The 69,654-nt window shown below is 57.3% G+C and overlaps 1 protein-coding gene across 9 annotated transcripts; it reads left to right on the top strand.

The window, feature by feature from the left end:
* Positions 1-19,385: 19,385 nt before the first annotated feature.
* On the top strand, positions 19,386-67,355 carry KCNJ12 (potassium inwardly rectifying channel subfamily J member 12). 9 transcript variants are annotated; one of them, XM_078372349.1, is made up of 5 exons: positions 19,386-19,895; positions 20,279-20,757; positions 55,932-56,053; positions 62,344-62,500; positions 62,802-67,355. In XM_078372349.1, exon 5 carries the CDS (start codon positions 62,858-62,860, stop codon positions 64,157-64,159), a length of 1,302 nt encoding a protein of 433 aa, XP_078228475.1. In that variant the 5' UTR covers positions 19,386-19,895; positions 20,279-20,757; positions 55,932-56,053; positions 62,344-62,500; positions 62,802-62,857; the 3' UTR covers positions 64,160-67,355. The 9 variants fall into 9 exon arrangements, with proteins under 9 accessions (XP_078228475.1, XP_035155185.2, XP_078228473.1 ...); XM_078372348.1 differs by lacking the exons at positions 19,386-19,895; positions 20,279-20,757 and adding exons at positions 24,410-24,978; positions 49,609-49,835; XM_078372350.1 differs by lacking the exons at positions 19,386-19,895; positions 20,279-20,757; positions 62,344-62,500 and adding exons at positions 24,410-24,978; positions 49,609-49,835; positions 59,786-60,070 and having other exon boundaries at positions 62,802-67,349.
* The last annotated feature ends 2,299 nt before the right edge of the window (positions 67,356-69,654 follow it).

The following is a 69,654-nucleotide window of genomic DNA, read 5'->3' as shown; positions in this document are numbered from 1 at the left end:
AGGAGGAGGAAGCAAGCAGAGACAACCCTAATAAACGAGGCCTGTCCCCCCAGCAAATAATGAACCCGGATGGAGCAGAGGCCTATGTTTTATTCATGGCTGGCACAAGGCAATCAATTACTCACCCTGCTGCCTGGCACTGCCTCCATCATCCTGCCATCCCGTGCTATTTTAGGCTTGGGCTGGGCCTTGCCTCCCCTGTCATACAGGCCTTCTCCCCGCCTGGGTGGGGGGGGGGCACTCCTCCTGGCTCAGGGTGACAGGCCAGAGGGGCAGAGAAGCCACGGGTCCAATCCTGCTGAGTATTTGGGTAAACTGAGGCTCAGCAAGGTGTAACACTGTGACAGGCTCCCGCAGTTTCGGGGAACTGGGCTTTCATTTCCCCTGTGCAGCCCCTAGGCAGGTGGTGGGGCAAGGATTCTTGTTCCCATTTCACAGAAGGGCATGTGGAAGCCCTTAAAGTGTCAGAGTATGGGCCCCAGATCTTCGTGCCCACAGAGCAGCCTCTGGGAAATGGTGGCAATCCTCCTGGATTTCCGGCAGGGTGAGCTACCTCAAAGCCCGGGGGTCCTTAAAGAGGGGGAAGAAATTCACCTGAGGCTCACAGCACGGCCCTGGCAGGGAGGGGAGAGGAGAGGCAGTGGGGTGAGCAAGAGCTGATTTATTGTGACTGTGCTTGTGACATCCGGGCTGCTGAGTTGCTGGGCCTGGCTCATCCTCCCCAAGGATGAGTCCACCAGCTCCGCCGCCTGGTGTCCCTCTCCTCGTTTGGCCTCCGCAGGGGGATGAGACAAACCTTCAGAGTGGCAGGAGCCCGTGTAGCCATCTGCTTCTGGGGCCCACAGGCTTTTCAAAGTGGGGCTCTCTGGCTCCTGGGATGGCTGAGCACCTACCCCACTCCAAACTCTGGGGCTCCCCAGCAAGCCCTTCCTGGCATCAGACTCCGGCTCCAAGTCGCCCCTCTGTGAGAGGAGCATGTCCTAAAGCTGGTGTGGGAAGAGCATGTCCGGCCTGGGCGGTCACCTCAGCCCCACATCCAACTTCGTTTCCTACCATCCTATTTTCCATATGAGATGGCACATTTGTGTCACCACGTGGTCCAGCGATCACATGCTCAGGTGTGTACACCCGGGAGAAATGAAGACAGGCGTCCACACAGCACCACCACAGCCATGTTCACACAAGGCTGCTCACTGTCGCCAGAGGTGGAGGCATCCTGACGTCCATCACCTGAGGATACAAAGTGAAACATGGTCTGTCCACACAGCAGAGCATCATGTAACTGTCACAAGGATGTGCTGGTCAGGCAACATGGATGAGCCTCACAGCATAGGTTGAGTGAAAGCAGCCAGGTGCAAGAGCGTGCGTGCAGGATTTCATTCACAGGAAATGCCAGTGGACAACAATCCCTAAATTCATTCTTTCCACCAGGTAACTGAGTGCCCACCGTGTGCCAGGCACTGTGCTGGGCACTGTGGGTGAGCAGGTCCCAGAAACATCCCTTTCCCAAGAGAGCAACATTTTAGTGGGGACGACAAAGAGCAAAAGTGCCAGTGTGTTTGTAGAGAAATCCACAGAGACAGAAAGCAGGTTTGTGATTGCCATGGGCTGAAGGGAGAGGAGATGGGGACAGAGTTTTCTCTTGGGATGATGGAAATGTGTTGGAACTAGATTGAGGTGCTGGTTGCACAACCTTGTGAGTATCATAAATTCCACTAAATGATTCATTTAAAATATACATTTTAAAAATAGAGACAGAATATCATTAAGTTGCTTAGCTAGTCCCAAACTCCTGGCTTCAAGCAATCCTCCTGCCTTGGCCTCCTAAATTGCTGAGATTATAGGCATGAGTCACTGCACCTGGCCTGTTCACTTTGAAATGGTTAATTTTATGTTACATAAGTAGCATCTCAATTAAAAGAAAGAAACCCACCAGAGAGACCATCTTGCCCCAAATAAACCCACCAGAGAGACCATCTTGCCCCGTTTAAAACCTTCCAGCTGCTCCCCACAAAACAAAAAAATAAAGTTCAAGCCTTGCGCTGTGACCCTCAGGGCCCATGACCCAGCTTAACCTCTCCCCCACTCAGAGCCAGCGTTCTGCTTCTCTGGGCTCTGTGTGAGCCGCCATGCTCTGTCCTGCTTCCAAGCCTTGTGCCTGTTGACCCCCCGCACTCAGAATGGAACGCTCGTCTTCCATCTCTGCACCAGTTTTCACGTCTCCTGTCAAACATCCATCTTTGGAGAGGCCCTCACTGACCTCCCTGGCTGAATAGCCACTGGCGCCTCATTCTCCTCCCTGCTACCCTGACCTTCATACCCCGACCTCTGCCTGAAACTGCCTCCTCTGAAGTTGACGCATTTCCATTTTAGTTGTCCGTTTCCTGCACAAGAACAGGGGCTTTTGTCTCTTTTGTCCCCTGTTATGTCTCTCTAGCGCCCAGATCAGGGACTGGCCCAGAGCAGGTGTTCAGCAAAGGAATGAATGAATGAATGAATGAATGGAAGTTGGCTCCCGTCTTTCCTGCTCCGCCTCCAACTCCTCCAGTGAGCTTATGGCTCCTCTTCTCACAGTGGATCCCCACCCCCAAGCCTAGCCCAGGGCCCCTCCTGGGCATTTGATGAAGTTATGACCGTGTCCCGTTGCTCTTGGGTTAATGCCGCAGCACCTGGCCTGGTTTCCCAGCTCTTCCCCTGCCCGAGCTGGCCAGCTGTCAATTCCCACCACCCTCAACCCCCACCACCAACGCCAGTGCTTGCACCCATCACAGACAGGTCCCACCTCCAGGCCCTATGCCTGCCTGAGGCCACGGTGAGGAGTGTAGCAAGACTGACCTTGCTGGTGGGATTTGAGGGGAGCCAAGAAGCCAGCTTGGGAGGCATGACCGACGACCACCGTCATGGATGTTCCCCTGAGCACCTGCATGTCCTTCGCCACTTGACCTCTGGTTGTGTGATAACTTGATGTTATTTTCAGATGAAAAAACTGAGGCTCAGAGAGGTTAAGGATATGCTCCACAGTCACACAGCAGAGAAGGGACAGAGCTGCTGTGGGTGCTGCACTGCCCTTATGGTAATAGCCTTTTTATTCCTGTTGCTGCTGCTGGGTCCTGGGCTCTCTCCTCCCTGGACCCTTTCCCCTTTGCCCCTCCTGCCCCTTCAGAGCCTCAGGCCACTCTTGCTGAATAAAGGTCTAGCCATTTACTGACCTGGGGCTGGTCCTGATCTGGAAAACTGCATGGTGAGACGATAATGAGGGACCTGACATATGGTCCCTGGTGGGGATCTGGGCAACAGAGGTACCTGGGGCTGTCCTTTCCTCTTCCCAGGGATCCTGCCTGTGTGGCGAGATGATGGTCTCCCCAGGGGGGACCCCACCACCACCCCGCTTCCCCACCCCCCGTACCCCACCCCCCACCCCCTGGACTCACAGTCTGGGTGGAGGCTGTTTCAAACAGAAGATCAAGCCTCTGCGGGAGCCCAGACCAGGCCCTAAGCCAGCTACAGAGGGCTTCCTGGAGAAGAGTTTTGGCAAGAGTATTCAAGGCAGAAGAGACAGCCTGGGCAAAAGCCTGGAGGTGGGGAAACTGAGACCTCCTGGAGGCCAAGGCAAGCTGGAGGAGGACAAGGCAGGTCATCATGGGAGGGCTGCTAGGCCTTCCCCAGGGCCACACTATGACTTTCAAGCACCCAGGGCACTTTGGCCTAAATGAGTCCCTTTCTCCATAAAAAAACACTAACACATATACTTTATGACTTCATTGGAATAGAGAGAAATATAATTCATTAGTCATCCATTCACCCATTCATTCCTGGTCCATCTATCTATCCCTCTAACTCCATTCACTCACCTAGCCAACCACTCACCCATCCATCCATCTATCCCTCCATCCATCCCTCTATTCGGCCACCCTCCATTTATTCACTTACCCACTCACCCACTTAACTTATCCATCCACCCATCCATCCATCCATCCATCCATCCACCCACCCATCCATTTACTCACTCATGCATGCATCCATTCATCTATCCATCCACCTACTCATGCATCTACCCATTCAAAATCCACCAACTCTTTCACCAATTCTCCCACCCATTCATTCACCCACTCATTTATTCATCCATCAATTCATCCATCTACCCACCCACCCATCCACTTACCCATTCGTCTATCTGTTCACTCATTCATTCATCCATTCATCCTACCCACCCACCCATTCACTTACACATTCATTGATCTGTGCATTCAGAGATCAATGTGATGGGAAGGTTGAATGATAGAATTCATTGATTCTATTCATTCATCCACCCAGCATGCATCCACCCATCCACGCATCCATGCACCCTCTCACCAATCCACCTAGCCATCCATTCATCCATTTATCTATCTATCCATCCATCCATCCATTTATCCATCTGTCCGTCCATCCGTACATCCATCCATACATACATGCATCCATCTGTCCATCCATCCATCCATTCGTCCATCCATCTGTCCATCCATCTGTCCATCCATTTGTCCATCCATCCATCCATCCATCCATCCGTCCATCCATCTGTCCATCCATCCATCCATCCATCCATCCATCCATCCATCTGTCCATCCATCTGTCCATCCATCCAACCATCCATCATCCATACATCCTGTACATCCGTACATCCATCCATCCATCCATCCATCCATCCATCCATCCATCCATACATGCATGCATGCATGCATGCATGCATCCATCCATCCATCCATACATACATACATGCATTCATCTGTCCATCCATCCATCCATCCATCATCCATACATCCTGTACATCCGTACATCCATCCATCATCCATCCATCCATCCATACATACATACATGCATCCATCTGTCCATCCATCCATCCATCCGTCCATCCATCTGTCCATCCATCTGTCCATCCATCCATCCATCCATACATACATACATACATACATGCATTCATCTGTCCATCCATCCATCCATCCATCTGTCCATCCATTCATCCATCCATCCATCCATCCATCCATCCATCCGTACATCCGTACATCCATCCATCCATCATCCATCCATCCATCCATCCATCCATTCATCTGTCCATCCATCCATCCATCCATCCATCCATCCATCCATCCATCCATTCATCTGTCCATCCATCCATCCATCCGTACATCCATCTGTCCATCCATCCATCCGTACATCCATCCATCCATCCATCCATCTGTCCATCCATTCATCCATCCATCCATCCATCCATCCATCCATCCATCCATTCATCTGTCCATCCATCCATCCATCCATCCATCCATCCATCCATCTGTCCATCCATCCATCCGTACATCCATCCATCCATCCATCCATCCATCCATCCATCCATCCATCTGTCCATCCATTCATCCATCCATCCATCCATCCATCCATCCATCCATCCATCCATCCACCCATCTGTACATCCATCCATCCATCCACCCATCTGTACATCCATCCATCTGTCTGTCCGTCCGTCCGTCGGTCCATCCATCCATCCATACATACATACATCCCTCTTAGCTCCTCTGCTCGCCCCATTCGGTTGTCTGTCTGCCTGCGCATATACTCACCCACCTGCCCATTCATCCATCTACTCACATTCCCTCTGTTTCCATTCTTCATTATTTGCTACATCAGCCTCTGCAATCATCTCTTCTCTCTGGAGATTTTTCTAGCTTCTGATCCCAACCTTCCCATCACAAGCTCTCTCTTCACTTCCCGTTGCTCACAGATCCAAACCCAAACTTCAGACTCAGCTGGCTTTCAAGGCCTTGAATCTATCTTGTCTCCTCTCACGGCTTCCACTGTGGACCTGGAAGTTGCGTGGGGCCTGGGCACTGTGCCTACTGTGCCCTCCCTGGCCTTCTCTGCCAGCTAGGGCCTGTCCTTGGGGACTTGAGTCCAGAGAGGAGGGGTGAAGCATGAACATGGGAACAAGAGAGGAAAAGGTGAATGGGACCTGATTAACGCACCAGCCTCAGCTCCCCACCGGTAATGAGGGGATGGAGTGCTTATGTTCTCCCCACAATCTAGGCTGCTTTCTGGGCTCCCTCAGCTGCCATGAGGGCCAAGGTGGTGGGGATCATGGAGGGGGCTGATCACTCTTCCCTCTCTCCTGCCACTTACCCATTAACAGCCTGGCTGACCTGGAACAGAAAGGAAGGGCCTGCTGTGGGAGGGGCAGCTCCATTAGCACTGTTCCCAGCCCCTAGGGAGCCAGGGGTCACCACAACCCAGCTGCAGGGCCATTAGCAGTCCATTAGTCCTGCCCCTCCCTCCCAGCCCCCACTCTGGTTCCATTCAGGAACTGCCCTTCTTGGCAAATCTTCTGCCCCTTCACCAACCCCCCCCACCACAGGCCTCAGAGGCCCCATCCAAGGTCAAGGTGTCAAGTTCGGGTGAGCATGGGCAGGGCTGCAGCTGACCCTTGCAGAGCTGGGGAGGACAAAGGAAATCCAGGTGTAAGTGGCAGCTGGACCCGCTGAAAGGGCTTCACCCATCTCTGAGGCAGGTAGTGATGGCCAGTGGAGGCTGTGTGGGCTGCAGGGCCAGTGAGCCAGGCGCCTCTGTCATCTTTGCCAAGAAGGGCAGGTCCTGAATGAAGCCAGAAATTGCATTGCTGATTTCTGACTGTCTCCCCTAGTGTATGTGAACTACCCTTATGGAGGGGCTGTGCCCCATCAGTCAGTCAATCAACAAAAGTTCGTTGCGCTAACAAAGCATCAGACCTGCTGTGGGAGAGCCAAGACCTTAGGCTCTCCTGGTTACAGAATTTTCATTCATTCACTAATGGATATTTAGTGAGTGCTCACTGCATGCCAGGCACTGGAACACAGCAGGGAGAGAGACTCCAGAAAAGGAGGCGACAGTGAACGCAGAAAGCCATCAGTGGGACGATTTCTGGAAGGAAAGGGCTGTGCAGGAGATGAAGCAGGCGTCAGGAGACAGGTGTGGGGTGGCTGCTGTTGTCTGAGGGCTTGGGGAGGCCTCTTCCAGGAGGCTGGGTGGTGAGAAGGAGCCTGCTAAGTGGAGGGCAAAGGCTGACGGTCACCGGCAGTGGACGCCAGGTGCAAGGGTCCCGAGGTCGGGGGGGGGGGGGGGGGGGGGGATGTGAAGCTAGCAAGCCCTTGAGGCTGGGGGAGAGGGAGGGAGGTGGGAGGTGGCAGAGGGAGGTCGTAGATCCTCCCTGCTATGCTAAACCTGCGGGCTCAGGTCTGACTCCAGTCTCCCAGAAGTCCCTTGGCTGTGCGTGAGGCCCTCAGAGGCAGCAGGAAGGCTCCAGCCAGGTGTGGGGAGCACAGAGGGGACTTGCATCTGCTGGGATCTGAGCAGCCAGGAGTCAAAATCCTTGTGAAACTCAACATCAGACTCTCCGCATTAGAATTAGAATTAGAAGCTCTTAGCCCTGGCATTCCAGGCTGGTGGGAAGCTCGGCGGGGGCCTCACAATCTGGGCTGAGCCACACCCTAAAGCGAGCTGTCCCACCTGGAACTTGTAACAGACCGTGGAGGGCCTGACCCTGCCTAACCCGTGTTTCTTTGTTCCTCATGAGGACCCGATGAGACAGATGCCATTCTTCTCCCCATTACCTAGATGAAGTCACTTGTTCCAGGTCACTCAGGAAGGGATAGGGGCGCCTGACCCCTGGGTGGGGTCAGTGTGGGGAGAAGGAAGGTGTGGCAGAGAGGGCCTGTGGTTGGAACACTATTGTTAGCACTGCCTGCCCTTCCTGCCAGGGGAGGGGAATTAGAGACGGCCTTCAGGGGAGGAAGAGCATGAAGTGATGTCTTAACTGAGATCCTCAAGGAGAAAGTGTTACAAGCGCTCAATTATTTTATAATGAAGGTGTGCAGGGAGAGCCACAAACATTTTCCAAGCTGAAGTGTGTGCATGCATGCACGTGTGTGTGTCAGTGTGTGTATACATGTGTGCGTGCATGCATATGTGCATGTGTGTGCATCCATGTGCGAGTGTTCTGTGCATGTGTGTGCATGCATGCGTGTATACGTGCATGCATGCATGAGTGTGCATGTGTTCATCTGTGCATATGTGCATGCATGTATGTGCATGTGTCTGTGTGCACATGTGCGTGCATGCATACATGCATGTGTTTGTGTGGGCATGCATGTGTGCCTGTGCATGCGTGCATGCACACATGCATGTATGTGCATGTGTGTGCATATATGCATGCATGTATGTGTGCATGTTCATGTGCCCACAGGCGTGTGGTGCTGACTGGCAGGGTGGGACTGTCCCTTTCTTCTGGTTTTGAGGAGAAGTCCCCTCGCCTGTGCTGCCTTCTGCCCCACGACGCTTCTTGTGGTCCTCCCACCCCTCAAGTCGCTCCCACAATGAGCCACCAGTGGGAGAATTTCAGCCTTTGCTGGACAGGCAGATAATGGGGCCTCAACAGCCCTTCCAGGAAGGGGACACCTTGGGGAAATTCCCCTAAACATTGAGACCCTTTCTCCTTGCTGGGTAGAAAGGGGCCTGGCTGTGAGCAGAGGCTGAAGGAAGGACCACACTCAGGTCCACTGGGGCCAGGACGCAGATGACCACCCTGCCTCAGCTCCCCACAGTGCTCCTGATGAGGCCCCAGCTCACCTGGGGCACCTCTGTGACCTGCTGCTGCCCTGTGACCCTGCCCCATGCTCATCCAGCCAGGTTCCTGCTTCCAGGCCTATGCTTCGCACCACCTTGGCTCTGTTCAGAGCTGAAAAGCCTCCTGTCTCCTCCTTCCCAGCCTGGTTCAACTGTTTCCTCTGCAGCAAAGCCTTTTTGTTTATCTCACCCCAACAGGGAGTCCCCAGCAGGTCCCTGGGTAAATCAGCCCCTGCCAGGCTGCTGGGTTCCTGCATCTCTTTCATGGAGGTTGGGTTAAACTTGAGGAATTCTGAAGTGAAGGTTTCCACAGCAGAGGGGTAGGGGCCCTTTCCCCTGGGTGCTCTGGGGAGCACTCGGCCCCCCAGCATAGCCTGACACTCAGCTGAGGCAAAATAGAACACGACAGTATTGTTTCTATTTTATTTTGAAAATGTTAAATTTCAAACTAACTTTTGAAAACATGATTTTGTATTCACAGCTACACGTGGGACTGAAACAGTGGCTGAGGAGGGGGAGGTGGACTGAGAAGGGTTGCTGAAAGGGGCTTGGGACCAGCAGGGTGGGGGAGGGGGGCCCTCCACTTCCCTATCTGTGAAATGGAGACGCTAATGCTAATTGTCCTCCTGGTCCCCAGGCTAAGATGAGGCCTCCAGGGAGGGAGAAGCTGTCATTACTGAGGCTCAGCAGTTCTTGAGAATGGCTGCAATGGCACTGCGGAGGGACTGATGGGGGGTGGGGGTGGGGGAGCAGCCCAGCACCTCTAGACAAGGGTGGGGTCCCCTTGGAGTCCTTTCCACTGCCTTCCCTAGCCTCAGGGACCAGGTGTCTGGTTGCAGCTGCTGGAGTGGATGGAAGGACTTCCTGACCCCCAGCTGGAGTGGAGACCCCCAGCGCTGTCACCCAAGGCCTGTAGAGGCTGCGGATGGCAGCTTGAGACTGCCAGGGCCTCGGAGCTCTGAGTGGGGAGGATTATACAATTTAACAGGTGGGGAGTGGGGCACCCAGAGGCCTGGGAAGAGAAGGAGGGAGCCCTGGCCAGGCCTCAGTCACTCACTGGCACATTCATTCCTTTGCTCACCGATTCTCTTGTTCTCATCTGTTTCTCCCAACCTTCATCTCAGCAAATGTTTCCCATTGCCTTCCACAGCCAAGCCCCTGCCGAGTGCTGGGGGTGCAGACACAGCCTCCGTCCTTAGGCACCTCCAGTCGCCGAGGAGACAGACGCATTCCAGGGACCATCGAAGACAGCAAGGGCACGCAGCCACCCTGAGGACCTGCAGGGGAGTCGGGGCTCCAGAGCCTCTTCTCTGCCTTTTCCCTCCTGAATCGGCTCAGCTCACCCTCTGTCAAACTTTTCCATGGATCCACCCTTTCCAGAAACAAAAGCAAAGGCTCCCCAAGGCCTTGAGCGCCCCCCAACCCCCGCAAACTCCACCCCTCTTGCCTTTACTCCCTCTGTTCAGCCACAGAGGCTTTCCCTGGAGCTCCCCACCGGGGAGTCCCATCTCAGGGCCTTTGCACATGCTGTTCCCTCTGCCTGCTGCTGTCCCCACCATGCTCCTCCATCCCTTCTTCAGGTCTTTCTCAGTGAAACTAGTGAGCCCACCTAACAGTGCAACCCCTCCCCCTGTTTTTCTCCATGACACCTTATGCTTGAATTCCTCACTCAGCTTGTTTGTTCTCTCTCTCCTGAGCTAGAACTCCACCTGCACAAGGGTAGGGATTCTGTTTTGTTCACTGTCTTCTCCCCAGTGGTGGGCACAGTGCCTGGCATCAAGTGAGAGCCAAATAAATATTACTTCAGTGATTGGTTTATTGATTAATTACCTGCAGGGCAGGCTGCCTGCTCCACCATCTCTAGCCTGGAGTGGAGAGTAAGGGCTGGCTGGGGGGTGGGGTGGTGGCTGCCCTACCCCCTCCTTTTTCCTTTTCCACCACCTGAGCCCTGAGGCCTCTGCTGGGTCCAGTGTAGAAGGTGAATATCCAGCTAAGTTTGAAGTTTGGGCTTGACTGTGTCAGCAATGGGGGACAGAGAAGGGAGCTGTACTAGGAAGGTTGGGGTCAGATGCTAGAAAAGTCTCTGGAAGTGAGAGATGAGTGAGAAAGCCCACACTGTAAATGGCGAAGAAAGGAAACTTATAGGAAGACAGATGAACAGACAGATAGATGAGTGGAGAGGTAAATGAACAGATAGATGAATAAAGAGATGGATGATGAATGAATGAATAAATGAGTGGCGGGATGAATGGGTGAACAGATGCATCAGTAGAATGGATAGATTAGTAGACAGATGAATGAGTAGATGGACGGGTGAGTGGACAAATGCATGAAAAGATGCATGGATGAATGGATGAGTGGATGGATGAATGGATGGACGGATGGATGTAGGAGTGGATGTATGTATGAGTGAACGGATAGATGAAAAGGTGAGAGGACAGATGAATCAGTGGATGGATGAACAGATGGGTAGATGGATGAGCAGACGGATGGTTAGATGGATGGATGAATAGATAGATGAGTAGATGGATGAATGAATGAGTGGCTGTATAGATGGATTGAAGGATGGATGAATGGATAGATGGGTGCATGGATGAATAGATGAATGGATGGATGGATGAATTGTTAGATGGATGGATGAATGAATGGATGAGCGGATAGATGGATGTGCAGATGGATGGAGAAGTGTATGAATAGTGGATGGACGAATGGAAGGATGGATGAATGGATGAATGGATAGATGGGGGATGGATGAATAGATCAGTGGGTAGATAGATGAGTGAATGAATGGTTAGTTAGATGAATGGATAGATGATGGATGAATGGATAAAGGAGTGGATGGATGAATGGGCAAACAGATGAATGGATGGATAGATATGTAGATGAGTGGATAAATGGATGAGTGGACAGGTGGATGTATGAAAGGATGAATGGATAAAAGTGGATGGATGAATGGACAGATGGATGAGTGAATGAGTGGATAGATGAGTGAAGAGATGGAGGAGTGGCTCAATGGATGAGTGGATGGATAGATGAAAGGATGAGTGAACAAACAGATGGATGAATGGACAGATGGATGAATAGATAAATAGATGGGTGGATGGATAAACGATTAGATGAGTGAATGGATGGATGAGTGGATGGATAGACAAATGTGTTGCTAGATGAGTGGATGTGTGTATGGCTGAAAGAATGGATGGGAGGATTAATCAATGACTGGATGGGTGTACAGATGGCTAGGATTATTATGATAATAATACTAATAAATTATTTATTGGGTACTTTCTGTGCACCTTGCCTGTACTTTATGTATCAATCTCATTTAAAATTCTCATTACAACATTTTAAGGGAGCCATTTCTTTTCTCATTTTACAGATGGAAAAACTGAGTCTTACGGTCATAAAATGACTTAACAAGGTCTCATGGCTTAGGAGAGGTTGAGGCCAGATTTATACTCAGGTGAGCTAAGCCCTTAGCTGGCTTGCTGCTCAGTGTGGGGTCTCTCCCACATAGATAGGCATATGCTGAGGACAGGTACCCTGTGTGGGCATCTCTGAAGCACCTATTGACTTTCCTCTTGGGGAGGAGGCCTCTGGGAAGATCTCTTGGCTTCAATATAATGTTTTCAGCTACATTTGGCCCCAGAGGAATGAGATGGGGGAGCCACGCACCCACAGTCCTTCACACCACACTGGCAGCTGGTGGCAGCACCATCCATGGGGAAAGCAGTGTGGGCAGAAAGGCAGCTGGCATGATTCACTGGAGATGAGGGGAGCCCTTTCCAGCTAGCCCCATGGTTCCCAGGGCCTGTGCTCCAGACAAGGGCAGTGGTGCAGGGGCCAGCCCTGCAGATGCAGGTCTTAATGCCTTAGCCTGGGGCCTGCAGGTAAAACTGGTGACCTAATCTGAGCTGGCTTATGGGAAGCTAGGGCCGTAGGTGAGATGGTGGCTGGACAGCGCTAGCCACAGGGTAGGTTCTGGGGAAGGCATGAGAGGCTGGGAAGGGCAAGTTTTAAATAAGGTTTCCAGAAAAGGCATCTCCCTGAGAAGAGACATTTGAACAGAGACCTGAGGGTGGCAGAAGAGTGAGCCCAGGATTTGGCAGAGGGAGCAGCAAGTGTAAAGGCCCTGGGGTAGGCAGGACTTGATGTGTTCAGGAATCACAAGGAGGTATGAGAGGAAGAGGGACAGGAGATGAGATCTCAAGGTAATGGGGGCCTGGAGACTGTGGTGGAGCTGGGTTAGCGCAGAGGTTGCAGCTGGGTCCCCAAGGCTGCCACGTGCTGGGAAGCAGCAGCAGCTCTCCTGGGTGCTTTGGGACTCAGCTCTGCCTCCCCACTTCCATCTACCCCTGGTTTCCCCCTGTGGAGGCTGCAGGGAGCTGGTGGCCGCCTCAACCAGACCTAAACAAAGGCTGGCGTTAGGTGCCCAGGAGCCCATGTGGCCCAGGCAGACAGACAGCTCCTCCCTCAGCCCCCGTCCGGGCCCTGAGCCCCCAGGAGCTTTGGGCTCCAAAATGCAAGAAGGAGACTTTAGGAGGGACACCGAGGCATGAGCCAGGAAGTGACTGCACTCAGTACGGCCTGTGCCACTGTCCCCGCTGCCTTGCAAAACGTTGCCTTTCCATTTGGAAACAGTTTGTTGATCCAAGTTTTTCTCCAGGCAGGAGCCCCTAGTGTGTTCAGGGCACAGCCAGGGGGAAAGTGAAAGTGTTTCAAAAGCAAAAGGATAAAAATCCTTCCTCAAGCTCCTATTGGCCTCCCCAGACAATGCTGGGGGTGGGGGCTGTGACTGGGGGGCTGCAAGGCCCTGCCTGGCCATGGGGGTCTGGGGGAGGGGCAGCTGCCTCTCCCAGTGGGAGCTATGTGCTGACACAAAGCCCCAAATTCCCCATCTTGCTTCCCTCACTGCACCCATTTTGCATCTAAGCCCTGGCTCGGCCAAAGGCCCAGGACAGATCCCAGGACAATGGTGTCCAACTTGGGACTGACCTCGTGGCCGTGCCTAGACAGGCCTGATCTCTGCTGTCCACCCCCTACCCCAGCCCACACAGGGAAAGCTGACCAGAGCACCCCACCCAGACACCCAAGGCTGCTGCTCAGGGACAGAGGGTCCTGGCTACTTGCACACCTCCTGTGATGGAGTGCTCACTACCTCCCCATTTTGGGGGAGCCAGTTGTAACTGACTCCCCAAGGCAGTGATGTGATGGGAAGCAGCAGCCCCTGTCCTAGGGGTTTTGGGGACTCAGCCTGCATCCCCACTTCCATCTGTCCCTGGTTTCCCCTGTGGAGCTTCGGGGAGCTGGTGGCTGCCTTGACCAGACCTAGCCAAGAATTGGCATGAGAAGCCCCGGAGCGTATGTGGCCAGGCCCCTTCTGCAGTGCGTGTCCCTCCGACCTGTTAGGATTGTAAGGCGGTTGTTCCTTCTTCTGCAAAGAACAGAGGCTGAGCTTTGGTCTCCAAGAGGCCTTGGTTCCACTGGGCACCCCTCCCTGGCTCCTGCCACTATCCCTGTCTTCTCGGTGTTCTCTCCTCCCCAGGACTCCACGCTCCCAGTCTGGCCATGCTGGTTGGAGAGCCAGGGAACTTGGACCCTCCAAGCGCTTCCTCTCCCCAGGAATGCAGTGAGGCACTCTGGCCGTCTTCTCTGTAGCTGGCCACTTCACAGTTCTTTGACCTTGGACTTAATTGCTCTGTGCCTCGGTTTCCCTCATTTGTAAGTTGACAAAAAGTGCTCTAATTGGGGGAATGGAGATCTAGGTGGAAAGGCTGCCTGGAGAATGGAGTGTGAATGAGCTGAAACACCTGAGATGGGGGGCCTTCCTAAGAGCAGGGGGTGTTGGAACCTGCATTCAGCAGACTGCCAGCTTTAGGGATGGGAGGAGGGGTTGTTTTCTCCATGCCCCCCACGGCCAGCATCTGAGAGCCCCTTGCCTGGGGACAACCCCTACCCTCTTGCCTCCCTGTACTCAGGCCTGGGGAGCCCAACTGGGGGGGTTGACCTCACCCCAGCCCTTGTTTTCACTGCTTGCTTTCCCTAGCTTCAGGTGGGCTTGGAGAAGATTTTGGGGAAGCCAAGGGCATCCAAGACCCGGCCAGGAGGCTGGCCAGGGAGTGGGAGGGCTATAGCAGGGGGTGGGAGGGCTCTCAAGGCAGACTTGGAAATTGAGGTTCTGGGGGTGAATGTGTGAGGCCTCCCCAGGACATGAGGTGGACAGAGGTACCCCCAACCATGATGCACCCCTGGCCCAGGGCTCAGGTACCCGCTTCTTCGTCTGACCTCTTGGAAGGGTCATAGAGATGCCGGAGTTTGTGCAGATGGACGTGTAAGGCCCTGGTGACTGGGCCAGGACTGGTTGGAGCGAGTAGGGGGTCAGTGGTCAGCACCACCTGTTGCCATCCTTCTGAGGGGGCTGGACTCTTCCTGACTCCTTTTCAGAATCCAAGTCTTAATGCACCCAGCAGCACCCAGGATTGCAAAGGAAGCCAGTTGCTAAAATGGTGAAGTGGCACGTGTGTGATGGGTTGAACTGTGTGTGCCCTTCCCTTATGATGTGCTGGTGATAGGATTGTGTGGCAGGTTTCAGCCTGTCACTTTCACCCAGAGACAAATGTGAGACCTGTGGGGGCGTCTGCCAGTCCAGAGTGGGATGTGGACACATCTGTGGCCTCTGCTGGTAACAGCCTCAGGCACGCTCATGCTGCCAGGTTTGCCGTCTCAGTCCACCGTGGAAGAAAAGGCCACATTTCAGCTGGAGGCTGGCCTGCACTTCTTCACTGTTCACCCGCAGAGACCCCTGACTCAGTCCTGGCGTTGCCCAGCTCTAGAGCTTCCCGCCAGGAACAGCAGCAGCAGCAGTAGCCTCAGTAGCGCCACAAGCAGTAAATGACAGTGAAGAGCAGCAGCCAGCAGACACTGGGCTGAGGGCCTCCCTCACTCAAACTTGGCCCAGACCTGAAAGACAGCCACCGTCATCCTCATTTTGTAGAGGGAGAAACTGAGGCACAGAGAGGATAAGTGACTTGCCCAAACTGACACAGCTTGAAACGATGGTGTCAGGGTTTGAACCCCAGCTGATCTGCCCCCAGAGCCTGTGCTGTTCTCCCTTAGAATGCCTGGCACACAAGTGGGGTTTAATGCATGTTTGACCCATTTAAAGGGTCATTGCTCAATTTCTGTGTTCACAGAGGGACATTCCCTGGGGCTGAGCTGGTCTCTGCGGATTTACAATGGGTTCTATATTTATCATCCCCATTTCTAGGTAGGTTAATGGATTTTAAATGGAGTAGATACTAATTGCCCCCGTACTGTGGATGGGCCAGCCTGGGAGAGGGCTTCCTCCAGCTCTGGGACCGAATTCCTCAGCACGGACCTGCACCAAACCTAGGGTGAGGATTTAAATGGGCCAAGAAAAGAGTAGTGTGGGCACTTGGGACCCAGGGACAGCATAGGCAAGGGTGCAGAGGTGGGTCCTAGGGACCTGCTGGGAAGCCTTGCACATGTCCCTATTGTCAGCAGATCTTCCTGGTCCAGGGGCAGCAGGCAAGGCTGTCCCGGCAGAGGCACCCGGCTCCCTGTAGCTTCTGCAAGATTCAGGCCATCATGGAGTGTTTATTAATCACCACAGACAAGATGGGGTTGGGCCTGCTCAGCAGCTCTGCGGGGAGTTGGGAGAGGGAGGGAACCCTGTGAGAAAGGAGTTCAGGACAGGCGGGAAGGGTGGGCTGCCTGGCCCAGCCTCCCATAGGACGGGGAGCCTCCCTCTTCTCTCAGCTCTTTAATTAATTTGAGGGAATCTAAAATCCTTGAACATGGTCTAAAGATACGATGGCCCTACAGAGAACATCTTGGACCTCTCCTCCTCCCTCTAACCTCCCAGTTGCCCTCCTGTTGGTCAGTTTCTGGCATCTCTTTCCAGAATATTCTACCAACAGACACACACCTGTGTGTGTGTGTGTACATACCCACCTTTTAAACGTCCAGTGAACTATACTCTTCTGCATTGTACCTTTACTTTGTCTTAGAGCACTTTTTCTATTAGAGTCACTCAACAAATATTTCTGGAGCACCTACCAAGGGCTGGGTGCTGCTCTCTCAAGGCCAGAGGCGGCTGCCCCGGCCCTGGAGCCTCAGCCTGGCTCCTTCACAGGGGCTGCTCCCTGCACCCATGTGCGCTCTCATGCTTGCCTCCTTGGGGACACTGGGCAGGTTGCTGCTATTTCTAGGTGAGTCCCCAGGTGTCGTGGGATAAATTCCTAGACCTGGAACTCCTGGGATAAAAGGGGATGTGTCTTCTTAGCTTAACCAGCTGTTCCTAGATTGTGGTTGAACCCTCAGGGTTTAGGTTGTGGGCAGGGAGGTGCCCCCAGGCTGGTGTGAAGGCTGAGGATGGTGCTGGCATGGGTGGAGAGGAAGGTGCAGGGGCCAGAGGTGGGATGTGGCTGGGAAGAGCCTCCCTCTGCCCTTGAGGATCCCCCAGTGTGAGGAAGGGGCAGAAGCGGAGAGGAACAATGTTCCCAGGAGGCTGTAGGTGCCCAGAGGAGGCGAGTGGCTGGCTTGGGAGGGTGGGCATCCAGGGAGGCTGGGAGGAGGTCTCTCCACGGAGCACCCAGTGTGTGCCAGTCCTTGTGCTGGGTTGCCTCCCACGTGTCATCTCCTGGGAGGGTTGCATCACTGATTCCCTCCTCCAGTGGGTAATATGAGTGCCTACCTGGTGCTGGGCACTGTAAATAGCACTGCGTGTGAAGCAGTGCCTGCCCAGCGGGCATCACACCCATCCTACAGCTGAGGAAACCGAGCTTTGAAGGAGAAGGCAAAGGCTTGGAACCTAGGAATCATCTCCCTCCTTCCTGGCCCCTGGCCCTGAGAGCTGCCCAGGCAGTGGGTGCTTCCATAAAGAGTTCCGGCCCCAGCTGGCTCCTAGGAAAGGACCCCAGGTGGCCAGGCCAAGCCAGCCCTCTAACCCTGCTCCAGAGGGCCAGAGGCCAGGTGCCAGACACCCACAGAGGCTGCCCTGGCCTGACAAGCCTTCCAGCCCTGTTCCTGTGGCTCTGGCTTCCGAGGACCAAGGTGACCTGGGTGGTTGCCCTGGCTTGGCCCTGGCTCATCCCAGCCCACACTTGGCCCCCAGCGCCACTCCCTTGGAAGACCAGACCCTGGCACATTGAGTTCTGAGCACAGAGCTGGCTTGAGCCTTCAGAAGTGAAAGACTGTTTCACAGACAGAGGTCCCATGAAGGTCGCTCCAGGGTCTGCTCAGCTCCAGGCACAGAACTGAAAACTTCTCTGGAAGCCTAGAGCAGACACACCGAGAGGTCCAGCCTGACCACAGGGATAGGGGACAGTGGGAAAACAGAGGACTTGAGAGAGCCCAGAGCCAGAGGCTGAGCTGCGGGGCAGGTCCTGGAGGCTGGCTTCTGGCCTTCCCAGCATTGGGAATTCTTGCCCGACCCTGCTGCCCGGTCATGAGGCTTTATTCCATTTACAAAATAACTTGATTTAAAAAAATTGCGAAAGCAATAAATGCTTGCTGTACAAAATGCAAACAAAACAGCCCTGAAAGCGTATGATGTGCCCACACGCCCGGAGGGCAAACGACTCCTTCCTCATGGCCGAGTGAGGCTGGGCTGCGCACCTGCCCATGTCTCTCGCCAGTGAAGGGAGGCATGGGCTCTCACCAGGTGGGCCTGAGCCCAGAGCCCCGAGAAAACAGGTAGACACCTTCCTCCGAGCAGCAGTGAAAGAGGAAAAGGTCCCAGGAGGACACAATCACCAACAATTTGTCTCCAAACTTCCAGATTTTTCTCTTTGCGAAGCAAATCTGTCGTTTTTATTAACATAAACAGAATCACGCAACAGGCCCCACGCTGCCTCCTGATTTTTTTTTTCTCTGCATGTGTTGGGGGTACAGTGTGTTTTGGACAGCTCACACTGCTGTCAGGACCTATTTCAGCATCAGGCCCGATTCAGAGGGGCCCTGGTTCCAGGGCTGCGGCCCTGCCCCCACGAGGAAGGAGGGTCACGGGGCTGGTGCTGGGGCAGAGGCCCTATCTGTGGAGTGATGACCCCACGTGGGGACAGGGAGGAGGCAGGCAATGCCCACCAGGGTGGAGAGGGGCTGATAATTGGCCGGATTATCCCGGCGGGGAGGCCTCCTTGGGGAAGCTATTTTTAACTCTGAGAGATGCTGCAGCCACTTCCCTCTCTCTCTTTATTGCCCTTTATTCCTGGGGCCTGCAGGCTGTGCCCGCCTTCCTGGAAGCTCTGTCCCTTTAGAGGCAGGGAGGGATGAAACGCTCCCCACACATCATACAGAGTGGTCCCCACATGGCTCTGCCAGGCAGGGTTCTCATGCGCCCCGTTTCAGAAAACGAGTGAGAGCTTCAGAAAGCTTGAGGGGATTTTGGAGGACTTACTGGTCTTTTTACATCTATCGCTTTCACCAGCAGCCCCTTGAGGCTGTTGGAAATTTCCTAAATTAAAAATGGGATGGTTTTGGCTTATAATAAAAAGCCCGGGGTGGATCTAAGGGGCTCCAAAGACCAGCCCAGATTCTTGTTTCTCTCAATATCTCAGCTCTGCTTTCTCTGGGTGGGTCTCATTTCATGTGGGCTCACCCCACGTGGAGGCAAAGGTGACGGGACCCCTGGCCAGCCCCGAAGCCCTGGAAAATACAGCTCCTGCTTTCCCGCAGACCCAGCGAAAGTCCTAAGGCTGATTCTCATTGGCTGGCTTCAATCACGTGTCCATCCCTCAACCAGTTGCTGTGATGCTAGCAGCCAGACCTGGGTCACTCACCTACCCCTGGGCCCTGGGGCTGCCCCAGGCCCACAGGAAACATATGGTAGAGGGTGTGGTGTAGGAGGAGGGAGACCCCAAGAACAAGGCTCTCAGAAGAGCAGCTTGGACACGGGCGGACTTGGACCAGCATCTCGCATGCCTCTAAGTCTCGCCAGGACAAAAACTCTGACACCCAGGCCTGGCCAGGAGATGCCAGATGGAGCACGGCTGAACGTCGTGGCCTGAGCCCGGGCCCTGGCGGCTGCCTTCCGGGCCGCGGTTAGCGCATCCTCCTCCCAGCCGCTGCTCCAGCAGAGGGCGGGGCCGCGGGAGTGCTGGAGCCCGCACACGGGAAATCAGTAAACCGGCCAGCTCCAGGCCCAGCTGATCAATGCCCGCTTCCTGACGGGGCAGGAGGGACTCAGTGTCCTGTTTCCAGGGCCACCAACCGTTCCTGAAGTTCCGTGTGCCTCAGATCAATACCGCAGGGTCAGCCAGGGGCCCGCGGGCACCTAGGCAGGGGGAGGGGCGTGCGCATGTGGGTGCGACTGTGTGCGGGTTCGAGCCACGTTCCCACTGTGCTCCGGGGGCAGCCGTGTCCTCTTGGGGCAAGTGCTTCTACCCACCCAGGCGTCATTTCTCTGTGCATCTGCCTGTGGCCTGTGGTGCAGGTTGGCATTTAGCCTGCAGCCTGGTGCCTGCCTGGCACGTGGTGGGCGTCGGCCCTTGTCACCCTTGCTGTTAGTATCTTCAGAGTGTCTAGTGACAAAAGGTATTAAGGAAAGAGACTGGGCTGAGGGCGGGGCTGCTGGAACTGGGCTCTTCTCTGAGGCTCACTGCCTGAGTGACAGATCCTCTTTCCACCTTTCCAGGTAGGCTGTGGACCCGGCTCAGGTGGAAGAGGACCCTACCAGAAATGCATATCCTGGAACCGGCCAGCACCTGGCCTCCCGCCTGCCTTATGGTGGGTGGGGGTGGGAGGCCAGGTGAGACCCAGACCCGGGCAGCCTGCCTGGAGGAGGGGGCAAGGCTTGTGATGACAAACAGTCTGATTTCCGGGGCCAGCGTGGCTTCGTGATGGTGCAGGTGGAGTTGGGAGTGGCTGTGACGGCCAAGCTGTGCAGAGAGGAGGCTGGGAGAACCCTCATGGCTGAGACGTTCCTGAGCTGGGTCTGTTAGCACTGGTCTGCACTCATGGCATGCCCTTGGTGTGCCAGGTCCTGGCCTGCAGACATGCCTGGAGGACAAGCTCCTGCCCTCCTGGGGGTGCCATGCTGGTGGGGGATATGACAGTGAGCCAGACACCTCAGAGAGTGGCCAGCTCGAGAAGAACACACGCTGGGCACAGCAGGTGAGTCCTGGTGGTTGGCAGGCCTCTCACAGATGTGCCACCGCAGCTGCCCTTGCATGTAGGGTAGTTTGGAGGTCAGTGTTCCTGATGGAGGGCAAGGCAGGCACCAAGGCCCAGCGACAGAATTAGGCTCCTGGTGTCCCAGGGCCTGGATGGCCAGCCAGTGTGTTCAGAAGAGAGTGGCTGAGGGGAGGGTGTCTGCGGCCTCAGGGACTTTGGCTATCCCTCCTAGAAGGGTGAAACTGGGCGTGCTGAGAGCTCATTTCACATCTTGATGGTGGGAGGACTTGAGGGCCAAAGGCAGGCCAAGGTCTAGGGCGGACAGGGAAAGTCTCAGTGGGCTCTGGGGAGGAGGCATTCCTGGCGGGAAGGAGGTACCGGGACTCTCGGAGCACTGGGTGCAGCTGCCTGCAGGCCGAGCAAAGCTGCTGGGGAATGGCTGTTTGGTTTTCACATCTCACTCGGTGATAGCCTTAGGCCTCCCACAAGCACGTTGGCACTGTGGCATCAAGACGTGATTACCACAAGAGCTGGCAGCTGCTGTCAAGAGGCTGCAGCTCTGGGGCTCTGGCACATAGGGCAGCAAACCCAGCCTTTGGGACACCTGCCCTGGGCAGCTTAGTGGTCACAGAAGCAACCTCCCCTCTCTGGGCCTTGCTTTCCTCAAAACAAAGGCAGGATTCCAAATGAGCCCAGGAGCTCTTCTGCCTCCTAGGCCTGTGGCTCTGAGGACACTCAGATATGCAAAGGTATCTTGAGCAGCCAGTATGCCCACCCAAAGCTGGGAGAGACTGGGGTGCAAACAAGCCTCAGTCCCACTCCTGTCTTGGAGAAACTCCCATCCTGGAGGGGAAGAAAGAATCCAGGATCAAGGGGAAGCCAGGTGCAGGGTACACAATTCAGGGTGTTGGGAAGGCGTGTGTGTGGTGGGACACCCGATTGCTGTTCATCTCCTTGGCTACTGCCATGGCTGTGCCGGGGAAGTTACTACTCTCACGGCCTCGGCTGTCACTGTCACCTCCATTTTACAGAGAGGGAAGCAAATTGTCAGCAGAGGACAGGTCCCAGGTCCCCTGTTGGGCAGTGTTGGCACTGGGCTCAGTCCATTTGTCCCCACCCGGCCACTCTCGACACTGCCCCCTCCATGCTATAAGGGGCATAATGTCCCCTACTCTGGCTGCAGGCACACCCCGGGAGGACTGTGAGCCCCTCTGCCCAGGTGAGGAGCCCTGGGGCAGATGTGTGAGCTGCCTAGAGAGAGATCTGCCCACATCCCTGCCTCTCTGTGTCCCAACCCCTCCTGGAGGGAGGCTGGTGCCCAGTGGCCTGGCAGAGGGGCTTTGCTTTGAGGGGCCGTAATGGCTGCTCATGGGTTGCAATTACAATTAAGAACTGAACTCTGACCCTGCAAGTAGGTTGGGAGGGTGTGACATGGAGGCTAAGGGCAGTGGCTCAGGGAGTCAGGCTTTCGTCTCTTCTGGGTGACCTTGGGCAACACACTTGCCTTCTTTGTGAAATGGGTCTGATAATGGCTCTGGGGATGGGAGAGGGGACAGGCTGAGACCTGGCCTGCCTCACACTGGAGATCTTGGGTGGTGACCCCTAGGCAGGGGCCCTGTGTGTATGTGTGTTGGGGGGGCAGGGGTGTGTGTTCCAGGCTTGAGGAAGCCCTGCGCGCAGCCCCTTGTCCCAGGAGCTGTCAGAATCTTAGACCCAGAGGAGCCCTGAAGTGTTCCCGTTCATTCCCTTGCCCCTCTTGCCCCTCTTTAAGGCCTCAAGGGAGGGGTGTCCCAGGCCCCATTCCTCTTGGAACAGCTGAGTGGTCTCTGAGGGTGGGAGCGGGGCTGGTGAGAGGCTTCTTCCTCACTAGCTTGGGCTTCCCCATCTGGGAAACAGAGCAGGGGCAGGTGGGGAGCTGAGTCATTTCCCTCCTTGGTCACTTGGAGGGAGAAGAAGGAAGTTTCCTGAGAGCTTTCAGTCCCCTGGGAGGCTGTTCTCCCAGGAGGAGGAGGAAACCAGGACACATTGTGCCAGGCAGGGCAGGGCGGGGGCTGCAGTCTCCTGTGATGCCCCTTCTTTCTCCACTGCAGGTCTAAGTTGGGGACACACCTGGTTCTGAGTACTGACTCCACCATCCGGTAGTTTTGTAATTAAGCAAGTGACCACCCCTCTGTGCCTCAGTTCCTTCATCTGTAAAATGGAGCCAATGAGCTTATCTCCCACAGTGGTAATGAAATCATTCTAGCTGGGGCCGTAGCACAGAACTCAGCACATATTGAGTGCTCAACCTGACTGTCTGACCCCAGGTCAAGTGCTAAGCACTTTAGGGATACTCATCTCATTTAATTCTTTCTGCAGCTCCTTAAGGACAGTGAGTTGTACTGACAACAGGGAAATGGAGGCACTGAGTGGTGAGGTGACCTGTCTTCACAGCTAGTCAGTTGAGGAGGTGGGATTCAAACCCAGGGCAGACTGAGGTCAGTGAGTGCTGGCCTAGACTGCACCCACCAGCTGCCTGGGGCCAGGATCCTTGGGCTGGTGGGGCCTGCAGATCACTCTGCTCCGAGCTGCCAGCAATCTGGGCGCGGGCCAGAGAGCCGTCCTCCTTGGTTAGAATCCTGCAGCCAGCCTCCCTGCTGTGCAGACACATAATTATATTTCACATTAAAGGGGAAGCTGGAGGCCAAGGGGGCCAAGGAGCCCTTTGAGGCTCCTGCTCTGGGCACAGGCCTCCTCGGCCCAATTCTGAGGCTCTAGGGATGAGCTGTGGGTCAGACCAGTGACAAAATGGAGTTTCCCTGGGTCAATGTCCAGGCGGGCAAGTCTGTCTGCCAGGATGAAAGGCTTGGCCCCTGCGGGAGGCCCAGAGATATGAGGCCCAGACAATAGGCCTCAGAAGGCTGGGAGGGCAGGGCATTTGGGGACAGGCTGGGAAGAAAGCCTGTGCCTCTAGAGACAGGGGTTCGAAAGAGAAGGGGGTCACACGGGGATCCAGTCGGCAGGGAGAAGTCCAGGGAGGAGCACAGAGAAGGCAGGAGATGGGAGAAGTCAAACAGAGCTCATGATGGAGAGGAGAAAAATGCTGTTAGGGTGGGATGGTGTGTGCAGAGCGGGGTGTGCCTGGTGTGAAGGGGAAAGGGTTTCGCAGGAATGCACAAGCTTAGACTTGTGTGTGCGTGTGCACACGTGCAGATACTATCCTGCATGTGCACATATAAGCGTGTGTGCACCTGTGTACCTGCGAACATCATGCATATAAGGGCACGTATTTTGCATGTGTATATATGACACCCGAGATTGTGTATCCGACTGTGTGGATGCCTGTTCAAAATTCCCTTGCCTGTATGTTTATGCCTGTGTGTGCTTGCCATGCACCTGTGTGTGCGCGCGTGTCCCCCGGGGGACGTGCCTGCATGTGTGTGTGTGTGTGTGTGTGTGTGTGGGTGCGCGCATGTCCCCGGGAAGACGTGCCTCTGTGTGTGTGTGTGTGTGTGTGTGTGTGTCTGAGCGCGCGCGCGCGCGTCCCAGTGCGCAAGTGGCTGGCGGTGTGTGTGTAGGGGGCGGCCCGGGACTAGGAGGGGCTCCGGGCCAGGCCGGACCCGTGGTAGGCGGGTGCAGCGGCGGCGCGGCGCGGGGCGGGCGTGCTCTCCGCGGAGAGTTAGAGGAGTTGCCGAGCTGAGCTCCGGTGGAGCTAGGCGCGGAACTGGGTGCGCGCCGAGCTTCTGCCTCCCGCCGCCTCCTCGCCCTCCATTCCTCGCTCCCCGTCTTCTCCCGGCCACGCCGCCGCTGCTGCCGCCTCCCTGGGAACAGTAGCCGGGGGAGGGGGATTGGCGCGGTCGGAGCCTGCGAAGAGCTGCTGGGCGCCCGGGCGTAGGGGAGCGCGCCGGGCCCTGCCCGGGATCAGATAACAGCCGGCGGGGGAGGGGGTGGGCTGGCCGTGCTCACAGCCGGACCGAGGGACCGACGCCAGCCACCCCGGCCCGAGCGAGCGCCCAGCGGCCGGGGGCGCCGTCCAGGCGCGCGCCCCCGACCCGTGGCTGGACCCAGGCGATACGCTTGGCGGACCAACTCGCCCCCTCGGCATGGAGCGCCCCCGGGGGCTGCCCTGAAGCGGTGGCGGCAGCTGCGGGGATGCAGCCACCGCGGCAGCTGCCGGGGCCAGGAACGGCCGCCCGGAGCTGGGAGGACGCCGAGCGCGCCGCGCCCCGGCCACTGACCGAGGTAAGTGCGCGGCCGCGGGCGCATGGTCCTCCGAGGGCCCGGCCCTAGTTATCCTCAGGCCGTCCCCCGCCACTAGCCCGGCCAGGAGCGAGCACGAGGTGGTGCAGCAACAGGGAAGGTGGAGCGGGAGGGTGTTTTCTTCCTCTGGTTTTCATTTTTTTTCCTTCCTTGGTGAGACATCGGAGGAAATGCTGACTGTGAGCTTTTCTTTCCCTGCCATGTCTCCGGCTACCACCACAAGGAACTTTGCTCCTGGCTAACCTTCGTCCTGGGGGGCGCTACGGGAAACTTTGAGGAGCCCTCGGGCCCCTCTGGCTGGTTTGCACGGGGGTCTCGGGAGGGAGCGTGCGGAAGCGCTCGGGCGCGAGGCACGGGTCCTCGGCTTGACCTTCCCAGAGACCCCGCGATCGAGGTGGGGCTCAGAGGCGGGCGCCGGGGCTATATGAGCCGCCCCGAGAATGCCTCCCGCCAGAGACCTGCGGGTCCCTGGAGTCTTGTCTCCTTCTCACCTCCCGTGCTGTAATGGAGTAAAAATATTCAGGAAATGATTCCATGCCGGCGAGTCAGCCAAGTCCAGAGGTTCCCTTTTGCTTTTAGAAGTCGGCCTTGATCTCCGAGGGGATGGCCGCTGGCTAAGAAGCTCCCAGGGTTTCAGGGCCGGGGTCCGCCCTGCGCGCGCACCGCCTCTCCGAGTGCCCAGGGGAAGCGGGGCGGGAATCGGGGACTCTTGGGCTGAGGCGGCTGGGGTGGGGCGCTGTTTGGGGGGTTAAGATGGGAGTTGAGGCCCAAGCGACTGTCTGTGCCTCGTTTTGATCCAGCGGGCACATGTCATGTGAATATTTTGAAACCTGTGTTTGGAATGGGGGTCAAAGTGCTTCTTTGGGGACGGTCTTGTTCTGGGAGGTTCTCCTGCCTGCTCACAGCCTGAACTCACTGGGACCTGGGACCTCCCCCTCCCCATTTCCTAGGGGGCGTTCCCCTCTCCGAGTGCGGCGCTGCCTGTGGCCATTTCTAGTTTCTTTTTCGCTCCTCTATACCCAGGCTCGAGCCCTGCAATAAAGCACTGGGGACCTCCTGGCCCCCACATCCGCGCCCCCAAACCCCGGTTCCCAGGCTCCGTTTCCGAGAGCGCCGAGGCGCCCACACACCGCTGAAATCGGCAGCCGCCTTTGGAAGGTGCGAACCCGGAAGGCGTTAGCCTTAGGCCTAGCCTTCGCCCCCTCTGAGGTGCCACAGGAGGGCCGGTCCCTGGCCGCGCGGCTGTAGCCCAGCCTCCTTCCGCGGCGCTGCACCTCCGCGGCGCTGCACCTCCGCGGCCCCTCCTCGCGCAGCTCCGCCCTGGACCGCCGCCCCGTGGCGGGCGAGGGTCAGTGAGGAGTAGAGGTACATCTCAGCCCTTGGCGTCTATGGAGGCTTGCGCTCTTTTTGAGGGGTACTCCTTCCTGTAGTCTAAGAAGAGCCCCTCATTGTCTGCTGGGGACCCCCCCCCAAGAGACTTCTCAGCAAAGTCCGCCCCTCAGTTCTCTGGTGACACCTCCAACAACCAGGGGACCTGAGGTTGGCGGCCCTAGGATGGGGACTCCGCGGGGGCCTGCCATTTGGTGGTGCCACGCCCCCTGAGAGACAGCAGGGAGTGAGGGGTGAAGGGGCTCACTCGAGCACCCTGGGGACGAGGAGGGTGGCTCCAGCGTGCTGGGCCACAGGGACACCCCTCTTCTCCACCATAGCGCTGCTGTGGGCATACAGTAGGCACTCTGTAAATGCTGGCTGTTGACTCAGAGCTGACAGGTAGAGCTCCAAGTCCCCTATCACCTCCGTTTACCCCTTCCAGAGGAGGGCGTGGCTGACACCCCCCTCCCCAGCACCGAAGGGGTGGAACCTTCTCTGGGAGGGGCAGGACCTGAGCCGTCAGTCCATCTCTGGACACTCCCCCTGCAGCTACTCCGTCAAACACCCAGTTTCCAGGCTGCCGGAGAGGGGACCCCTCCAGGAATGTGCCTCACTGCGCTGGGAGGAAGAGGTGCCTGGGAGGTGGTGGAGGGGTCTCGCCTAAAGCTACCCTGCAGTGGGTTGTGTTTGGACAGATGCCTTCACCTAGCTCTCCCCACGCGAGGGGCTTACCCCACCAGCCTTCCTGCCCCAGGGTCATGGTGTCCGCATCCCCGGGTCTCCTCGATGATCACAGTAGTCACAGCAGCAGCACCTGCAGCTCTGCAGCGCAGGGCCGGTTCTGCCTGCGGGCAGTTTTCTCTGCCTGGTCAGGCCTCCAGTACCCTGGGCCACAGTTGGCAGTACCAAGCATGGCACCCGGAGGCCTTGGCATACGGCTGGGGCGGAAGTGACTGCATCATCACTGTCATCAACCTCTCTGGCCCTCGCCAGGTCCCCAGGCAGAAGGCTACTAGTACACACGGTGCCCACCCGGTAGCCACCCTCAGCCCCTGCTCCCATGCCCAGCTCTGGGCTATGCCCTTCCTCCAACAGGCGCAGCTGGTGCCCGTGGCTGGGCCCTGGCCAGGGCATTACTGTGAGAGACCCGTGGGCACACCTGCCCCTCCCTGGGCCTACCCTTGGAGCCCTGCCTCGGGCTGGCTTGGAGGAGAGTCAGGGAGGGGGCAGCTTACTGGTGGCAGGAGGAGTGGAGGCTTGGCCGGCCACATGGGAGGTGCGGTGGGTAAGGGCTCAGCCCCACGGGATGGCTGTGCCGGGAACTGGCAGCGTGCTAGGGACACGGCAGCAGGGAAAGGCTGAAGATGAAAGAGAGCTGGCCTGAAACTGGGCCGTGTGCAGGTTGGCCAGAGCTTCAGAGGCGCCACGGGGATGGGGGTGGGGAGGCTGGGCAGAGGCAGGTGGGTTTTCTGAGGTGCTGGGCTCAGGGCAGGACCAGAGCCCCTACTGGGCACTGGCCAAGGACCCATCCTTCAGCCAGCTGACTTAATTTCCTAATGGCCTGCCAGTGTAGAGGGTGGCACTAGCTCCATTGTGCAGACAGGGATTGGAGGCCCAGGGAGGCACTGGAGGCAGCAGCCTGCGGGCCTCAGACCTGGAGCCCTGATGCTTTCCCAGGGGCAGAACTGCACCTTCCCTCATTCCACAGATGCACCACTCAGGGGTGCTTGACTGCCAGGCTGGCTTTCTCCCTGCCTTACCACCAGGCAGGTCCCACACGGGGCCTGGGGCCTGCATGCCATCCCAGCTCCCGGGAGTTCTATCCCCAAGACCTAGTGAAGCCCTGGCATACAGTAGGTGCTCAGTAAATGCTCCGTGATTCGATGTCTGGACTGTTTCTTCCAGCCACAGAGGCCTCACTGTGGAATTTTGGGGGCGGTGAGTTCTGGGGCTGGAGTTCCCAGACCCTGTTATCTAGCCCTGGCCCTGCGCTGGATAGACATACAGAAGTGCTTAATAAGTGGGCATTGCATGTGGGGAGACCCAGCTCCTGCCCTCAGGGATCTCACTATCTCAGAGGAGACGCTTGGGCAGACTGGCGGGGCAAGAGAGGCAGGTGTTGCAGCTGAGATCAGGTCAGTCTTCCTGTCCTCAGTTCATCTGTGAAGTGGGACTGAAGCCTGGGCTGGGAGGCTGCCGAGAGTGCCCAGGAGGGGGCAGCAGAGATGTGAGACTTGGAGTATGCCTCTAGGAGGTGGGCGTGGTGGGGGCTGGTCTCAGTAGAAATGGACATGTGGAGAGGGGGATCTGGGAGGGAGAAGGTGTGAGGGTTTGTGGAGCGGGAGCCTGGGGAACTCATTTCCATCCAGGCTTCCCTTGGACATTGGGAAACAGGCCCAGGGGAGGGCAGCACTTTGCTGCAGCAGTGGGCCCCGGATAGCAGTGGGCCTCCTGTTTCCTGGTGTGTCCTCAGTGTCCCCCAACCCCCGCCACCACTGGTGCTCCATAGCTCACACCTTCCTGCCTGGCTGCTGAAGTGGGAGCATGAGGCTGTGGGGACCTTGGGGACCCTGTCCAGCCCTGTACTTAGCCTTCAGCCATGCATCGTTGGGCATGGCTCCATTTGCTTGGCCAGATAGGAGTGGGAACCCCCTTCTCAGCTGCCCCAGGGAGCAGTTTCTCCATGGCTGTCCATTAATGCTGTCCTGGAGTCAGTGGGCATAGCCTCCTGATCCTACCTGACTCCCCACCCACCTGGACCGAGCCCTTCCTCCTGCTTGGGCAGCCAAAGCCTCCCTCTCCTGCCCTCACCTGCAGGCCGGGCCTCTTTGAAGGACTCAGGCTTGGAGAGGGGCCAGGGAACAAACAATAAAGATTATGGAGTGGCGGCTTCCACTAGAGCCGCTCCGGGCATTGTTCCTTGAGCACGTACTATGTGTCTGGTGCACTCTGGGTGTCAGGGCTTTCTGTCGATTCCCACCGAACTTCTCCCTGGGGCCCTCGGGGCCCTGCACAGTCTGGCCTCCCTCCCAGCACTCTTGCTCCCTCCCCGGAGCCACCTTCTTGCCTGCCTTGCTGTGCCTCTGACAGATCAGGCCCGCTCCTACCTCAGGGCCTTTGCACGTGCTGCTGTCTCTGCCTGGAATGCTCTTCCCAGATCTCTGCACGGCGCCTCCCTCACTACCTTTCTGTCTTGCCCAGATGCCACCCTCTCTCTTAGGCCTCCCCTGACTGCCCTGCAGGGCACTGCTGCCTCCCTTTCCCCCATGTTCCTTTTCCTGCTTTATTTTCCTCTGTAGAACTTCATGCCTCTGCCACAGTATCCTTTATTTGCCTATCTTGTTTATCGTCCATCTCTCCCTTGGAATAGGAGCTCCTCTTTTTGGACCTGCTCTACCACAGCTGTGTCCCCAGCGCCTAAGCAGTAGGCAGGAGATGGCAGGCACCCAGTACACACGGGGAGTGAATGGGCTGCTTCAGCCATGCGTGGTGCCTGACCTGCAGCCAGTGCTTGGTAGCAGTGTTAGCTGGCATTGTCAACCCATTCTGCAGATGAGAAAACTGAGCCCTGGAGAGGTCACGTCATTGTCCTAGAACTGTGGCGCCATCTGTCTGGGAGGGAGGTAGAGGGCTTTATGTCTGTAACCTTGCTGCTTCAAGCTTCAAGCCCTGCTCCAGCTCAGGGTGTCTGCATCCCATTCCTTCCCAGGATCACAAGCCATTCCCGTGGTAGATCCCAGCAAACTGAGGCTTGAGGCATGGGGCCTGTCATCTCTCAGCTGGTGGCTGATGCCTTTCTCCTGCCTTCAGTACACACCGCTGGAGGGGTGGCTGTGGAGGGGGAGCTGGCAGGGAGGGGACAGTGTTTCTGCTTCTTGCCCAGTTAAACATTCTATACTCCCAATGGTCATTGGTGCATTTCACCTCGCCTTTCCAGTGTTTTTTTTTGAACACGACACTCGGGTTTAAAAATTTTTTTAAATGTTTACAATTTGCAGTGGTCAACTCCAGTGGCTTTAGTGAGCAGCAGTGATCACCGCTGAACTGTAGAGCCTGGAATGCTTTCTGCTTGCCTGAGCACAGCCTGGCCCTCCTCCCCTGGATGTCCATGTTGCCTCAGAAAACACAGGGCTGGTGGCTCCATTTGTGCGGAGCAGACAGGTTCTGGACCTGGGCCTCAGCCAGGTGTTCCCTGTCGGCTAGGTGTGCCTAGACCAGGTGTGCCAGGACCAGGTGTGCCGGGACAGGGCCTTGTCTCCTGAGGCTCATCTGGGGAGTAGGGGCAGAAAAGGACACCAGGTAACGACGACCAGCAGCAGGCATCCTTCGCAGCCCTCCCTGCCTGCCTCCACCCCAGAGGGTGTACAGGAGGGTGCAATGGGACACCTTCACCATGGGAGCAGGCATCCTGAGGCCGGAGAGGGTCCCCACAGCCTGAGGTCACAAGGTTCCCAGAGGAAGCCTGGGGCGCAGCCTTGAGGCCACCAGCTGAGAGATGACAGGCAGCTGTTTGGGAACTTGGCAGAGGAGGGGCCAGGGAGGAGGGAGCGTGTGAAGCCTGGGGTGTGTATGATGGAGAGGCTGAAAGACTGGGGACAGGAGAGGTCAAGGGGGATGGAGTGGCCTGGTGGCCGGAGGTGTGGTGGCCGGAGGTGTGTCCTCGCCCCTGCCCACCCCAATTGCTCCAGCTGCAGCCGGCCTGAGCTGGCGGCTCCAGGCCTGCAATTCTCCAGCACTTAAAGCAAAAATAAATCACTGCCAGCAGCTGGTGTTCTGTGTGGCAGCAGCCGAGCCGCCCCCGCCCCGACCCTCTGCCTCAGGGCTCCTGGTTCCAGGCCAAGCCAGGCTTCCATTCAGGCCTGGGGCACTGAGGCCAGGGAGGGCCCAGGGGAGCTGGGCGTGGCCCAGAGGGGGTGGGTCCTGGCATGATCACAGGGAGGGCAGAGGCAGATGGACAGCTGGGGCTGCAGGGGTGCTGGGATCTGGGGCAGGTTAGGGGTGCTCAAAAGTGGGGCTTCTGACAGTCTTGGGTCTTGTGGAAATAGGGGCTGGGAGGGGCAAACTCAGGGGTCACAGCCACCTGTTTGGCACTGGGGATCCCCATTCACAAGCCACCCCCAGCCTGTCCCCTGGGTGCCCCTTTCTTTCTATCCCCTCCCTTCCCTTCCCAGAGAATCCTAGAGGTCCTGGCTTGTCAGGTGTTCATGTGGTGGGCTCTGAGGATGTAGGATTTTGGCCTCATTCCTGAGCTCAGCAGGTGGCTGGGGATGTGGCCTGCGCCCCACCTGCCTGAGGGGGGCTGACATCTCAGTGGGCGGGGCAGGATGAAATAGACAAGAAACACAGGAGCCATCACAGACATTGTGTTTTGTTGACTATGACAGTTTTTACTTCTAAGAGTGTCATGTGCTCACAGTAAAGTGATGACCAATTGCAAGGGGAAAAGTGAATCTCTCCTCCTCACCCTCTGTCTCCCCCACCCCCAGGCTTCATGTCCTTGCGGTGACCATCACTGGAGAGCCTTCTGGGTTTCTCAGTGCTAATGCAGATGTGAATATGTAAACGGAGGCATAGAAACGTGCTAACGTCGAAGTTGCCTTTGCTTTTTCATTCATGTGGGATCACTGCATACGTGTCATGGCGTCCCCTGCACCATCGGTGCTGATGTGTGGTGCCCGTGCCCACTGGACCCGGGGTCTCAGCCTGTCTTCCTGGGCATGGGTTGAGGGCTGAATCTTGGGACTGTAGGATCTTTGTGGTGTCTGAATGCACAGAATCACCGAAGTCCATGAGTCATGGGTTCTTTTCGTTGTCATCTTAGCTGCGTTGAGAGAGAGATCCTGGAGTTGCAGAATTGGTGCTTTAAGAACCAGGAGAGGTGCTGAGTCCTTGCCTGGGTGCCTCCTTCCTCGGATCCCTCTGGCAGTTGGGATCATCCAGATCTCCTGCCTCCATCCCCAGAGCTCAGAGGGTCTGGGGGACTTGGGAATCACAGCCCAGCCCCAGCTGCAGTCAAGTCCCACAGGGCTTTGGGACCTCTGGGCGAACCTGGCTCCCATGCAGGGCAGAGTAGAAATGGAGCTCCCAGGGGTGCTTACTGCTGCTCCAGCTGGGGTCCTTGCCTCTCTTGTTCCCTTAGCCTTGACCTCTCCTGGAAGCAGGGTCACTTGCTCCTTCACTGTCTTCAGGTTGGGCAGGCCTCTGTGTGGGGAATGTCACTTTGACCTGTCTCTAAGCTTCCGCATCAGTGCTTGTCCCCGCCTTGTCATTCCTCGGAACCTGGCCTGAGACGCATCAGGATGGTTTCACCTTGCTCCACCAGGGCCCGTTATTAGAAAGGATCTGATACACCGATTGGGAGAGAGACCAGTCTGTGGTCACTCTCAGTATCTGTGTCAGTATCTGTGGGGATCAGATACTGATCCCTGGTCCCCTTCTTTTATGAGCCTCAGTTTCCCTGTTCGTGAAATGGGCAGGCAGTCCACTCCCATGTCTGGGCATCCGTTCTCTCCTCCCCTTTGGGCTCAGACCCTGCAGGCAGGACAGGGCAGCTTCCTGGCCTCTCTGCTCCCCACTCTGCTGTGTGGCCGGAGGCTCAGCCCTGCCATTACCTCGGCCTGCTGGGCTGCAAGCTGTCAGCAGCACCTGCCCGGCCGGAGCAGCCAGGTCCCTCCCCAGGCCCTGGGAGCCTTGAAGACTACTGGAGGCAGTGCCTCAGGAGCAGCCACAGAATGGCCCAGGCCCTCCTGGGGGATTGTGTCACAGAGGAGACCCTGCTGCCCTCCTCTTCTCCTCTGCAGATTGGAGGCTGGCCTGGGCCCTGCCAGCACAGCCTCTGGGCCACCCCATGGGTCCTGGCTTTCATCCACAGTGGATGCCCTGACCCTGCAGCTCCAGGGCACATGATCAGGGTCTTGGTGGCCTCATGACCAGCTGTGGCTGGGTGGGGATGCCCCAGTTCGAAAGCAGGTAATACATAGGAGACTAGGAGGACAGTGGGTGGGGAGCAGGAGCCCTGGGAGCCTCAGTGTCCCCCCCTGTGAAATGGGAACACCAGAGAAATTGGGTTGGGCAAACCCACGCACCTACCATTTCATCTGGGGTGTGGCAGTAGCACTGGGGCAGGAGTCTGGTGGCACCACCAACCAGGTCCAGGAAAGAATGCAGAGGCAGGGATGGGGGGCGGCAAGCCAGTGAGACTGGTGTCGGCTTCCTGCTGCTGCCACCATAACCGATGCCCATGGACTGGGTGGCCTAAAACAATGCAAATGCAGTGTCCCCGGTTCTGGAGGCCAGACTCTGAAACTGAAGTGTCTGCAGGACTGGTTCCTCGTGGAGCCTCGGAGGGAGAAGACGTTCTGGGGCTCTCCCCCAGCTTCTGGGGGCTCCTGTCAGTCCTGGCGTCCTCAGCTTGCAGGCCTAACTGCAGTCTCTGCCTCTGTCTTTCCGTGTTCTCCTCTCCCTGTGCTTTCTCTTGCTGTCTTCACTCGTGCTCTGTCTCTTTTGATACAGTGTTGCTCTGTCACTTATGGCTCACTGTGGCCTGCAACTCCCAGACTCAAGTGATCCTCCTGCCTTAGCCTCCCAAGTAGTAGCTGGGACTGCAGATGTGCACCACTATGCCCTGCAAATTTTTTGTTTTTACAATTTTTAAAAATTGTTTTTAATTATTCTTATTTTTTGAGACAGAGTCTTGCTCTGTCACCAGGCTGGAGTGCAGTGGCCTGATCTCGGCTCACTGCAACCTCCACCTCCCAGGTTCAAGCGATTCTCCTGCCTCAGCCTTGTGAGTAGCTGGGACTACAGGCGTGCACCACCACGCCCAGCTAATTTTTGTATTTTTAGTAGAGATGGGGTTTCACCATGTTGGCCAGGATTGTCTCAAACTCTTGACCCTGTGATCTTCCTGCCTTGGCCTCCCAAAGTGCTGGGATTACAGGCTTGAGCCACTGTGCCCAGCCAAATTTTTAATTTTTTCATAGAGACAGAGTCTCATTGTGTTGCCCAGGCTGGTCTTAAACTCCTGGGTTCATGCAGTCTTCCCGATTCAGCCTCCAAAAGTGCTGGAATGACAGGTGTGAGCCACGGTGCCAGGACCTCGATGTCTAAGGACACTTGTCATTAGACATGGGGCCCACCCTAATACAGGATAGTCTCAAATCCAGACTCTTCTATTAATTATACTTGCAAAGGCTCTTTTCATCCGAATAAGGTCATATTCACAGGTTCTGTATGGACATCTCTTTGGGGAGGACCCTGTTCAACCACTATTCCTGGCCGACCCACTTATACCACCCTGCATCCTTCTTCTCTTTTTGTTTCTTTGAGACAGTTTTGCTCTGTTGCCAGGTGCCAGGCTGGAGTGAGTGCAGTGGTGCTATCTCACCTCATTGCAACCTCCACCTCCTGGGTTTAAGCAATTCTCCTGCCTCAGCCTCCCGGGTAGCTGGGACTACAGGTGCCCGCCACCACGCCCTTTTGTATTTTTAGTAGAGACAGGGTGTCGTCATGTTGGCCAGGATGGTCTCAATCTCTTGATCTTGTGATCCGCCCCCCCTCAGCCTCCCAAAGTGCTGAGATTACAGACGTGAGCCATGTACCAGGCCATGCTTTTTCTCGTTTAAGAAACGTGCGCCGTGGCTCCTGCCTGTAATCTCAGCACTTTGGGAGGCCGAGGTGGGCAGATCACGAGGTCAGGAGTTTGAGACAAGTCTGATCAACATGGTGAACCTGCTCCCCTGTCTCTACTAAAGATACAAAAACATTAGCCAGGTGTGGTGGTGTGAGCCTGTAATCCCATCTTCTCGGGAGGCTGAGGCAGGAGAATTGCTTTAACCCCGGAGGTGGAGCGCCAGTGCACTCCAGCCTGGGTGACAGGGCAGGACTCCATCTCAAAAAAAAAAAAAAGAATGTGCTCGGTTTTAGAACTCTTCGGAGATATGGAGCACTGGGGTGAGGTGTTTTGAGATCTGCTCCCAGCAGTGCATCCTCGGGAGGTTTCCCAGCGGCCTGTGTCTCAGTTCCCTCACCTGGGAAGTGGAGCTATGAATGGTCCTTCCCCTGTCAGGGTATGGGAGATGACACCTTTTATTATTACATCTGTCAGCAACTGGTTTGAATAGCTAACTGGTGTTTCCGCAGGAGGCTGGATTTCTGTTTAGTGAACCTGCCTCACTGATGCACTGACTTTTAGGTTTCCCTGCAGCCCTCAGCTGTCAGTGACGTAATACTGCTGTAATACCGGACACCGAGGCCCTCCTGCCCTGGCTGTCCAAGAGAAAGTTCTGGAAATGTCCTGTTTGCTCGAGGAGCTATGCCTTTGTGGTTTTGAGCTGTCACCGTTGTGCCCTCCGAGTGTTGTGCGCTTGGCAGAGTTTGTGTGCACTGGGTCCCTACCTTCCACCCCTCCAGCTGAGGCCACCAGCCCTGGCCATGAAGATGGCAACCCTGCTGCCTTCCTTTTGCTTGGGGTCTCCGTTGTTTTAGAGGTATAGTGGCTTCTCAAGTTAAAACTTCTTGTATTTTTATTTCTGGCAGCTACCAGCTCCTGCAGGGAGGGTGTTTTCCTGACCTTATCCTTCCTGGGGGGGGAGCCCTCAGGTAATGGGGGGCATGTCCTGGCCACATGCCAGCCCTTTCTCATCCTCCTGGGTCTCTGCTGCTCACCCAGGGATGGGGAGGAGTGGCCTTACTTCACAGATGCCTGAGTGGGGCATCAGGAGGACCTGCCACAGCCCATCTGGTCCCAGCTTTCCTGCCTGCTCCAGGCCATGGAGCCCGAGAGTGGAAGTCCTCACCGCCAGGAGGGAAGGGTGGGCTCACACCTGCCACCCCTTTGCCACACCCTAGTCCCTCTGGAGGTGGGTGTAGGTGGGACTGCTGTAATGCCCCTTGGCCAAGGGAGCCTGGGTATCCTTGGCCGCTTCCTGTGGCTCCCGACTGTTGCCCGGAAATGTGGGAGCTCCAGCAATACGGATGGCCTGGTGGTGAATGCGGCAGCCGTGGTGTCACCGGGTGCCTTTATTTCTCAGGAAGCAGTGTGACGTCGTGCTGAGGCTTGGCACCGAGAAACAATAACAAAAATGACTGCTTGGCCAGCGCTGTGCTCAGTGCTTTCCCGAACGTTATTTCACTTAATTCTCAGAATGTCCCAGCCAGGCAAGGAGTGGGGCTTGAAAGATGAGGCCACTGGGGGAGGCGGTGGGCAAACCGGGTTCGAACCCCAGTGGGGAAGCTTTGGTTCTCTCAAGAAGGCCCCGCTGGGCTCCCCCTTGAGAGAAGGCAGGCAAATCCTGCGCCCGGGATCTGGGAGGCGTTTTGCCACTGAGATGTCTCTGGCTCGGAGTGGCAGTGCTGGGCATGAGCTGGGGCCTGGATTGACTCGAGCTGCTCTCCCACCGCCATTTGCTGTGTGACTTGACGTAAGCCACATCACCTCTCTGAGCCTTATTTCCCTACTATGAGAAATAGAGCCAAATTTACCCCATTTAAACTGCAATTGTGCAGGGAGCTTCCCTGGACAGGCGTTAGGCTGTTCCAGAATTCCCGATGACAGGGTCTGAGTCCTGCCATCCACAGGTGGAGAAACGGAGGCCAGGAGAAGCGGAGGGACTGCCCAGGTCTTGCCTCCCACTTGTGACCTCAGCCACAAAGCATGGCTGGTCCAGGTGCCTCTTTCTTGTTCCCAGACCAAGCTAGGAGAGGCCATTGCCTGAGCACTGCCGTGTCCTGGGGACACAGGCAGCAGAGACTCTGCTCTCAGGGTGGGGCTGCCCCTTCACCTGTTCCCTAGAGGTGAACCCTCGTCCTCTGGCTGAGCTCAGGCTTCCCACGAATCTGTGGACCCTGTGTGATGCCGCAGGTTGTGGTGGCGGTGGCTTTACTGCTTGTGGAGTAAGTCGATGACTTGCTTACCCACTCACTCATTCACTTAACTTTGGGAACCCTCAATCCTGAGGAGGAAGCAGCTGTGCCCTCAGAGCCCCATGGCTGAGTGGAGGTCTCTGCAGAGGGTGGGGGCATCATGGGGCAGGGACGGCTTCCTGGGGAAGAGGCCCTGGATTCTGGCCCCATGGCAGGTTGGGGGCTGCTGTGGCACCTGTGTCCCCCAGGACCAGTGTTCAGCCCAGCGGAGCCCTTATAGAGCCTTTCAGAACCATCCCCAGGCCCTAGGCAGGTCCCCAGCCACCTGCCTCCTAGCCCTCCCCGGGACATGCGGGGAGCAAGACTTAAAGGACACGAACCCCCGAGTCCAGCCATGGCCTTGCTCCTCAGGGCTGCCCGTCAGCCTTGCTGCCCCCACACTGCAGGTCCTGCTTCTGAGCAGGGTGCTGGTCCTGGACCCCCTCCTGCTTCCTTCCAGAACCCACTCTCTCTTTCTTGGGCCCAGCCCCCAGGCCCCCACTCCTGCCCCGTGCCCAGCTTTCCTCCTTGTGGCTCTCCATCAGCAGGGTGACCCCCTCTTTCACTGAGAAAATTAAAGAAGAGAATTTCTACTCATGCCCATCACAGCTCCCTTCCCCGTGATGGACTGCCACCCGTTACCCACAGGGCCCACCCCTCTTGCCTACTGAAGGCTATCGCTGTCTAGAGGTGCCCTCCCTCCGCTGGACCTGCACTACAACCTGGTTGAGAATGAATCCTTTGGAAGGTGATGACAGAGGGCCCCCCGGGAAAGGCACTGCTCCCTAGGCCCCAGGACACTCCAGGGCACTGAACAAAGTCCTGCCCCACGGAGCTTCTGTGCCAGTGGATGACTGCCCGTAGACTCCATGGGAAAGAGACTCGCTTCCAGAGAAGGGGCCCAGACACGCGTGGAGTCAGTGCCAGAGCTGGGAGGACATCTGAGGGAAGAGGGGCCCGTGGCCAGAGGTGGACAGAGCCTGATCGAGGGGCAGGGGCATGGAGGTGGGGAGGGGAGCAATTGCAGGGTCTGGAGGCTGCAGAAGCATGTCTGGTTTTCTTTCTTTCCTTCCCTCCTTCTTTCTTTCTTATAACAATAAGCATTTCTTCCCACTCCCTGGTCTAGGGTTTGGCTGTGGCTCTCCTGAGCTGTGGGGAGGAGCTGGGCTTGGCTCCATCAGGTCGAAGTTGGTTGCAAATTTTTGTGTATCTACTTCCCAACTTTTTATCTTCTTGGAGTTGAACTTCAGATTTTTTTCTTGGAGGTGAAATTCACATAAGATGAGATTAACCATTTAAAAGTGAAAAATTCAGTGGTATTTAGTGCATTCACAATGTTGTGTACCCACCACCTCTGTCTAGCTCCAATATCTTTCCCCCACCCAGAAAGGAAGCCCTGTCCCTGCCCCATCCCCTGCAGCCACTAAACCACTTACCATGGCTGTGGATCTTCCTAATCTGGGCGTCGTCTGTGCGTGGGGCCTGGCACAGGCAGGCTTCCGTGGCTGGCTTTCCCGTCTCCAGCCTCCGCTCTGGTGTGCCGTGCGTCAACACCGCCTTCCTTGTGATGGCTAAGGCAGGCCTGGTGTGAATGGACACATTCTGCCTGCCCATTTGTCCGTGGTGGACACTGGGCTGCTCAGCCTTTGGCACCTGTGAATGGTGCTGCCATGGACATGGAACACAGGGTCCCCTGGATGCCGGGTTCCAGGTCTCTCCATGTTCCTAGAGGAGGAGTGGCTGGGCCTGCAGCAGCTCTGCCGAACTCTGGAGGGGCTGTTACCTTTGGAGGAGACTCTGACTCTGGGGCACCCTCCCTGGAGCCCTCCAGCCTGAGTTATTGCTGTGCCCCGGGATCACAGACCGCCCCACAAGGCTGTTCTGCTGCTCCCCAGCTTCTCCTCATGGCCACCCCCTGCGATGCCTCAGCAACGTTTAGAACAGGTCACCAGTCACCTGGTTTGTCTGAACCTGTGCCCTCTGGGGACACCTGCCTTGTGGCACCCTGCCCAGCCCTGCTCCTCCTCCTCCTCCGCCTCTTCTCCGGAGCATACTCCCTCCCCTGCACACCTGGCCTCCTCCAGCCCCAGGTTCAGGTCTAGCCCAGGCCTTCCTTCCCCCACCTACCCAAGTGACATCTCCCCTGGGGTCTGTGGGCACCTGGATCCTATCTGGCCAGAACTGGGCTCCCACCTTCTTTGAGCTTGTGGCCCCCCCCCCCCAACTCCAGTCTCCTCGTCACTGGAAAGGGGATAGGCCGAGGACCTCCCCTGCCACCAGTCCTGTCTTGGCCAGTGGGTGGGAGGGCCAAGCGTGGGGTCATGACTGGCAAGGTGGCCTCCCAGCTGTGGGGCAATGCATGGCTGCAGGCTCCGGGCTGGGGCTCATCATCTAAAAGTGGACACAGGAGTCCCTGTCTTGCCTCCTAGGGCTGTGGTTGAAGTGGAACAGGGTGACTTATGCTGAGTGTGGTGGCGGGGCCTGTGGGCTCCTGGACAACTTCCTTCCCTCTCTCCTGAGCTGCGATGACTTCGTGGGAGGAGGTCCAGGCCCCAGAAGAGCCTTCCTGAGCCTTCATGCCCCTAGGTGTCAGTGGGAATAAGAGGCTGCCTTACCCCTTGCACACAGCACCACTGGACCTAGCTGAGCAGGCTTCCCAGAGTACTCAGCACACTGCAGGTGCTCAGCACGTGCTCACTTGTGGGTCATGAAAGCTGGCTGTGTTTGCTCAGAGAACCCAGTCCAGTGGGCTGGGCCCCCAGGGAAGGATGGGTTTGGCTGCCGCAGTGGGGAGCAAAGGCAGACAGGGACACATGCCCCACCAACAGGGGCCCTCTGCCTTTGGCCCCACCAGGCTGCAGCTGCTTGAGGCAGGGGGCAGGAGCCCAGCTGGTGCCCACTCATTCATCACCTTCTTGGCACTTAGGACCGGCAGGAACCCCACCAGTGCTGCACTCGGCACTGGCCTTGGGGGGGCAGGTGCCAAGCCACCTGGCTCCCTTGGCCTGGGAGTGTTGGTTCTATAGGGAGGGGGGCTTCATGGACCTCCCCCCTCCAACTGGGTTCAGAGAATGAGGCCTGAGACTGGCTCTGTAGACGGTTGCGGTCCATGGTGACAGTGTAGACGGAGGTGGATGGTGGAGATAAGTGGGAGGCCTGAGGGTGGGTGTTGGGGGCACGGTCAGGGCAACCTTGCCGGTATGACTGCAGTCATAGGCCATGTAGCTGTGTCTGAATTTCGTAGGCGGCAGGTGGGGTGTGTGTGGAGATTCAGGGGTGGTGGGGGGCGGGGAGGCCAGGGCAGGAAGATGTGGACAGTGTCCCTGGGTCTGGGCACAGGTGGGGTCCTTAACTTCTGCCCTTCTTGCCCAGCCGCCCACTTTCTGGGGAGGGGCCGAGGCAGCTCCCAGACCTGGACTGGAATTGTAACTCCATGCGCCTCCCTGAACGGCCACCGTACCAACTCTCCCCTGCCCTCCCCTATTGGAAAGGATGTTTGTCAGAAGCTTGTGTTGCTGAGGAGTTTCCGGGGGCTGACTCATTGCTTTCTGTGCTGGAAAGTGCCAGTTCTTGTCCCCGTTTTGCAGATGGGGACACTGAGGCTCAGAGAGGTGGAGGGAATCTTCTGGGGCCCATGGTACTTTCTTGAGCCATGGTAGAGGGGTCTGGGTCTGGCTGATGGGCCAGTCCTCAGAGGCCCCACTTCAGGCCCTCAAATAGTCTGAGTCTGTCCCTGGAGGCCTGCTGTCCCCTGGGCTGACCTGCACACCCTGCGTCACTGCTAGAGCCTTTACAGCCCCTGGCTTCTGCTTGTGGCCTCCCTTCTGCCCCTGGTATGTTTTTGCTCTTGCTCAGGAGGCTATCGCTGCCTGCTGGTCATCTATCGGGCTAGCCCTGTAATGCTCCTCTGGGAGCCTCAGTCTCCCATGCGTGTTGAGCTGCCAGCAGAGGGTGGAGGCCTGAGGGCAGCACGCCCTCAGATCTTGGGCCCTGGGACCTCCACCTCGTGGTTCCACACTTGCTGAGCTGAGCACCTGTTTCGTGCCAGGCGCTGGGATTGTCTCACTTAGTCCCCCCATGGCCCATTTTACAGATGAAGCCACAGGGGCCTGGAAGGCACAATTCAATCCCGTGTGTCTGACACCTGCCCCATGCCCCCAGGCCTCCACCACCTGCCTCCACCCTGAGCAGTAGAGCAAACACCTGGCCAGTGGCCTGAGGCTTAGCATCCTCCCAGGGCTGTGGAGCATGTGGCCTCTCTAAGCTTGGGGTCAAAACTGCCATTCAGGGCACCTCTGGTCTCTAGCGCTGGCCTCTTACACCCCACCCGCAGGACCCAGGTGAAGGAGGACAACTTGGAGTACCGAGGGGTTTGGTCTAGGCAGTGTGAAGGCCAGCTCCCTGGGCCTCAGTGCACTCATCAAGATTATAATATCTATCTCGGGGGTCTCGTCACATACGGACTAATGACATTTCAGTCAATGATGGATGGCGAGTGTGTCCAGGCTGCCCTATACAGGTGTACCACTTTCAATCTTTCATACTGTATTTTTGCTGTACCTTTTCAATGTTTAACTGCGTTTAGACACGCAAATGCTCACCGTTGTGTTTCAGTTGCCTGTACTTGCTGTACAGGCCTGCAGCTGAGGAGCAACAGGCCTCATCACACGGCCTGGGTGTGCAGTAGGCGGTACCATCTAGTGTGTGTAAGCCTGTCTGCGATGTTTGCTCAGTGATGACATTGCCTAATGCCACATTTCTCAGCAGGTGTTCCCCTCATTCATTGAGGCATGATTGTATGGTACTAGGGGCTAAGCCTGACACATAGTAAGTGCTCAATAAGCCTAAGCTCTCATGATAGATGACTGTTGAGCTTCGGGACCAGACACAGGACCCCTGCTCTGTGCCTGCCCTGTGCTGGCTGATGCAGTGGTTCTGGAGATGAGTCAGGACTGGAGGCTCAACTCGAGGCTGAGGGTGGGGAGGGTGAAGACAGTGACTGCTGGTGCGGTCAGGGCTGTGGCAGAGAGAAACCCTGGCATGGGCACCTTGGTAGGTGACTGGTCTGGCCTCAGATGTTGGAGGTGGGAACTGCTGTGAGTTCAGTATTGCCAGGGGTAAACCATTAGAAATTGTTCATTTTATTTCCAGAAATTCTTTCCAAGTCCTGCTGGGGCCACAGCAAAGGGGTCCCTGGAAGCGCTAAGGGACCCCCGAGACTGGCAGGCCTGGACAGAGACCATGATCGCATTGGCTCCATGGGCTGCTTCCTGCTTTAACCCAGTGCTGGCACAGAAACGTTGATGATGATGCCTGGGCAAGGTGGCTCACACCTGCACTCCCAGCACTTTGGGAGGCTGAGGCAGGAGGATTCCTTGAGGCCAGAAGTTTAAGACCAGCCTGGGCAATATAGTGAGACCCCATCTCTACACAAATGAAACATTAGCTGGGTGTGCTGGAGCATACCTGTAGTCCTAGCTACCCAGGATGCTGAGGAGGGAGGATCACCTGAGCCCAGGAGTTCAAGGCTACAGTGAGCTCTGATTGAGCCACTGCACTCCAGGCTGGGTGACAGCAAGATCTTGTCTGTTTTTTAAAAAACCAGAACACAGGGCATAGTGACTCAATCCTGTAATCCCAGCACCTTGGGAGGCCAAAGCGGGAGGATCACTTGAGGCCAGGGAATCGAGACCAGCCTGGCCAACATGGCAAAACCTCGTCTCTACTAAAAATACAAAAATTAGCCGGCATGATGGCACCTGCCTCTAGGAGGCTGAGGCACGAGAGTCACTTGAACCTGGGATGCGGAGGTTGCAGTGAGCCAAGATCGCGCCACCACACTCCAGTGAGACTGTCTCAAAAAAAAAAAAAGAAAGAAAAAAGAAAGAATGGATGCCATGATAACAGGGAGAGTGATAGAATATTTCCCGATGCCAAGCCTGGCTCTGAGTTCTTTAGGAACTCATTCATCCGAATGACAATCACATCATATTGCCCCCATGTTACAGATGGGGAAATGATGCTAAAGGTGAAGTGACCTGCCCAAGGTCTTACCACGACTGGGTGGCAGAGGTAGGCAGTCCTTGGGCACTGGCCCAGGGAGAGGGGAAGAGTATTTGGGGTTCAGCTGAGGCAGAGGAGTGGCTGGAGCCCTTCCACTTGGTGGGCAGGGCCGTTTCCAGAGCATGGCCTGCCTGCCCTGCCTGCCCGGCTATATGGCTCAGGCATGGCCTGTCCTCCCTGGGCTCCTCTGTAGCCAGCGCAGGAGGTCCTCGGGCTTCTCGGCTGGGCCACAGCCCTGCTGTACCTGGGTCCTTGCCAGGCCTGTTATGGTGGCTGCCCTGGGCCCTTGGGAGCAGATAGGGGCCAGGGGTCTCTCCAGGGTGCCAGCTGCCCTGGCCTTGGGGTTGGAATGGGGGTGAGGGGCAGGCTGGACTCTTGAGAGCTTGCTGAGGCTAGAGCCGAGTGCTACATGCACCTGGACTCCTTGTTCCCCCTACAACCTTGAGACATCCTCAGCTAACAGGTAGGGAAACTGAGGCTCAGAGAGGGGCATCCAGGGATCTGAGATGACACAGTCAGGGAGTCACAGAGCCAGATGGCTGCAACGCCCTGCCTCACACTTTGCAGGTGACATGGATGACAACCACAGCTTCTACTCACCTGGTGCTTTCTGAGCACAGGCCTGTGCTGGGTGGCAAGTCCTGGCATACCCATCCCAGTCCTCCGAGGGGCTGTCAGTGCCCATCTTACAGATGAGGACACCGAGGCTCGGAGAGACATGCCTGTGCCTGGCTGGGGTTCTGGACAGCTCAGTTTCCACCAGTCTCAGGAGCCAGTGGTTATGGGAAGCCTGGGGGTGGGCATCAGCCTCTTGTGGATGGGGAGGGCTGCCCTGGTTGTGGTGAGGGGCCACTCCTCCCTGAGGATGACAAGAGGATGTGATTCAAAGGTTCTTCACAGTAGCCACTGTCCTAACCCCTGAACCCCTGGAGTCACCAGAGCAGGCCAAGCTGGGCCTCCACTCGGCGTCTGGGGGTGGGGCTGGGCATCAGGTTCTGGGCACCGTGGCTGTGGCCTCAGGCAGCCATGGGGGTGGACTGTGCAGAGCCTCCCAGGGAGGCTTCCTGGATGCACGCAGGTGTTTGGGAGGGTCTGGCCGGGGTCATAGTTCAAGGGGGTCTCCCAGGGCACAGATTGGAGCACACTGTCCATCAAGGTCCTAGCTGTGTGACCCTCAGTAAATCTTTTTAGCTCTCTTGGCCTCAGCTTCCTTATCTGTAAAACAGATTTTCACAGGGATGTTCAGGGACCACATTTGGGAGCCCAGATGACTGGCGGTAAAGTCATGGGCTTGTTCCCCAGCTCTACCTCTTACAGTCTCTTTGGCCTTGGATAAGAAGCTTTGCTCTTGGGAGCTCAGTCTCCTCATCTGCCCAATGGGGATACGAGCAGACTCTTCCCTGCAGAGCTTTCTCAGGGCACAGTGAGGCAGTCAAGGTAACGTCCCCATGGCTGTGATCACAGCACCTGCCACAGGCTCTCGAGCAAGGAGAGCCCAAAAGAATGCAGGAGGCCTCAGCTGCTCATCCCTGAGGTCGCTGCCGAGTGGGGCTCCAGCACCCGGCTGCCTGCGGGAAGCGGATCACCGGCGGCTTCATCCCCGTGCACTCTTGTCTGATGAAATATAAATAGCACGCGATGTTTTCGAGCAAGGCTAGGGAAGCGTCTGTGGGTCGTCCTCCCCACCCGGCAGAGGCTGATGAGCTGGCCTGGGGACGGGAGGGAGATGGGGAGCTTCTGAATAAATCATCGTTTGAGCTGGGCTAATGCACTAGCCATGGGCAGTGTGTGCAATTAGTGCGTTAATTGTCCAGAGAGGAGGACTTTGTGAGGGTGTGGCAGAGTCCACCAGTTTGCAGAGTGCCCGTTGTCTGGGGTGCCTGCCTTGAAAGCTCCATGACTCTGGGAAAGGACCCCGAGCCTAAGGACTCAGCCAGCTGGTCCTGATGTGAGCCTCACACTCTGCACTGCCCCCTCCAGCTCCCCCAGCAGCCCTCGGCTGGGGCAGACATAGGGCACAGCAGGGCTTAGTAGGTGGACCAGGAGCAGAGCCTGGGGGCTGAGACTTGCCCCCTCCTCCACACCTCCTTTCTTCTTTTCTTCTTTCAACCTCTTTGTGCTCCGTGGTTATGTTTTGTTTTTTGCCTTTGAACCGAGGCTGTCCCAGACTTAGCCACTCCTGCCCCGTTGCCAAGGTGACCAGACCATCCCTGCCACCCTGCGGCCACTGCCAGGGCTGGGTGAGGCACATAGCCCTGGACGTGTGTGTGTGTCCATGCCTGTGTACATATGTGTACACAGACCCGCGGAGACCCCAGCGTGTACAGTCCCACGCAAATGTGGGCATGGATTCATTGTTTGGGGAAGGACGCAGGCCGAGTGTGTGCACACTGGGGGCACGCGCAGGTGGACTGCACACACCCATGCGTGCCCATGCAGGAGCTCCCCGGTGGTGCCCCACACTTCTCTGGCACCGAGGCCCTGCCCAGCACCTCCTCTGGCCACTGCAGCTTCCTGCATGTGCCACCGAGGGAATGAGCATGTCCTCCCCTCCCTGGCAGCCCCTGTGGCCAGCGGCATCTCGATACCAGGCCAGACCTCTATGGCCCCCACTGCCCACAGCACTTGGGGCCATCCCTCCAAGGGACTTCCTTGCTGGGTATAACTCTGGGGGGTGTTCTATGCCCAGGAGGCTGGAGCCCAGGGATTCTCAGCAGTGACCTGCCCATCTGTGCAGCTGCTTTTGGCTGCTGTCCTGTCCCCATTTCATGTCCGCATTCCCTTCCCGGTGCTTCCTGGTGTTACATCCCAAGTAAAGTCCCTCCTCCCAAATCCTTGACTGAAGATCTGTTTCTGGGGAAAGGACTAGAATAGCACACACCCTTGCCCCAGGCCGTGTATCTGTGTACCTGTGCAACATGCTGCCAGCAGAGCCGTGGTGGCGAGAGCGGGCGTGTGCTGCCCGTATTGTGTAATGTGTGGTTTGCTGGACCTGTTCTGGGCACTGTGCACAGACGAACGTCTGCTGGGCCAGGGAGGCAGTATGATTAGGCCCATTCCAAAGATGTGGAAACTGAGACCAGGATGAATCCATAAAGTTGTGCCTTAGGGGTGGAGGAGGGACAGGAGCTGGGATCCACCCTACGAAGCAAGAATTTGTGCTCCCCCACAGGAGGCTGGAGGTGGCAGGGGACACATTCATCTTCAGCCCCCATGGAGCACAGCTCGCACCCCCACCCCTCACCTGCTTCTAGCCCTGCACCCCAGAGCCTGGGTGTATGCGCCCTTTCCAGGACACCTGACCTCCATATGCTGCACGACCATGTGGCCCTGGGGCTCTGGATTCCCTCTCTGAGCCTGTTTCTCCCTCTTCAGGCAAGGAGAGTCCCTGGCCGTGTCTCTTGGGGTTGTCAAGAGATGCACAAAGTAGGTCTTTTTTTCCTGCTCGTTTCTTCCTGCTCCAGGCATGAGAAAGCATTCCCTGGCCATCTTAGCAGCCACCCACCTGCTTTCTGAGCAGACATTGCTGGTCACACCTCTGCTCTGGGACAAATGTCCCGCTAGATCCCCGCTCAGAGAAAGACCATAGGTCCAGGTGGACTCAGCACAGCAGGAGTCAAACAGGAGCCAGGCACCAGGGCCCCACAGCCCCTGCCTCCTCACAGCACCAATTAGCTGCCACCAGAGGGATGGGAGAGAGGCAGGCAAGAGCCACATAGTCAGGGAAGGCCTTCTGGAGGAGGTGGTCCAAGCCAGGCCTGGAGAGGCTAGAGACACCAGGGCCAATGTGCGTCGTCAAGTCCCAGGTCTTTGTTGCCACAGCCTGGAAGCCCTGAATTTCTGTCCCAGACCTGCCATGGACTGGCTGCATGTCTCTGGACATGGCACTCACCCTCTCCGAGCCCCAGTTTCTTGCCTCTATCAAAAGAAATCGGTGTGAATGGAAGTGGCGTGTGTCACAGTGACGGGTGTTCCTGACGCATAGCAGTTGCGCAGTCCCAGTTTACTGGGGTTGGAAAGCGTGTGTGGCAGTAAGAGGGCTGTGCAAGGCGGTGTGGGGTCAGAATGGCCTCTGCAGGGCCCTGCTCGCCACCATCTAGCTGTGGGGTGCCTGAGTCTCTTCGCTGTGAAATCAGGCCATGTAGAGCCACCTGCCACCCAGGACTAAGGGCGTGCAGGAAAATGTGCAGCTATTGCTGTCCAGACCCTTTCCTGTCTGTGGCCGTGAAGGGCTCCCCATGCCGCTGGGTGGGCTGCACGTGCGGAGGCGACCTGGGAGTGGGCAGCAAGCTCCTGGCCTCTGAGAAGCCTGCTGCCACCCCGTCCCCTCTCAGAGCTCATTTCCCTGCTCCTCCCTCCTCTCTTGTCACACCCTGCCCTGTGTCCGGGGCCCAGGGTCCTGCTCCTCTTCCAGCCCTGCTGCCCCCCAGCCAGCCTCGAGTCCCTCTTCTGGCTGGTCACACCGCCCTGCCTGCAGCCGGCATCTCCTGCGCTGCTCCGGTTTCCCCTGGAATGTCTGTCTCCCGCCATGTGTGAGGAGCCGGTGTGAGGAGCTGGGCGCAGGGCTGACCACCCTCTTCGTGGTGTACCTTGCACAGAGCCTGGAACAGGTTTGGTGCTCAGGGAAGACTTGTTTGCGTAATGAACGGGGACTGAATGAGTGGCTGGGTGGGTGGGCGAGGGGCCAGGCGTTTCCTGGCCAGGTGCTCAGCCCTTCTGCCTCCTCTGATCCAGCGTGCTGGGGATGCCTTTGACATCCTCTTTCTCAGAATAACACGTTTGAATGCAAGAGAGAACCCGTGTGGGGCTGCAGAGGATACCAGAAGTGAGTGTTGCAATACTTACCAAAACGTTATTTTAGAACGTGTGATCTAGTAATTAGCATGCCTGTGAGTGCCTTAACTAGGGAGACCTGGTGGCAGCCATCCTACCGACTTCTTGGGAGCCGGGAGGAGAGCCGAGCAGCTCCAGCCGTCTGCATTGCTGTAGGGCCTGGGGGAGCTCGGGCTCTGTGTGTCTGGCATACATTTCACAGAGAGGTTGAAGATGGGGAAGTTGATGATTTTCCCCCCATCAGGGTCACAGAGCCCTGGTGTCTGTCCTTGGGCCCTGTGGCAGGACCTCCGGGACCCTGCTTCACTGTCTTGGGGACTGCAAAGTCTCCTGGGGCAGCCTTCCTGGGGATCTGAGGACCAAGGCAGGCACCCTGACCACGACCTGAGCTTTAGTTTCCCAGCCGTGGTGGGGGAGAGGAGGTCAGGGGTCAGCTACACCCCCAGGCCCCCACGCCTGGCTGTTGTGGGTGAAATGGCCAAGCCAGTCATTGTGAGTCCTCTAGCAAGGTCATAGAGCAGGGAGGCTCCCCCATCACCCCCCAGGCTCAGCTGGAAGCCTCCTGCTGGCATTTCCTGCTGGCAAGCTCAGAGGCAGGGGTCAGAGAGTGACAGCCCTGCTTCCTCCCTGCAGGGGCCACCCTGCTGTGAGCAGTTAGTAAGGGAGGAAGGTGGAGCCGCCCTGTTCCCAAGCCATGGGGGCCTCTCATTTGACACATGGGGAAACTGAGGCCCAGAGGGGACAGGGACAGGGGCAGTCTCATGGTGAGCTGAAGCTGGAGTGGTTTGGGTGGGCTACAGTGCTGCCTGCTGTCTTGTGATGCAGACTTTAAGGGCTCTAGAGCCCTGGGCCACAGGGACAGAATCCTACTTCCCAATCCCTTAGCTTCCCCAGGAACCTGGTCCTGTGCTCAACGCAGTCAGACCTGTGTTTTACCCTCAGGGGACCCCTGGCCTGGTGGAGAGACTCAGACAGACAGACTGCACCCAGCGTGGTCTGGTCCAGGACAGAGGGAAGCATAGGAGATGGGGCTTGGAAAGGGGTGTTGAAGGGTGCATAGGAGTTTGAGGGAGAATGGGAAGGGAGAGCCTTGGGTAGTGTCTGGTGAATGGCAAGGCAAGGGGTGGGAAGCCTTTCCTCTGACTACTGTCGATGAAGAGGAGGCCTGGGCGCTCTGGTCTGCCCAGTCCGCTGTGCCTCCTCGAGTTCCATCCCCACCCCCCCACCCCCCCCACCCCCGCCCCAGCCTCAAGGCCTTTGTGGCTGCACTTCCCCCTTCCAGGAGTACCCTCTTCCCTCAGTCTCTTCTCCCCAGCTCTTGATCAGATGTCACCTCCTCAGCATCTTCCCTGACCTCTGGAATAGTCTCCACCCGTCTCTGGATTTACTCGTTTTTTTTCCCCAGCATGTTTTCTTTTTTTTTTGGTCTGTCTTGCCCAGCAGCATGTGGCCCCCAAGCACGATGTCAGCGCATAGCAGAGGCTGGGCAGACGCTGCTGATGGAGTGAGCCGATGCTGAGCATGACTCCGGCGGCAGAGCCAAGCCACGGCACGCTCGTGGATCTGAGCTGTAAATGGGGCCTGGGACAGAGCGATCAGCATTCTGGAAAAAGCCTACCCTCTTTTCCTGGACTCCACATCTCCGAGTTCAGCCTCCTGCCCATGCTAAGGTGAACCCCGGAACCCTTAGAGTCTGTCAGGCCCTCCCAGGGAATCTTCTGCACCTGAAATAAGGCCAGATTGGCAAAGTAGGGAACCAAAAAAAGGGAAGCTGAGAACACAACCCTCATGTGCTCTCCCACAGAGAGCAGTCGGTTACGGGCGGCTGAGGCCCTAATCCTGGCTGGCCCTTTGTGAAGAAATAAATGCAGCCCCCAAGCTGGGACCTTCCTTGCTAGGAGCAAGGCAGCCCTGGAGGGCTCACTGGGGGCCTGGTGGCTGGAGTACAGAGGGACTGAGGCAGGGCACCTGCTAGGTCCTGCTCTTGGTCAGACTGGTGACCTTGGGCATGGCTCCTCTCTGTACCTCATTTCTTCCTCTCAGAGAAGCTTGGGCCACTCCACCTGGGACTTCTCCGATGCAGTGAGCAGAAACCAGGTACTGGGTCCTAGGGGCTCAAGAAGCATTCTAGGAGTACTTACAGAGGAGCAAGGGACTTGGAGAAATCTTGGAAGGCTTCATGGAGGAGGCATCCTTTGAGCCTGATGGATGCATTGTGTTCTGAGAGGCAGAGAAAGGCATTCCATGGTGAGGGGCCAGCTCAGGCTGAGGCTCGAGGTGTGGGACATTCCAGAGTCATTGGGAGCCCAACCCTAGTTTTCTGCTTGTTCCGACTGTGTCCTTTTTTTCTTATTGTTTTATAAGAACTCTTTATATATTAAGCACATGGATCCTTTTAATAACAAACACTTATTTATCTTTTATTTCACTTATGGGTTTTGACGACATCATACGTATTTGTATGTCGGCAAATGTTCCAGCCTTTCCTTTGGTGGTCTTTCTGGTCCCAGGCTGCCTCTTGTGTTCTTACCTTGGGTCCTTGCTCTCCTGTGCACATGCTGGCTGCTCAGTACATGTATGAGACTCAAATTAAGTGGAAGCTGGAAAATTTACAGCTGTGTGAAAACCAGGAGCCATGTGCCTTTGCTGACTTGTGCCTCCCTCTGGGGTTCCTGCCCATCATTCCTTTTTTGCCTGGAGTGGGGTCCAGCTGAGGCCCTAAAGCGGTCTGTGACTCTCTTCAGGGTGAGGCAGGGGCTCATAGCTGTGTTGAGGGGGAGGGTGGGGACAGGGAGTTCCCAGCTGGCCAGTCTCCATGTATTCACTCATGGAAACCCCATCGCAAACCCATGAGACAGGAGCTGTGATTAGTTCCATTTTACAGGTGAGAAGACTGCAATTCAGAGAGGTCATGTGGCTTACCCAAGGCCACACAGGAAGCGATGGAGACAGGATTTGAATTCAGGCCTTGTTGCCCCAGAACTCTTCCAGTTTCAAGCTCTCTTATGGCCCTTGGGCTCCCCATTGCCTTTGGGATCTTCAGGCTTGTTAATATGACATCCGAGGCCTCCTGGGGCCTCTGTTTCTTCATCTGCCAAGGTGCTGCCTTGGCCTCTGGACCTGCACATGCTCCCCTGCCCTGATATGATGGCAAGGCTGTGCCCCTCTCTTCACACCTTCCCCGCAAACCCCAATGGTTTAGAACCTGGAATGGAGGGCTGGCAGGGCTTCTGTGGAGCTGCCGGGTCAGTCCCTGGTTTGCAGTCAGGGTGGGCCTTGCCTAAGGCCTGGTGCCTGGGGAGTGAAGCTGGAATCTGCACCCAGACTGCCGGACTCTGGTGCTCCCCGCGACGTCCCGGGGTGACCCAAGCTGCTCTTGGCTGTGTCACTGTGCTACAGTTGGTCAGCTGGTCACAGGGAGGATTATCTCCCCTCCTGCTCGCTGCCTCCTGCTGGCAGATACTCCTCTGGGAAGCACCCCTCCCGCCACTGGGTTATACACCTCCCCTGGGCTCCCCAGGGCCCAGTGAGTTGTGACTGCTGACTTCTCACCGTCTGCCCTGCAAGGTAGGGTTCCCCATGAAGGAAGGTGCCCAGTGCTTCCCCTTCAAGTCCTTGGTGCCCAGCAAGGACTTGAAGAGGGAGACCTAGAGAGGGGCAGAGCCCTGCCCCAGGTCACACAGCAAGGTGGGGAAGAACCAGGAGCTCCAGGAGGGCCCCAAGATCCTCCAGGTCCCCCCTTCCTGGGACTTAATAGAACCCAGGGAAGGGGCAGTGTCTGCCACGGTCACCCCAGCAGAGGGCACTGCTGGAGGGCCTCTGTTCTCTGCTTCTCCCAGGGGCCTGGGGCCAAGGACACCCTCTCTCCCTCCTCCTCCCACCCTCTCTGAAGGGTGTTCTCAAGATAAAAATACCGTCAGAAACATCCACAGCTCTTCGGTGTGAGTGCTGTCCACCCTGCAGGCCAGAACCTTCTGACCTGGCCTCACCTTGGACTCGAGGGTGGACGTCCACCTTTTCTGGCCACTTGGCGCAGCCTCTTCTTGGGGTTGACATGTCTAGCCCCATTTCCACGCCACAGAATGTGAGGGGCCCACGGGGTCAGGGTCATTCCAGGTTCCTGCAGTCTCCCCTTTCTGAGCGCCCTCTGTGGGCCACGCCTGGAACAGCGAGGCTGGCCCTGCCCTGGGAGCTGATGTGTCTTGTGGTTCCTTGCGGGCCACGGGGCTTCTGAGGACATCCGGTAGCCACAGGGAGCCTCGGGCACAGCCAGCTTTCTGTCCTGTTGGCAAGCCTGTTTCTGCTGTCGTGCCCAAGTGGCGTCAGGAACGCCTGTCTCAGTGAGTGCCAGCAGGACCTGCACTGCTGTGCCACCTCTGCAGGCAAACACCAAGGCCAGGGCGGGGTTCACCCTCACGACAGTCTCCTGAGGTGTGTGGGGTCTCCTTGTTTTGCAGATGGGTGTCTCAGGCCTCAGTGGGCTGGGCGGCTGCCAGGCCCCTCCAGGGAGGGTGACAGCTGCCACCTCTCAGAGACTTGCTGGTGCCAGGCCCAGTGCCCAGCCTGCACCTTCATCACCAGCTTCTGTTTCATGGCTCATCGTCTGGGAGGCCTGGCAGGTGTCGCCAGCCTTGTGTTTCATGGGAAGCTGAGCCTCAGGAAGGGGAAGGGCCTTGCCCTGTCCCGTGGGTGGTTTCAGCCCCAGCCTCAGCCCAGGCCCTGCCCTCCCCTGCGGGAGGCTGTGGGCCAGCCTGGCCTGTTGGCCCTCAGTCCTGGTCATGGGGAAGCACTGCCCCCGCATCCCACCTCCCCATCCAGGATTGTGACCGTGACCATGGGAAGCATTTGTGGGACTTGGCGGGGTGAGCTCACATGGCGGCTGCCGTGGCCCCTGCAGGTGGTGGGAGCTCTGGCCAGGGCATCTGGAAGGCTGGCTCCTGTTTGCAGAGTCCTGCCTCAGCCTGTGACTTCGGGCAAGTTGCTTCTCTGCTCCATATCTCAGTACCCCGTGTGTAAAGTGGAGCTAATTTGGTCTTCCTCCTAGATAAGAACATATCCAGCTGGTTTTGTGGTCTGGGAATGCCCCTTCCAGGTAGTAGGGAGTGAGAGACGAGGTTGGGAGAGCCTAGGGCAGGCCAGGTGACCAGCAGGACATGGGGAGACGCTGCTGCCTACGCTTCTGGCCCCCACCCCTGCTTGGCTTCCCATGGCTCCATGGCAATATCCCACCTCCACTGCTCAGAGTTCCAGCTCCAGGTGACTGGGTCAGGTGACTTAGTCTCTCTCAGCCTCAGTTTCCCTGTCTGTCTAGAGGGGAGAATCGTCCCTCTTCCAAGGCAGGGCTGTGAGCATTGGGAAGATTAGCCAGCTGCTGAGCATGCAGGGTCCAGCACAGTGTGGGCCCACTCAGGGAAGGGCATGGACCCAAGTCCCTGCTCTGGAGGTTCCCAGCTGTGTGACGTTGGCTTGTGACGGAACCTCTCTGAACCTCTGTGTCCCCATCAGTTTTGAGAGTGGAATGGCAGAGAGTGCAGACCTGTGGCATCTGCTTTCAGAATGAGGGATGGGGAAAAAGGGGCTGGGGACCAGGGGACTTGGAGAGTGAAGAGGGACAGAAAGGCTACTAGAGACCAGGTCATCCCCTTTCAGAGCAAGCTGAGAGAGGGGAAGTGACTCACTCAAGGTCACACAGCTTATGAGGAGCAGAGCTGGGATTTGAATCCAGGTCTGTGTGCCTCTAAACCTCTGTCACCTGTCCCAGGAGCCGATGAGGTACAGGTGACTCACCCAGTTTCCTTAATCCCAGCCAGAAAAACCAGTGTGACAATCCTGCCTTGGCTATAACCTTGGAAAGGGCAGACCCCATGAATTCCCTAGCTGGGAGGTGGGGAGGCCAGAAGCATGTCAGGTGACTCACCTCTGGAGATCCCCAGAGCCCCTTCCCACCACATTCTCCTCTGATTCTCATGGCACACTGGACAGGAAGGCAGGGGGCCCTTTCGACAGGTGGGGAAATTGCATCTTGGGGATTGCAGGGACCAGGTAGGAGGTGTGTGTGCCCAAGGCAAGTCTCTGGCAAATTACTGATGTTTGCCCATCCATGTAGTTAGCCATGCACCCACCTGCTCATCCATCTAGTCATGTATCCCACTTGCCCAAACACCATATCCACCCATCTGCCCACTCATCACCCATCCTCACACCCATCCACCCATCTGTCCACCCATCCACTCATCTACCCACCCATCACCCATCCAGCCATCCATTCATCCATCCATCCATCCATCCATCCATCCATCCATCCATCCATCTATTCATCCACCCATCCACCCATTCACCCATTAATCCATACATATACCCACCCACCCATCCATCCATCCATCCATCCATCCACCCACCCACCCATCTATCTCTCTATTCATTCATTTCTCCACTCACCCATACACTCATCTGCCCACCCATTCACCCATCCATCCATCTACCCACCCATTCACCCACCCATCCACTCACCCATCCATTCACCCATTTATCCATCCACACACCCAAGCATTCACCCATCTATCTTTCCATCCACCCATCCATTCCTCTATCCATTCATTTCTCTACCGACCCATACACTCATCCACCCATCCACTCATCCAATTATTCAGTCACCCATCCATCACCCAAAATCTATCCATCCATCCACCCATCACCCATTCATGCATTAATCCATACATCCACCCACTCACCCATCTACCCAGCCATCCATCCCTCTATCCATTCATTTCTCCACCCACTCATCCACTCATTTACTCACCCATCCATCCACTCAATCATCCATCCATCCATCCCATTCATCTATCCATCCACCCACCCACCCATTACCCATTCATCCACCTGTCTACCCACTGATCATCCATCCATCCATCCATCTCATCTATCTACCCATCCATCCACCCACCATTACCCATTCATCCACCCATCTACTCACCGATTACCCATCTATCCATCCATCCATCCATCCCTCCATCCTTCCATTCCTTCATCTACTTATCCACTCAATCACCCACCCATCTACCCTTCATTCATCAATCCATCTATCCATCCAGCCATCTACCTTCACACTTATCCATCCGTCTGTTCCTTGTTCCTCCATCCATCCCTCCCTCCCTTTATCCATCCATCCTTCTGTCCATTCATCCACTCATCCATTCACCCATTCACCCACTCATTCATTCTCTCATCCATCCAGACATCCACCCTCACACCCAACCACTCATTCACACATCCATCCATCCACCCACCCATTCATTCATCCACCCACCCAGTTATTCACAACTGACTCCAGGGTTGGTGTTGGGAAACCTCTGCAGGTGGTGGCTAGAAGTACAGGCTGAGGACCTGAATTCCCTTGTGATCATAGGAGAATTACCACATTACCCACTTCTCTGGAATAGTCCCAACCTTGTGGGATTGTGAGGATCATGTGAGATGATGAATAAAACGCCTGCTCTAGTGTCTGGCATACTATAGGCACTCACTGATTGTCAGCTGTTATTTTTCTCTGACACCCCATCTTGTTCTGCCCTTCTCTGGTTCTGGATGGTTTCTATGCTGTGAAGGTGTGGTGTCTCAAAGGTGCAGGCCAGAGGCCCCTCTACCTCCTGTGGGGCCCTGGGGAAGTGAGCAGAAATGTGTGTTCATGTGGTTACGTCTTACTTGTGAGCTCCTCTGAGAAGAGCAGCACTGCCTGCAGTAACTTGGCTTTACTCTGTTAACTTTAGGGTGTTCTAGTGACTGGATCCACTCCAGCTGGTGCCTGGAAAATGGCAGCCACTGCTAACTCAGCCTTGAAAACAGTACCTTGCCCACTCAGCACTATTACGTAGAAGATAGAACTCAAGAGGTAAGAGAGAAGTCACTGAGGTGCTCCTGTGCATCTAGGCATTCCTTCCACCGGACTTTCATCTGCACACCCTTCGCCCCTCCAGCCACCATGCCATCCATTCATCACCCATTCCCCACCCATTCATCTGCTCAGCCTTCCGTCCACCCTCCCATGCCTCCATCCTCCACCTGTCCCCTCACCCATACCATCTGTTCATCCACTCCCCCACCCATTCATCTGCTCAGGCCTCCATCCACCCACCCTTCCACCTGCTGAGCCAGTCCTTCTATCTGGTCACCCCTGTTGTCCACCCACCCATCCGTCAACCCGATTTATCCACCCATCTGCCCAGCCACCCACCTGTTGATTCAGTCACCCTTCCACCCATCTCCTCATCCATCCCATTCAGCTGCTTAGTCTTTCACCCTTCATCTGGTTAGGGAGCATTTCCTGGGTGCTCCTCTTTACCAGGACCTGCATCAGCCTCTCTGGATCTCTGAGCTTAGTCAGAGGTGGCGCCTGGGCAAGATCAACTCTCATACAAGATGAGAAGTAGCTTCTGGCCTGAACAGGAAAAGCCCAGTGACACAGGATCGTAAAGAGTTTCATGGAGGAGGAAGGGGAGGAGGAGAAGGGGGAAGAAGGGGAGGAGGAAGGGAGGGAGGAGAAGGGAGAGGAGGTGGAAGGGGAGGAGAGGGAAGGGGAAGAAGAGAGGAGAAGGGGGAGGAGGAGACTTGGTGTTGTGGGCATCCGGGAAGGGGGGGCGAGGGTTCAGGAGCCTTTGATGTGGGGAGGCCGCCGGAGACCCTGTGAGGAAGGCCCAGGAGACAGAGCTTCCAGTGCAAGTGGTTTCCTGGGAAGAGATCCCAGGAAGTCAGGAAATGAGGTGAGAAAGAGAAGGAAGTAATAAAGGGAGTGCCATTGATACAGTTACTGCTGGGGCACTGGCACCCACTCCGGCTGGGGAGGCCAGGGAGGCGGTGCCCACTCTTGGCCACCCCTCCCAGGGGCAGCTTTCTGGGGCCCAGTCACCTGCTCCCATCAGTCACTGATCAAAAGCTGTCCTGGCAGCATCAGCTCCCCAGCCTGCCCTCTGAGTGGCAGAGCGTGCCCATGGCCAGAGAGAGTTTCTGGGCAGGAAGACACTGCGATTCGTGTAGGAATTGAGACAGGTGGGCCTGAGGCAGTAAGGGCCTGGGATATGAGTGCGGCACCCACCACCCAATGCCCGGCACACAGGGACACGCTGCTGCGTCTCTCCTCAGGCCTAGTCTGCATTTGGCATGGGCAGTTGGCATGGCATTGGACCGAGATGTTTGTGGGCCATGGATGAGCTTGGTGGGCAGAGGCCAGCTGAGCCTCTGGTGGGGAAGTTTGGCCTGGAAAGGGGATGGGCACAAAAGGTCATCTTTCCAGATTATGAGACCTAGGAATGCTGACCCCCACTCACCCCCTCCACACCAGCCTGGGCTCTCCCCAGTCAGCCAAGCTCCCTGACTGCCACCAGGGTGCCCAGCACATCCTTGCCTCCCACTCCTGGCTCTGGCATTGCCCCCCAGGAGTGCATCTCCTGGCTGCCTATGCCCAGCTTGGCCTTGATGTGGTCCCACACCCTGGGCAGGGCCTGGCCCTGCTTCTCAAGCCCTATGTGTTGGAGCAAGGGCACTGGCCCACAGCCTCAGTCTCCCCATCTGCAAAGGAAGGGCTGGGCTTTCCTGGCCCCCGTGCTGCATCTGATGAATGCTGACTGGATTAAGATCCCTGTGGCTGAGGAGTGGTGCTTGGCTGGGTAAGGCTGGGGCAGGTGCCTTGGGCGGTGGGAGTGGAGGGCAGGGGGCTGGGGGTGGGACGCGCACCAGTCTTCCCTGCACTGAGTGATCGAGAAGGGGTCATCCAATGGTGCAGCTTGATCATGACATAGAGTGCCCCATCTCCAAATGAGGGTGAATGGCTGTGGGTTGGAGTGCCAGTGAGGGCTCTTGAACCTGAGCTTCAGAGCGCTGGTTTGTGGCAGTCTCCGTCTCATCACCACCTGGATTGCAGGGGCTTGGGACCAAAAGGATTGCAGTGCCACTCACACAGTCAGGCCTCGAGTCTTGGGGTTGTGGGGCACTGGCTTTGCCCTCACAGCCCAGCTTGGAAGCTTCACTCCTGAAAGGTTGTGTGACCCTCACAGTGACTCAATCTTCTGAGCTTCCGTTTGCTCATCTGGAAAATGGGCATGATAGTCACAGTGTGATGGCAGGGATGAAATGAATCAGTTTATTAAAGCTCTTAGAAGAACACCTGGCAGGTAGTTAGCACTTGACAGATACTGAGCGCCGTATCTGGAGGTACCCCAGCTAGCTGGACGGTCTCTGCGTGGCGCGTGGGGGCCGTTGGCGCCTCCCACTCTGAGTCCCTGTGTCTTAGCCTGGGTGATGCAGGCCCCTGCACTCTTCCTTCCTGTCGGTGCTTTCGTGGTGTCTGGGAATGTGGGTCCAGGCCTTGCCCTGGACTCCTCCCGGATGTCACCGAAACCTGAGAAGCCCAGGGCCTCAGGGCAGTGGGCATGGGGGGTCCAGCTTTATCCGGAAGCACCTCCCAGTGACTCCTGGACCCCACCCTTAGGTCATGTGGCAGCTGCCATCTGGTGTCCTCTCTAAAAGCTCCCAGCCCAGGCCCTGGTCTGTTCTTCAGGTGGCCTGGTCGCCGGGAGGCTGCGTCTGTAGGCACTGTGGCCAGCAGGAAGGCAGGCTAGCAAGGCGGCTGGGCTGGGACCAGCTGTGCCATCTCCGGTGTCTGCTGGGTCTGTGCTGTCACCCCACTGCCTGCTCTCTGCCTGCTGGGCTTGATTTACCGCCACTTGGTGTTGAAACCGCCTTGTCTAGCTCAGGTAGTATACCCCAGCGCTCCCCTCCCATTCACCTCCGGGCAACCCTGGGCCCCGGCGGGCCAACCTGGGCGTCTTCGGAAGACAGTCCTAATTTTAGTAGTGAGCACCTCATTCTGGCCCTTGAATTGCTTTGTGGCCGGGGACAAGTCTCTTTTTCTCTTTTGGACTTGGTTTTCCTGTCTGTGAAATGGGGAGCTGGCCTCTGCTAAGGCCTCTTCCAGCAAAACAAATTCTCTGAGATTTCATGTCTTGTCCGATTTCACTGTATGCACCCCATTGAGCAGGAGCCAGAAAGGCCTGTTCGTCCCTGGTGGAGGATATTGTCCCATGTTTCTTAAGTTGCATCCTTAAAGGACACATGGTTGCATAATTTCTTGCCACGCCTGTGTTTATGCAGGAGTGTTTTTGGGACATTGTTTTGCTTGTGGTGCTGGGGTTTCTATGCCGGGGTCCCCTTTGGGTCTGTCTTTGTGGTGCTGTATTCACCAAGTGCCCAGTGAGGAGGTTCCCGGCGCCCCAGGGAGGGGCTCTCTCTCTCACACACATGCACGCACAGCAGAGTAGGGCCATGAGAGGCTCAGGACTGACACTCTAGGCTCCAATTCTGTCTCTTCCTGGGACAGGTGACTTTGAGAAATTAAGGAGTGGGGTGTGAACTTGACCTTGTTGATGAACGTCAACAGAAGTCAGGGTTTCCAAGCCTGTATGACAGCGTCTGGGCAGGTCTTGGGTGCCCAGCCCTGGTATAGATGCCAGGAGCCGTGGCAGCACCCTCACCAGCCCGGTAGCTGGCCAGTTGCGAGGCCGCCAGCTGCTTGGACCATGTGCGGAACAAGCTCTTTGGCCTTTGATTCTTGTGATTCTGTTCCTTGCAGGCCTCGAGCTGCTTGGAGCACGGGCTGGAGCAGCCATGACCCGCTGGACATCCCTCCAGGCCCCAGGGCCACACAAATCCAGCCCCTGCCAGCTGGTGGCCTCACGACGGCGTCTGAGTGCCCCGGCCCTGGCTGCTTCCCTCTGGAGGGTCCAGGAATCTGGGGCTGAGCCCCCTTCCCAGCACAGCCTCACGGGTGCTCCCTACCGTCGGCTCCCTACTTCCTGGCCCAGGCAGAAGCAGTGCCCGCCATTCCAGCCCTGGGTCCCAGCTCCTCAGAATCATGGTGAGGTGGTCGGCTGCAGTGGAGTTGGGGGAGGACGGCAGTGAGGAAAGGCGTCCCCTGCAGAGTGTGGGGGCCAATGGTGGGAGACTGCACTAGAGGTGGTTTAAATCTCAGCTCTCTTGCTTCATGGCTGTGTGGCCTGGGGGGAGTCACTTAACCTCTCTGAACCTGGATGGTGGCTGCACCTCTGGGTTGTTGAGAGGATGAACTGAAAGCAGCTGCTAATGGGTCTGCCCCACGAGTCGCCCGGGACCCTGCCTGCTCTCCCTGGGTCTCTCTCAGACTGCAGTTGCTGAGTGTTGCTTGGACAGCTGGCTCGGGGCCCAGTGACCAGGGCAGCCCCTGGGAGTGTTCCATAGCCTGGCTGGGCAGGCGTCTCCACCTTCACCGTCGCTCGGGTGTTTGGAGTAGAGGTCAGAGACCACGTGTGCTCCAAGCCCAGAATATCGTGGATGTGGCCAGAAGCTGGGCCACACAGACGGGGGCTGAATCCTGGCATTGCTGCCTCCTGCCCAGGGGAATGGGGCACGTCCACTCCAGCTCCTGAGCCTCCGGGTCCTTGTTTGTAAAGCAGGGTGGCCCACCCCTCCCTGGAGGGCCTGAGGGCTGCAGACGGCTGTGTGCACTGCCCAGCCCACAGTGGTCCCAGCCCCCCAGGACCTTCTCTTGGGGCCTCAGTGTTTTTGTAACTGACTAATGTGGTTGCAGGTATGCCAGGGACAAAGCTCTGTGTAGCTCTGAGGTCATAGTGTGACAGGACTGGGACTTGGGGTGCAGGGTCCCCATGAGTGGGGAGGGGTGGGCCTGTCCATCTCCTCAGTGTGGCGCTGATGCTGGAAGGCCCAGGTCTCCCTGCTTCCAGCCTAGCCCAGCCGAGGCAGGCTGTCATCCAGATGTGGCTGCGGGCCAGGTGGTGCCATAGCCGCACGCTTGCAGATTCCCTGGCCTGGCATCAACAGACCTTCGTGGGGCCTGTAGTGGGGGCAGTGCAGCCTGTGTGTCCTGGGGGTGGGCACGTTGGCGGCTGAGAGTCGGCTTTGTTCTGGCTGGCATGGGCGCCCTGTTGTGGGGCCTGCATTGGGTGGCCCTGTGTGCATGAGTGTGCGGTAGGCTGGCCCCTGGCACTGCCTGCAGTGAGCTGGGAACGGGTGACACCCCTGAGTGCTGTCCAGGTGCCCGGTGATGGTCTCACAATCTTCCTTAGAGACGCAGGAGGCAGGGGCTGTGGAGGGCCCTCGGCTGAGGTCAGCCAGGGAGACACCCACATTTGGGTGCCAGATCTTGCCCTCCTTGGCACTGCCGGTGACCAAGAGACTGCAAGCATGGCATGTGGGTAGACACTGCGGGGTGGGGCGTGTGGGTGTTTTACAAACAAGGACCCAGCTTGAGGTGTTCAAAGTGGGTGGTGACAGGGGTGACAGGCCGTGTTCTAGGCCCTGGGAGGGAAAACAGGAAGCAAAATAGAAAACCTGCTGCCGTTGAGGAATGGGGTCTCAAGGTGGGATGGTTGTAATGTAACCCACTACATTATTGTTATTGCTGCCACCATTGTGCCCTCAGAAAGGACAGTGCTGCGGATACAGTGAAGATGGGAAAGGGCAGTGCTGCGGATACAGTGAGGATGGGAAAGGGCGGTGCCGTGGTTACAGTGGGGATGGGAAGGGGCGGTGCCGCGGTTACAGTGGGGATGGGAAAGGGCGGTGCTACGGATACAGGGGTGATGGGAAGGGGCAGTGCTGTGGATACAGGGGGGATGGGAAGGGGCAGTGCTGTGGATACAGTGGGGATGGGAAGGGGCAGTGCTGTGGATACAGTGGGGATGGGAAAGGGCGGTGCTACGGATACAGGGGTGATGGGAAGGGGCAGTGCTGTGGATACAGCGGGGATGGGAAGGGGCAGTTCTGTGGATACAGTGGGGATGGGAAAGGGCGGTGCTACGGATACAGGGGTGATGGGAAGGGGCAGTGCTGTGGATACAGTGGGGATGGGAAGGGGCAGTGCTGTGGATACAGGGGGGATGGGAAAGGGCAGTGCTGTGGATACAGGGGTGATGGGAAAGGGCAGTGCTGTGGATATAGCGGATGAGGGTGTCTTCCTGGGGCACAGGGAAGCCTCTGGTCCCAAGGTGGTAAGGTAGGGGCAGGATATCTGCGGGGAGGGTGTCCAGGATGAGTTTGAGGGACAGTCTAGGGCCAGGGGCTGGGGCAGGAAGGGGAGTCTGTTGGAGGAGCCTGGGAGGTGAGGTTCAAGGGGTCAGGGGCTTCCCTGTGCAGGTCCTGTGTGTCCCAGGGAGACTCGCATTGAGCAGGGGAGGGACAGGCACCGACTCAGCTTCCACAGGCTCTCCGAGGCTGCCATGGAGACTGGGGGGCCACAGGCCGAGGCAGAGAGGCTGGCAAGGTGTCACCCGAACTGGCTGGGCAGGCACTGGTAAGATTCAGGCCTTGAGGGTGGGAGAAAGGGTGGATCCTAAACAGACTCTGAAGGCAGAGCCCTCTGTGTGGGAGTAAGGTGTGGAGCTGAGGGTTTTGGCTGGAGCTGCTGGGGTGACAGAGAGGGTGGCCACTTGTGCCGAGAGGGGAGAGTGGGGAGTTGGCTTACGCAACACCAGAACATGATTGTGGGTCAGTCAGGGTGGAAGCGTCCTCCCGTCACGTCTGGGGGCCCTGGGATGGGGATGGAGCAGCCCAGAGACACCAGCCAGCCAGATATGCTCTCCTCTCTGTTGCAGGAGCTGTCCTGCCTGGAGCCAGCCTGGGGGCAAGCCAGGGCCCCCGAGACCCCGGGATGACTGCGGCCAGCCGGGCCAACCCCTACAGCATTGTGTCATCAGAGGAGGACGGGCTGCACCTGGTCACCATGTCAGGCGCCAATGGCTTTGGCAACGGCAAGGTGCACACGCGGCGGAGGTGCCGGAACCGCTTCGTCAAGAAGAACGGCCAGTGCAACATAGAGTTCGCCAACATGGACGAGAAGTCACAGCGCTACCTGGCCGACATGTTCACCACCTGTGTGGACATCCGCTGGCGCTACATGCTGCTCATCTTCTCGCTGGCCTTCCTCGCCTCCTGGCTGCTGTTTGGCATTATCTTCTGGGTCATCGCCGTGGCCCACGGTGACCTGGAGCCGGCTGAGGGCCGTGGCCGCACGCCCTGTGTGATGCAGGTGCATGGCTTCATGGCGGCCTTCCTCTTCTCCATCGAGACGCAGACCACCATCGGGTACGGGCTGCGCTGTGTGACGGAGGAGTGCCCAGTGGCCGTCTTCATGGTGGTGGCCCAGTCCATCGTGGGCTGCATCATCGACTCCTTCATGATCGGCGCCATCATGGCCAAGATGGCGAGGCCCAAGAAGCGGGCACAGACGCTGCTGTTCAGCCACAATGCTGTGGTGGCCCTGCGCGATGGCAAGCTCTGCCTCATGTGGCGCGTGGGCAACCTGCGCAAGAGCCACATCGTGGAGGCCCACGTGCGGGCGCAGCTCATCAAGCCGCGGGTGACTGAGGAGGGCGAGTACATCCCACTGGACCAGATCGACATCGATGTGGGCTTCGACAAGGGCCTGGACCGCATCTTTCTGGTGTCACCCATCACCATCCTGCACGAGATTGATGAGGCCAGCCCGCTGTTTGGCATCAGCCGGCAGGACCTGGAGACTGACGACTTTGAGATCGTGGTCATCCTGGAGGGCATGGTGGAGGCCACAGCCATGACCACCCAGGCCCGAAGCTCCTATCTGGCCAATGAGATCCTGTGGGGCCACCGCTTTGAGCCTGTGCTCTTCGAGGAGAAGAACCAGTACAAGATCGACTACTCGCACTTCCACAAGACCTATGAGGTGCCCTCCACCCCCCGCTGCAGCGCTAAGGATCTGGTGGAGAACAAGTTCCTGCTGCCCAGCGCCAACTCCTTCTGCTACGAGAATGAGCTGGCCTTCCTGAGCCGTGACGAGGAGGAGGAGGCGGACGGAGACCAGGAGGGCCGAAGCCGGGAGGGCCTCAGCCCCCAGGCCAGGCATGACTTTGACAGACTCCAGGCTGGTGGCGGGGCCCTGGAGCAGCGGCCCTACAGACGGGAGTCAGAGATCTGAGCCAGTCTTGGCCGAAGTGCAGCATCTACCCCCTGCCGGGGAGAGGCCCCACCGTCCCTCAGGGGCCCTGGGTTTGAGCAGAACGGGACGGTGCCCTGGGTTGCAGACTCAGTAGCGTTTTAGTCGTTTTATGTTTCTTTGCAACAGCCTCAGGAGGTTGGCCGGAGAGGGGGCAGCCAGAGCAGCAGTCCCCGGCCTCAGAGGCTATCACAGGCTCAGGGCAAAGAAGTGGCCTCCTGGGGGGGCCACGCCTCAGGGGCCAGGGTTTCTGCCTGAAGATGGAGATGCCATCTGCGGAGAGGCAGCTCAGCTTGATGGTGGGCCCAGCCTCTGCTGTCCAAGGCTGGCCGGCTGCGGTGCTCCTTGCTGGTTTTTAACTTGGGGAGAAACACCGAGTTTCAGTTTTCTTGACCTTAGCTTGGGTGAGACGGTTTACAAAAAAAAAAAAAAAAAAAAAAATTACCATGCGATTGAAAAAAATTTTTTTAATTCATAGGGGGCGAAAAGGACACTTAGAATTCCATGGGTCGGCCAGGATGCAGCTGGCTGGAGGCTCCAGAGGGTTCCCCGAGGTGGGACCGGCCTCTCCCCGTGTGTGTGGGCACTGCAGCTCCCGGACGTGCAGGGTGCTCAGGGACCGCACTTCGTGGAGATCACCAGCCTGCTAGGCTCAGTTTGTGATAGAAAAATCAAGACCATGTTAACGATCTTAATAAAAGCCTTCTACTCTCGTTGGGGTGTTGGGTGGGGCTGGGAAGAAACTGGTTTGAGCTTTTAGAGTTTGACTTTGTACCTTAGAGATGTGTCTCAGGGCCAGCATGGGACCTGCTGTCGAGGGTTCCTCTCCCCACCCCCGATTTTTCTGTTTCGCTTCTCTCTCCATTTCTGCCCAGGCCTTCCCACCTTCCACAGCGAGGGGGAGGGGCCATTAGGAGCCATAGGTCAGGATGGCTCCTTGGGAAGGGAAGTTGGGATCCCAGGCTAGGAGGAAGCCGGCAGCCCGTTCCCACTGGGCCCACAGTGAGTCGTGCCTTAGAGACTCCGGGTTGTCCTGTTCTTACTGGGCTCTCTCATCTACCCCTGACCCTGTCCCACTCCGCCCCCCACTTCCATACCTCCACTGCTGCCGTTCCCGCCAGCCCCTCTGTCTGCCTTGTGAAGGTGGCAGGGGCCAGACCTGCCTGACCTAGGACCATATCCTGTCCCTCCCTCACCTGGGACAGCACAGCGGAGTCCAGGTGGGGCACAGCCAGATCCTGGTCAGCGTTGAATGGCAGAGGAAAGATCTTAGGAAAGGAGAGGAATTGTCACCTCCTCCCGCCCACTGAGATGACCGGGGAGCACCACGCTCATTCAAAGCTGCGTCAGAAACCGGCCTAGGAACAGAATTCCGGCTGAGGCTTCTGGGGCCACTCCTCCACCGCCCTCCCCCAGGTGGAGGCACTGTGGCACCCTCATCAGGAAGAGGTTTGGGGTTCCCTTGTTGTCACTGGCCACTGGCTCTGCCATTTGTTCTTGGCAGCTCATCAGGGCGGGTCTGGGATGGACCCAGGCCCTTCCCAGGGCTGTGGGGAAACCTGCTCTCCACTAGCCAGGCCTCTCCAGGAGCCGGTGAGCAGACAGCCCGTGTCTCCTGCTCCAACTCTGCCCCTGAGACAGCTCAGAGTCAGAAGGCACCAGGGATTCTCTGGCCCAAGTGAGGAAGCTGAGGCAGAGAACAGTGAAGGGGTCATGCAGTGAGCAGTGGGGTGTGGGAGGCAGAGAAGGCCTGGGGGGCCTGGGGTGGTGGCGTCTGCCTCTTCCCTTCGCCTCCTCACATCCTTCCTGGCAGCTGAAGACTCAACCCTGAGGACTCGGGCCATGGAAGTCAAGACACCTGATCCCTGAACCCTGGGTGGGCCTGACTCAGCCTCCTGCCCAGGCTTCAACCCCACCTTCATTTCTGACATAGAAGATTCAGCCGAGGCAGCTCTTTCCTCTCGGGGTCACCCAGGGGTGCCTCAGCTGGTTCCTGCTCCCAGGCCTGGCCCCAAAGCCTGAGGGGCTTTCTCAGCCTTAGCCCTGGGTGCTGGGGTGAAGTCGGCAGGGGAGAGCCTGGTTCTCACTTCCGCCTGCCTGATGGCCATGCCGAAGGACAGTGGTGACCCTGGTCACTTGGTACTGGTATAGGGGCCTGTGTCCTTCCAGGGCCGGTGAGCCAGCTTTCTACTCTCCCGACCCAGACCTGAGTCGGGTGGCCCCTGGCCCTCTCCAAGGTCTGTGCCCTTGCTGCCTGGCCCCCACCCAGCAGGAGAGCCGCCTAGCACCTCATCTCCCACAGTCAGGCAGATGCTTGATTCTCCTGTCCTCTTTCTTCCTTCCCCTGTATTTATTTATTTACTTATTTATGGCTTGTGCTAAAGACCAAAATAGTCTCCCTCTTTAGTGCACTTGAAGCGGGAGGGCGGATGGGAGGAGCCAGGAGCGAGGGAGACTTGTCCCCTGGCGAGTGTGTGTGTGGAAGCGTGTGCCTGTGTGAGCCTGGGGGCATACGTGGCGGGGGCATACGTGGCTGGCGCACACGTGCACACTCAGCTCTTCATGCGTATGACTGGGTCAGTCATACAGGTGCGTGATCTCTCCGTGTGTGTGTGTGTGTGTGCACGTGGTTATGTGTCTACCCACTGGTGTGTCTGTGTGCAAGTTTCCTACAAGGGGGACTCTGAGGCTGGGCACCCACCTGTCAGGTTGGGCACTGGCCACAGACACTGGCACAGTTGAACCCCCCGGTCCCCGACCCTCTGCCCTGATTACGCACATCTGTGCCTGAGTAGAGCTCATTTTCCCAGATGAGGTACCTAGAGGTGAGCGCATGCATCCGGCTCATGTGTAGGTGGCTCTGTGTTCGCCCGTGTGAGCCCATGTACCTGAGTGTGTGTGTGCAGCCCGTGCTTGCTGCTCAGAGCACGGTGGCTGCCCCCTGAGCCTCTACTGGTGCTGTGCTGCCCGGTCCCCGCCCAGAGGGTCCTGGGGGGCAGGGAGGAGCCACCGTTAGGAGGCCCCTGTACAGGGTGTCTGCCCTGCGTGAGGTCATAGAATGTCAAATTATTTTAAATGGTGAAACCGGAGAATTTTCATGTTATTTTCAATACATAGCAGTATCTAAAGATGTAGGCGATGAGACTAGACCACATTAAATGCATTTTGATCTCTTTGAGGTCCCGTGTCAAGATGTGTTGTCTGAAGGTCCCCTGCATGGCTCCGCAGCGTGCTGGTCATCCGCCGTCTTCCTCAGCCTCTGCCTTGGTGGGGGGCTTCCTGGGGCTTCCTCATGGGTAAGGGTGGGGCACAGTGGCAGCTGTTGGGAGAAACAGAACGCAGCCTCCTGGAAGCTCCCAGTGGTCTCCAGCAAGCACGTGTGGCTTCTTCCCATGACGTCACCCCTCCCAGTGGTGGGCCCAGCCTCCTGCCTTCCTTGCTGTTGCAGCAGCGCCCTCCCCAGACTGGGCGGGCAACCCCTTTAGGGGTTGAGGAGGAGTGTCAGAACGTGCTGGGGTCTCCAGTGAGGTGACAAGAGGAGCCTGGGGTGGGGTGGGGGAACACACATGGCCCATTTTTGGGAAACTAACTTTCATGTGTACCTTGAGGCTCAGCCTCATCTTCAAGGTCTTCAGCAGGGGCTTGTGGGGAGAGAATTCCTTCCCTTCCCAAACTTTCCGTGAGTGGAGAGTTCACCACTCCTCCACATCAGCAAAGGACTCAGGGGACCCTCTTTCTGCAGGATTTAGATGATGATTCTGGACAACCCTGGATGAGAAGCCTCCGCCCAACTCATTCCCGGGTGATGGTGCGTGCATGGTGGGTGTGGAGCAGGGGCTTGGGGGCTAGGGCCCCAAAGGTCATCAAGGCTTCCCAGTGGGAGCTCCCTTGGGTTGGACCTGTGGTGACAGGGGGACCCTGGGGCTGGCTTGCTTTGGTGGGGACCTGCCCTCTGACTCTGGAGCCCTCCTGGGACCCCAGTAGCAGCATCTAAGCTAACTGGGACCAAAACACGCTGCCATCTGTCTCCACTCCACTTAAGCTCTCTCGGCCATTCACATGGCACTGACTGATAAGCAGGGGCCCCAGGGGCATGAGGCCCTTGCTCCAGTTGGTGGTCATCAAATATTTATTGTAGATCAGAGCTGCCCGTGTGCTCCCCAACAACAGTGGGGGCCCCCAAGGACACACCCTCCATAGGAGGTGGCTCCTATGGAAACAGGACGATCAGGGAAGGGTAGCGGCTAGATGGGCACTCCTCCCAGAAACGGGGATCTGGGTGGCCCCAACCATGTCCCTTGCAGCAAGGGGCTGCAGGGCAGCGTGCTTGGCTGGGGTGGGCGGATCACTGAGAGCCCAAGGACCCTGCGCAGGGCCTAGCCCCAGTCCGGTTCTGAGCCCCTCCCCTGCCTCCACCATAGTCCACCCGGGATGTTAGCCCTTAGGAAGAGGACTTTTTGTTCTGCTTTGTTCATGGCTGGGTCCCAGCCCCAGAACTGCAAGCACCGGCACCCTGTGGGTGCTCAGCAAATCCTTAGCTGCTCCAAGGTGTGAAAGGACCTCCAATCCAGAGTCAGTGCAGTGTGAGCTCATCCCTGCGGGGTCTGAGACCCTGCTGCAGGGCGGGGTAGGGTGGGAACCACCATCGACCGGGATCAGGGAGGGACGGGGCCCACAGGGGGTCCCAGGGGCTCCTCTGCACAGTGGATGCCGGAGGTGCTGGGGAGTGGGCCACACGAGCAACCCCAGCCTTGGATTAGGGACCCACTGACCAGGATCCACTGTGCTGTCAGAATAACATTTCGAAAGGGAAAAAATAAAACATGTAAGGTTTCAATGGAAATCTGCTTTATTGAAAGGCAGTTACCAAAATATGAACAAATATATTGGTGATACACCAATGGCCCTACTTCCTCACGGACCTGCTGGCGGCCCCTGCCTCCCTGGCTGGTGAGCACAGCCCTTCCCAAGGGGGCCGGCAATGTCATAGGACATGGGAATGCTTCCCATCTGTGGTGGGCAGGAAGGCAGGCACTGGGCAGTGCTCACCTTTGTCCGTAAAGGAAGAAATGGCAAAACGTCTTGAGAGTGAGGTGCAGTTGGGATGGAATCCTTCTCCTTTCCCAGTGCACGGGCTCGAGGCTTAGCCCCAGACCCTGAGGGAGTTCAGGCCACAGGGGCTGGGCTGGGCCAGAGTAGTTTCTTGAACCGGATGCTGAACCTTGGAGTCCTCCTGTCCCCTGGCACTCTCCCCGTTCTGCTCAGTCTGAGGGAGGATGGGGTGCTCTCCATGGAGCACCAGGACAGTCAAAGGTCTTCGCTCTGCTCTTGTTTGGAGGCTGCAATGGTGGGTCATGGGTTTTGCTGCATGGCTGTTTACAGGGCACTCCCTCCTCGCTTGGCCCAGAAGCCATAAACACTCTGAATGCCACGGACAAGCAAATAGCAGGGAATGAAAGCTGGGGGTCCTCTTGGGC

Source organism: Callithrix jacchus, chromosome 5 (assembly GCF_049354715.1).
Source record: "Callithrix jacchus isolate 240 chromosome 5, calJac240_pri, whole genome shotgun sequence".
NCBI lineage: Eukaryota > Metazoa > Chordata > Mammalia > Primates > Cebidae > Callithrix > Callithrix jacchus.
Note: the sequence above shows the minus strand (reverse complement) of the source record. Positions and strands in the feature narration are given on the sequence as shown.

Coding starts and splice junctions, on each gene's coding strand:
- KCNJ12 (XM_078372350.1), top strand. CDS start 59,821: ATGACCCGCTGGACATCCCTCCAGGCCCCAGGGCCACACAAATCCAGC. Junction 60,071..62,801: donor CCCAGCTCCTCAGAATCATG/GTGAGGTGGTCG, acceptor TCTCTGTTGCAG/GAGCTGTCCTGCCTGGAGCC.